At 39.3% G+C, this 72,089-nt stretch overlaps 3 protein-coding genes across 3 annotated transcripts; all 3 read left to right on the top strand.

The window, feature by feature from the left end:
* The first annotated feature begins 24,890 nt into the window (after window positions 1–24,890).
* On the top strand, window positions 24,891–25,871 carry LOC139106203 (uncharacterized). The gene has a single exon (XM_070662767.1). The coding sequence runs from the start codon at window positions 24,891–24,893 to the stop codon at window positions 25,869–25,871; it is 981 nt and encodes a 326-aa protein (XP_070518868.1).
* A 3,617-nt stretch (window positions 25,872–29,488) lies between these two features.
* LOC139106202 (uncharacterized) lies at window positions 29,489–30,988 on the top strand. Its single transcript, XM_070662766.1, has one exon. It carries the CDS (start codon window positions 29,489–29,491, stop codon window positions 30,986–30,988), a length of 1,500 nt encoding a protein of 499 aa, XP_070518867.1.
* A 230-nt stretch (window positions 30,989–31,218) lies between these two features.
* LOC139106201 (uncharacterized) lies at window positions 31,219–34,530 on the top strand. Its single transcript, XM_070662764.1, has one exon. It carries the CDS (start codon window positions 31,219–31,221, stop codon window positions 34,528–34,530), a length of 3,312 nt encoding a protein of 1,103 aa, XP_070518865.1.
* Window positions 34,531–72,089: the final 37,559 nt, after the last annotated feature.

Here is a 72,089-nt window from a genome sequence, read left to right as displayed (position 1 = left end):
CACATTCTAGTATAGCACTTAAATTCTAGTTCCGCAACCACGACGTGAACATCTTGTTACCGTTCCGTCACGTATATAACATTGTAAATATTGTAACTCTCGACACACAGTACTCATTACAAACAACACCCGATACACTCCTTGTAAAAGCATCACGTATCTCACTTAAATAAAATAAATCCTGTTAAATTAAAAACTCAATTGAGTATAATTCAGAGTATAAACAGAACTCAGTTATAAACCGAGTTTGTCTGCATTTAACTAGAAAGTACCGATACCGTAGAAATTCTCCAAAATCAATTACGACAATTTGTGGAGACACATTCTACTTACTAGCTTAACATGTCTTTCAATGATACCAAGAAAGAAAATATCACCGTAATAAAAATGGCGTTTCACGAATGGGATATTGAAGGAAAGGTCATAGACATAAAAAAAAATCCGTCTTTACCCGACCACGCTAAAGTAATGTGGGATCTTTGATGTTTTATCAGCAAGCAAGTCAAATAATCGTATATATACAGGGTGTCCTAGACATAACGAAGGATACTGGGAGGATAGTTGGAATTGATTGAGACAAGTAGAAAAGTCCTGTACCATTTTGCAAAATTTTCAACCGTTATTTAGAAAAAAATTAAAATGTACAAATTGTATAGGCGTAAGAGCGACAAGGAAGCTACGCGTGACTGAGCGTGACAAGCGACGGCGCCATTCCTAGCCATTCGTCTGTCGCGCTCACTCACGCGTAGCTTCTTTGTCGCTCTTACGTCTATACAATTTATACATTTTAATTTTTTTCTCAATAACGGTTGAGAATTTTGCAAAATGGTACAGAACTTTTCTACTTGTTTCAATCAATTCCATCTATCCTCTCAGTAACCTTCGTTATGTCTGGGACACCCTGTATGTGATTAATAAAATAAATAAATTTGTAAAAAAATATATTCTTGCATTATTTTTATTTCTCCTTTTTATATAATATTGTAATAATGAAATAAGATATATAATTGTTAAATTTTATACCAAAATGTAAAAATTAAAAAAAAAAAATACGTAACGTGAATCGAATCAGTGATTCCGCGCTTACTAGATCTGAGCCGCCCGCTCTGGACTACCACGCTGCTTCGAAAATACGTTTAACCTTTCTGTACTTCAAGACATAAGAAATGTTTAAACTAACTTTTCTATCTTATTTTTGAGTAGTGCGTCGTATGGTTTTACCACGTATTACTAGGAACATCAATCTTCAAACCCTGCAAGTTTGAAGAAAATCGGTGTTCCGTTGAGCGCGACCTCCCCTTGTCAGATGCACACAGTGTAAAACAGACACAATCAATCAGATTGCTTAGATAAATATTTAAAATAAATTTATATAATTTAATTGTTAGAGTTTGTTTAAACTTTGCACATTTGAGATGCTCTCTGTCTATTTACATTATAGTCCACAATATACATTTGCGATTTATATCCTGTAGAATATAATTTCCATTAATTACAACAGATTTTTTCCAATTTAATTTTGGTTCGTAGTCTTCTATGTTCGATAGTTCTACAATGTAGTTGTTTATTTTATCCAGTCTAAAACCGATATATCTGTAATTTAAAAGATATTTAGAAAAAGCTTTTTTTATAAAATTGATATAAATACATTACAGTAAAAATAATCAAACACCGTAACTTTCCAATTATTTGGTTTTTTCCTTAAAATTATAGTTTTATAGAAATTGCATATAACAATAAAGTGCAACTTCTAAATAAAAATTTTGTGAATATTCAGAATGTCTGACATAAGATGTCATTCCCGAAAATTATGGTAATAATAATAATTTAACATAAGACAAAAAGTCATGAACAATTTCGTAAAATTTGTATTTATTGTTGAAAAAAAAATTCTATCATCTTGGCATATAAACACAAAGAAAACTGCAAGTTAAACGCGGCAAACGACAGTGTTTAAAATTTAGATGAGATAAGTTGAAACACTTAGTAACGTTTGGCGATCGTACCGCTGCAAAAACTTTGCCACTCGTTAATCATTACTAATTGTTTTGCCTTATATTAGTTTTTTAGCACTTATTCACTAAAACGTAATAATTTTTTTAATAATGAGTACAAGTTTTACAAAATTGTACATGACTTTTTATCTTAAATTGTTATTACGTACCTTCAGTTTTCAGGAGTGGCACCTTATGTAAAATACTCTGTATACTGTGATGTGGCGCTTATTACGGTCGCGACGAAGCTTTTCGCGGCTGTCACATAACACGGTGGCACGCTCGACAACCTGTTAATTTATTTAGAGTGCGGGGCTAGGAATCTCAGGAGGGTCCGTGTTCGTGTTTCTGATATCGTTTAATTATTGCGTATCATTTTTTGAATTTTGTGTCGAGTCTTACAAGAATCCTTCCTAAGACTCTGAAATCAAAGAAGAAAAGAACAAGGCGGGCCCAGAGAATGGAAACAAAAGTAAACAATGGTGAAACGCGATCAGGTGGAGGAGCTGGTTTTCTTAGAGAAAAAGTTCGCAATTTGGGAGTCAAATATGAAACATATTACGGCGACAAGGCAAGAGGAAAAGATCCAATAATACCCGGAATAGGATTATTCGCATGGAAGACATTGAGATAGATCACTCCGCACACTGAACTTAGTTTGCGTCAAGTTTTTGGTTGGCGCAATATAATGGTATCTGCGCCAGCTTGCTTGACATCAGAAGGGTCTTACGAGGGCAGTGGTGCCCGAGAAAAATCAATCGCGGCATCGCGCAAGGAAAATAAGTGAGCCCTTTTACATAGTGGTGGAATGTCGGGCCAAAATCGATTGCGATACTTACTCTTTTTTATGCGAAACATCGAACCCGATTAGACGTGAGCAAGATCAATAGAGTAAGAACAAGAGAACACAGATATCCGAGCGAAAACGCTATAAAACGACCAAGACAAAAAACAAGAAAGTGAGGACAAACCATAGCAGGCAGCAAGGTTTCGGTGAAATCACCCACTAATCAGTATGATTATTTTGTGAATCCTTCTGCTCCGCGGAAAAGCGGCCACGTGTTCCGATGTATCTTGACCGCGTTCGCGCAAACACTCGGATCTTTTAAGGTTAACAAAAGTACATTATTTAGAAACCATAGTTTAAGGTAGTTTGTGATGTAGATTCCAAAGAGCATTCGAGTTTGAACTATCAATTTTCGTAGATACTTGGAAAAGATATTCAAGTTTAATCGATGTTTGGTCTTCTGAAGATCGCGGATGGGTCATGCACAGAATTTTCGGCAGCAGCTAAGGTCAAAAACTATTTCGCGAGATCGTACACTCGACGTACACTTTGCAAATGTTTGTAATGACAAACAACATGTTTTAAAAAGACCTTTGATTTAGCTGATTAGTCGGATGCGAGACAACCGCGTATTCGAAAATCACGCAACTGACTATAACAACATTAGAAGCGATTAGCAGGGAAAACGTGCTTCGTCCGACTCGAATTGTTTACAATTACTTTTTAATTTATTTTCTAATTGTTTTCGTGTTTTGTTATTGAACAATAAAGATTCTCCTTTATTACTTAAATTGAGGTATTTTGATGTTTGTGTTACTTTTTTCCCGGAGAATTTTTCCAGTTCTAACTCTGCCGCTCTCCGATCGGGTGAACTAGCTTCTGCCTGTGATGGACATAATACTTGGCGGTTTTGGTACGTTCGAATTTGGTGCTTTGATTAAAGATTTACACGGCAAGGCTCGTGCATGGCTCCCAACATTTTAATTTTTGTGTAAGTCGCACTATTACATTCGGGACAAGTCAAAAGACCCTCCATCTTTCCTTCCCGCTTCTCCTCGAGTTGAACGGGCACGGATTATCGGATCCGTGCTTCTTTTTTTAATTGCGGTTTTCTTTCTTTGTTTCAAAAAAAACAAAAAACAAAAATATGTAAAATTACATACTAAAAATATATACTTTGTGTGATAAAATGTTTATTTAATATTAAATGATTTAAATTATTTTGTTTTGTTTTATACAGAATGTTCTATTTTAAAGAATTTACTTTTTCAGAAGCACTGCGTTAAGTAAAAAAGTTTTAGATGAATTTGGCGGAACACGTATCTTAGCGATCTATCTAAAATTAGGTACTGCTGTTCGTTATACCAACTTTGTTAGTGTAATGCTCGACGCAAACCACTGCTGTAAACCAAAGCACCAGATCCTGCACGATTTGAAGACCAATGAGAGTGGACCTCAAACAATTCTCTAAGTGACCTTGAGCTTTTCAAACAACGAGCTTATAAACAATATATAACAAGATAACAAGAGGTAGGGTCCTATCTGTGTGACTCTTATAGAATACTACATCTTGTATACTAACACCTCTAAATGTGTGTACAAACTTTAGAGGCGTGCTATTAAAGTCGCCTGTATTTTGAAAGCACATTTATAATGCCTTAAAGATAGAGGTACATTTATGTGTACCAATTAATTTTTATCCTTTAAGGGGATCCTAAAGGCAACCAAATCGTAAATTCGAAAAATCTTTTTTTTGGCTTAACAGAATTGAAAATCCTTTTACACGATTAATGTACAGACGCTAATGCATTGGAGAATGGTCAGTTTTAGATCAAATATTGAAAAAATTTTTTCAAGTTTTTTAGTTTATATAAATAATTGTTTCATACACAAAACATGTACTATATATATACAAATAGAGACTGTTCTCCAATGCATTCAATATCACAGAAGACAATAGCATCTATGAAATCTCGATTAAAAACCTAAAAAAAAAGATTTTTCGAATTTACGATTTAGGCAATTATGCATATGTCAACATGTGCATTATTGATGTCTCTGGGTAAAAATGTCACAAAGATTAGTTGCCACGTCTTTGAGTAGATGGCACTGTTAAAAAACATTCAGCGCGTTATCGACTACAACTCTAACCAAGTGTCTATAAAATTTTCATATTGTTTCTTGTACCCACTGACAACTATGAAAGAGAATTAACTTAAAAATATATTTTTTTCAACAATGTTACATCCATCTATCCGTCAATTCGTTTCTTCTTCTTTCTGTTCCTCTTGTCGGTTGATACTGTATTGCGACACAAGTACCCGTAACGTAAGTAAGTTAACAAAAAGATCGTTGTGGCGCAGCGACAAGACGCGAGATCGGTAATCTCGCTCCTCTGAGATCGCTGGATCAAATCCCTTCGGATACATTTAAATTTTATTTTTTTTTTTAATTTTTTTTTTGCGTGTGCAAAGAGCAATTATATCTTACACATATACACTGTTATTACGTAGCAAAGAAAAACGATGTATTTGTGTAAAATATAATTGCTTTTTGCACACGCAAAAAAAAATTATAAAATGTATCCGAAAGGACTCGATCCAGCGATCTCAGCGGAGCGAAACTTTTCGGCAATAGAATATGAATCAGTCGATGAATCAACAGACCTAGAAAAGGCAATAGGCCAATGAGAACGGCAAAAGACAAAATTATCAAAAATTAGTATAAATAATAAGAGAACTACATTACTTTGCCCACTCAAAAAGCGATGGAGGTGCACGCCGTTACTATTCTGCGACCGAAAAGATACCCTACTAAAGAGAATAAAAACTTACGATATTTTAGCTTGTTTTTTATCTGATTGGATTGTAGTTGGGTCCTGTTGACAAATATAACATAATTGGGTCAGCCATGGCGGTAAATAATATATTCTAAGATAGCGCGTGTTATCGCAGGAGCTGTAGTCTTTCTAAAAGCTTTTAATTCTACCCATTTTGAAAATCGAATTTGCATTACCAACAGCTAAGCGTGATTATTGGTGGATCATAAACGTGATCAACTCCCATGGCGCGACGACAGGTGCAATATGTAACTTTCCGGTGGATTTTACTCGTGGGTGCCTTGTAAGACAGACAACTAGAGCATCGTTTTACATATGGAGTAATGTCCTGAAACATTTCTGGCTAATAATACTGACGTATACATATACGTATACCGTTTTACTTTCAATGTTTTATTTTTATTCGCTGACGTTATAAAAATAAAACATTAAAAGTAAAACGTATATGTATAATTATTGGCAGAAACCCTTTCCCATACACTTTATTTAGATGAACCTCTAACGTGGAGTTTGTACTTAAAAATATTGTAGAATTTTTCGTTGCTGACTCAAAAGAACGTTGCATATTCAAGATTTCAAATTTTGTTCGCGCCTTTTTCACATTATGTATTCATTTTGTTTATCTCGTTAAGCTCGTTTCGATTCTTTCCCTAGCAACAATTAATTATTGATTTTCTCAATTTTATTTACAAGTTTGGTTTCGTTTGTCAGTTGGTTAGCGGATGTTGGCGGTGACACATGTATGTGAAAATAGAACATTTCGTTATTAAAAGCATATTAATATAATCGAAAGAGAAATAAATCATAAAGTTTTAAGAGTGTTCCTTTTTAAAAAGTTATCAGTGTTATTACGGGCTGTTCCCGGGAAATTATAAGTGTTATTACGGGCTGCTCCCGGAAAATTATTTATCAGCTGTTAAACAGCGGAAACAGGCTGTTCCTGTATAATTGCTCGGGCTGCTCCCGATAAGGATTTGGGCTGCTCCCATTTGAGGAAGCGGGCTGCTCCTGCCGACTCATATTTTCAAAAGAAAAGAACAAATTTTACGATTTATTTGGAATTAAACAAAAGGAATCCTGGTGTCGATTCTGAGATCCAAATTTAAGTTAATTTTCTTCAGATCTGTGAGTAATTTAGTCATCATCTTTCTTTGTATTTCTCGATTTATTTGCATGCATGCGCTTTGTTAAAAAAATCTGTGTAACAATTGTATTTCTCAAATACGGCTTTTTCCCTCCTCTCATGCTGGGGGAGGGTTTTTTATGCCAATTAAATCCTTCTTTTCTAACTTTCAAATTCGAGTTTATTATTTCAGTGTCGAGTCTATTATTCTAATCTAAATTTTCTTCTGTAAGAATTTTTAGCCACCTGGTTTAAGTTTTTCTACAGATAAATTTAGTTAATTGCATACAAATTTTAATGAAACTTTTAATACATGTAGGAGTGGATATTAGGTAAATTAAAGAAAACAAAAAAAAATATATATTTAATATTAGGTTTTAAGAGGTCAAATCACTCTTCAAAGTTGAGACGACTTTATACTTTTTAAAATATATCTCAAAAAGCAATTAAGATATAAAAAAATGTTCCATACAAAAGTTTTATGGTAAAAATAGTTCTATTTAGTTTTAGTAGTAAAATTAAAAAAAAATTATTATAACAATTAAACAAAAAAATTTGTAAAAATTTGTTTATAATTTTATTACTGCAGTTAAATAAAACTATTTTTACCATAAAACATTTGTATGAAAAATTTTTTCATATTTAAAATAATTTTCGAGATATATCCAAAAACAGTATAAGACGGTATTAACTTTGAGAGGTGGTTTCACCCCTTAAAACCGAATATTATTTTTTTTTAATTTGAAACGACCCCGCGATCTAATCAACCGAATGTCGCTTCGGTGCAGGATACGCCCGGTGCGCTCGTCGGTACTCCGGGATTCGGTTATGTAGGGGTCCGGAAGTGCAGCGAGATCGAATCGATTTACAATTTCTAATTTATTTGATAAAAGAACATAAAAGATAAAAGTAGAATATATATATACATATGTACAAGGCGTGTATGCAGCGCGAACGGGTGTGACAACAACGCTCGCGATTTAAACACGCGGTCTCGGCGTGATCACGACGGATGACAGATCTTTCGCGGGCACGTGCCGCTCGGCGGCACGTGCAATCGACGTCAACGCGAAGATCGTGATATAGTGGATTGCGACGCGATCAGGTCAGTAATGGTCGCGACAGTCTATTCGTTAATTAACAATCTTATCGTTTTACGGGTAGATCGTTGATAGGAATAGAAGCACCTGAAGGACGTCGCGTAACCGAGATTCCTCGAGGTCGAGACAGAGATAATTCTACCCCGTGGTCGGCGACGGTGCGAGAGGATAATAGTTTAATTCGGAACTAATGAGGTCGGTGGCCGAGATCCAAGATGTCTCGGAGGAGGCGAAACTAACTCCACCCCTCGAGCTGACCGTGCCGGCGATTCGAAAGTCCACGAATTTGTGTATAGAATGAGTCCCAGGATTTCCTGATGAAGACAGAGATCGTTCTACCCCCGGATCGACTCTAGGATCGGTCTCCGATGATGTTGCTCGCAAGTGAGCAGATCGAGGACGGTCTTGCTGAGCTCCGGCAGAGCCTTTTTATACTTAAAAACGATGACGCCGGTGTTCCGAAGCTCAGCGGGGATACCGTTGGTCTTGCCGTGGCGCCAAGGACCTGGTTACGACGCGGTCGGGAAACGGCGGTCCTCGGCGTCGTCGGCGCGTTCGGCGACGCTCGGCGTAATTCGTCTAAGCCCGCGCGTGAACTTAGCTGCGAAACGATAGCACGCTTGGTATCGCTGTTAACGCTTGATCAAAGTATAAATGTTTGGGGCGCACCGCGCCCCGGGTTTCCGCCGGCGGTTTTATGCCCTGCGTCCGGTCGATGTTCTGACCGGAACGGTGCAATTTCGAATGCATCGTTACAAATTCATTTAATATTGGCCCTTAAATATGTGCAAAGTTTCGGATTTTTTTCAATTTTCCACTTTGCGAGGTTACTTTGATAGTAACATTGTTAACATGCCGAAAATTAAAACGGAATCGATATTTACCGTTTTTTTTTTCTTTTTTAATCAAGACGATAGGAAAGCTCCACGCTCCCTAGGATGGCTCAATTACGTCTTTGTTTATTATTTTTGTGACTACTTGATTTATAATTTCTTGCATTGCCAAATTCCGAGGTCGGTAATGTTGCTTGATTGGCTGATTGGTATTCAACCGTATTTGATGCATTATTCGGTGATGAGTTCTCGGACAGACTGCCAGTTTGGTTTGCAAAAAGAATTTAAGCTCTCGTTCTTCTTCTGGGGCCTTGATCGCTTTCACAATAGTGGCCACTTCATGGTAGTGGTGATTTACATGCTGGCATGGAGACGGATATATAATTATTTCAAGTCTTTGCCATAAATCTACACCCATAAGCATAGCGCTTTTTATGGTATGCATCACCAGAAATTGATGCCAATAAATCTGCGGTCTTAATCAGATCGGAAGCGTCATGTTACCCGTTATTCCGGTGCCCCACCGTCGGCTAACTGGATGGTATCGCCATTGGTTTGACACTTTCAGTGTCAGCGATTATACAGGAAATTTTGGACCCAGAATCAAGTAGAGCTTCCACAGCATATCCTCCAATTTGCACCGTGTTGTGTGTTCGGAAACGATAATTCATTCTTGGTTGGAACTGAGCCGAGCGGCGTTGTTCTTGCCCTTAGTCCTGGAATAATTTTTCGACGGTGAATGACAGTCTTGTTTAAATACTTCATTTTTCGACAACGAGAACAAAATTTTGTAGGCAGTCGTTTACAGTGTTGGCGAGTGTGGCCTCTTTATTTGCATTTCCAGCAACACTTTTTACAGTTATATGTAGCTACAATTACAGCAATCTTTGTGTCGGGTGAATTGTTAGAGTTTTCTTCGCGCTTGATTTCTAGTTTTCGAAGATCTTCGTATTGGGCCGCACGTTTAGATAAGTCTGTTAAGCTTTCTATGGTTCTGGTTCAAATGTAGAGTTTGTGATCTGATCTCACATTTACGTAAATCTGCTCTAGTTGTTTTTCTGGAGTCCGGTCTCCGGTTCGCCGCATTATTGTCAATAACGTCGCAGAGTACTGAAACGACCTGTTTTTGCGTAACTAAATGTCGTGCTAGCGAGCTCGACCTGGAGCGCTCGTCGGGATATCAAGATTCAGTTAAAAGGTCGCTAAATGCACTCGAGACTGGATTAGAGTAAAACTAGATTTATTATAAACGAAAGTAATAAAAATATACAGGGTGTCCGGTTCGTTTTGTTACTCTCGAAATTTTGGGGTAGACAATAATAATTCATGACGAAGAGTCCTGTACAATTATGCAAAATTCGTAACCGTTGATTTTATAAAAATTATAATGTCTCGGCGAATAAACGCTAAGAAATCTATGGGCTGGGTGCGGCGATGGCATTGTTTAGTTTTCTGCAGAAAGTAGCCGAATCGAATAATAATGATTGGCGAGCGGGTTCGGCGAATGAGCTCTAAGCAACTTAGGGGCCGGCCGCGGCGGCGACGGTGTTTATAAAGATGTAATCTGAGTCAACTCAGAAGGAGATAATCGCGAGCGCATTCGTTTCATTTTTGTCGCAAAGATTTCGATACGTACGCGGTTTGATACTATAGGTTTAAAGAGACGCTTTCGGATTTAAATCGCAGAACAATTACGTTAGATTTTAAGAGATACAAAAATAACGCGGTCGCGGGGTTTATCGCTTAGTATGGAATGGCTGCATCTGCAAGGTGTCGATTAGCCGAGATTCCTCGGCCGAGGCGGAGATTACTCCACCCCGGTAATCACGACGGTGCGAGAGGATAAACAGGAGGCTATTTTGGGACCAAGAGTACTCAGAGAAGGCAAAGCTCACTCTCTACTCCACGAGCCGGATAGCGCGTGGATACAATTCGTAGGTTGGTGTGAGCGCCAGAAGTTCCTGGCAGAGCTCCGAGGCAGAACTCACTCTACCCCGGGAATATCGTGCTTGGTTCAGACTAGATGTTCGCTCAGAAGCGAACGGAGCAGGAACGGTCCTGAGCAGCCCCGACATTGCCTTTTTATACACAAAAGGGGAAGGTGCTGGGGGTTCGCGATGCGACGGGGAAGACGGCGTTTCTCGCTCGCGACGCTGGGTTCTCGTCGCGGCGCGGTGCCGTCAGCTTGCTCGGACCCGTTCGGGGTCGCTCGTCTAAGTCCGCGCGTTAGACTTAGCCGCGGAACGACTCGGTGTTCCGTCGTTCGAATTAGTTTAAAATATGTTGGGGCGCCCCGCGCCCCATGTTCTTCGCCGGACGGCTGATCGGTCCGGCGGCATCAGCAGGTTATCTGCCGGAAATGATGCACCGTCAGGGTGCATCCTTACAGTACTGTTTACTATTTAAACGATTCGCACCGTTTTTAGTACCGGCTTTGAATTTTTATATTGAACTGTGTCTTGTAACGGCGAGGCAGGTACTGGCTTTAGAAATCTTCTTCTAAGTTTTTCCATGTTATCCATGACTCTTGATTATTTTTATACCAAAGCAGGGCGTCATTCTTCAATAATTCTGGTAATCTGAGTAATATCTTGTTGCTGTTCAATCCATAGGCGCACTGTAATATTTGTACACGCTTTAAAAAAGGAAACGGATCCCTGCTATTAAAATAACAACTTCACTTTCTCGGTTGATTTATCAGTTTAGTATAATTGAGTAAGCGGAACCTCTCTTCATCCTCAGATTTTTAAGAGTCCGTTTCAATGACAGTCTTATCTCCGTTGTTTGTATCGTTGAACGCTATGCTTGGCTGGTATTTAGGATTACTATCCACATGTCGACGTAATTGTTTTTGTAGAATATCTACGGTACCGGAACAATTAATGTGTAATCGATTTAACTCATTTTGGACTTCTGGCTTCTTCCACGAATATTTTCAGTTTTTTATGAGTAACTCAATTCGGTGCCTATCCTAGCAGGTTTCTGTTCAGACGCTATATAATAATGCGATTTTCTACGCAAAATACAAACTCGGAATATTGCTCGCCGGGAGTCAGAGTTAAATAGTTGTTTGGAGACGTCAAACTGAGAAAACCGAGTTAGCAGAAATTAATCTTATACAAACTATGAATATTTACGGAGTGGGTTGGAACAATTATAATCTTAGATATGTGATAGAACAATAACAAATTGCTCGCGTCGCGGAATTGACAACTTAAAATAAACAATAACGGAACTGGGTTTTGTGAGTGCAAAATCAAACTTAAACCTACTATTTGCAAATTGTGATTGCAGAGCAATACAAACGAAAAAGATCCCGGGATTATAAAATGGATCGGTCGTGATCCGAAACCGGGAGCACCCGAGTTGAATGAATACTGGCTCTTCGGAAACATTCAAGAATGTAACCGGGATCACCTGAGTCACATAGCGTGGCAGTATCCGGGAGCACCCGAGACGACAGGAATACTGGGCTTACGCTTGGGGCACCCGAGTCGTAAAGGAGCAAGATACCGAGAGCGCCTAAGAGTATTAGAAAAGCAGAAACGATCATGAGTTAAAGCCGGGGGTATATAAGTTTTGACAGCGCGTGTCCGGAAGCACCCGAAACTTTCGGGACAGAAACGGTTGAAATGTCCGGGAGCGCTTGAGACAGAAAGATAGCTAAAGAGCTCTGGCTGAGAGTACCCGAGCCAGAGGTTGCCGGCTTTCCAAAAGCACCTGAGAGTGCGATTGAGAGCACTTGAGTCACGTAGCAGCGGATGTGTCCGGGAGCACCCGAGTCGTAAGGGATTTGAAAACTCCGGAAGCGTCCGAAAGCCGGATCAGGAAAAGGTGTCTGCTTGTCCACGAGTCCGGCTAATATAGGTGCCGAGATGAAAGTGGAGAAATTCTTAACTTGGTTGTCCGCGTTGCCGGCGAACCAGTGATTGTCCGCCGTACTATTTCATAAGCAGCTGGTGGTCACTCAAACTTGGTGGTAAAGTTTGAACTTTAGTAGCGATCTTATGGGTTCGCTACAAAATTATTTAACATCTTAATACTTGCAGCTGTAAAGCTCTGTTGCCTGTTATTTTTTTATTTGAAATTTATGGCAAAAAATGTGCCGGTAATTTTAAATACTTTGGATCTTAAATGGATATTGATAACATAGGCATAAAAGTCCTATACAGATTTGTTTAATTCGCATTAATATCTAACATAAAAATTAGTTTTAATAGTGAATAAGAGAAACCGATAAAAGCAATCTTCATGTTAGAAGCATAACACGGCCTTAACATTTCCATTGCTTAGCATCCGATTGGTTTATCGCCAATTTTTGCGATAAGATGGCCAACCATTATTCTTTTGCAACTAACCGATTGCCCTATCAACGATTGGTTTCTAGACAACGAACAAAATAGGGCTGTACTATAACTTTTAGCGTAGAAACCGCTTCTATCGACGGAATTTTTATTGTTCTATTGCTTATGCTTTTTAAAAATTTGTATCATTGTTATTAATTTGATTTAAGCAAATCAGTATAAGACTATTGTACTAACGTTTCTAATATTTATCTAAATCTTAAAGTTTTTTTGCACATGGTGAAACACTCTGTATATTACAAAAATTAACATAGATTAATAATACTTTTTGACTCGTAACTTGTTTATCAACGTCTTCTTCCACAACAGTGATTGATATGGGATAAGAAAAGTATTTAAAAAATGTTTTGAATAAAAATTACTTACTTTTTGATGGAGAATTAGAATTTGCAATAAAAGATGGCAGTTTAATTAAAGAACAGAACAAAGTTGACTTGTACATAATTTTAACACATTAAAGTCACACCAGTGATACTCTTCCTTTTTTGTTTTCTTGTTTTTTTTTATATTATTTTTTATTATTAGTTATTATTTTTTAATATTTTATTTATGTTTTCCTTTGAACGAAAATATTTTAAACATTTTTTTTTATTTAACGCAGCGTTTCTGAGATGGTTGAGTGGATTATTTAAAATGTGACATTCTGAATGTGCATATTAACATATTTAGCATATATTATTTAAAATGTTAAAACTTTATTAAGCAGAACTGATCTACGTATAAGTTTTATAAATGTTGATATAAAATAAATTAAGAATAAAGATTTGCGTACCTTACAAGAAGCATAAATATTATATCCATAATCATATTAACATATAAACTATAATCCATAATGAAAGGAATTATTATGGCACTTATATCATTATACATCTCTATACAGAGTATAGAATCCAGAGTCCATGATGCAAATGTCACAAGAAGCAATATAAGTAAAGCACGTTTTATCGACATTCTTAATCTGTGATATTCATTGCATAATCCAAGTTTTTTAAATGTCTTATTTACCAGATCAATTTTTTTTATGCAAATGTGAAATTTCTGAAAAAAAAGTAGCAATGAAACATACAGGGAGATTCAGAGCAAGTACACAATTCCTCAAAGAATTAGTTTTTGAAATATATTCTGAGTCAATGTTTTTTGGTTAACAATTTTGTACCAAAAGTAGTATTTTTTATAAATAAACAAATTAGTCAGCATTCACCAATCGGACACAGATGGTAGAGACACAGGAACGATACAACTTACCGTCAGACGTAAAATGGTGTGAAACCGGCGGCGAATGGTAATCTCTTATACTCTATTACTTACACTTGCACAAAAAAATTTACAGGTTTATCCACATTTGATTTGTTAGAAACATATACATACTTACTAATCGGTATTAATAATTACTACAACTAATTCGTTGCTTTCCATTTACACCAGATGTCAGATAATTCTTGTAACGTTATTCGGTCGTTCTTCAATATTTATTGAATAAGAAAGATTGAATAACATGAAAAGTGAAAATTATTCAAAATTTTTTTTGTAAACAAAAAGCTGGAAATTTATTTTGTAACTGATTAGCAAAAAGTCACATGCAAACCACATAAACACAACTTTCGCGAACAGTTGGCTTTTACAGATATTATTGCGTAGTCAAAACCGGACTTGTTCAGACATGTTTAGTCTTGTTTTTACACGTTTAACAATTTTGTGGAATTTATTTAATTTGCACACACGACCCAGCACAAAAACTGCTCGATAATGATAAAGTTATATTTTTTATGTTTTTAGTGTATATGTAAACTGTATCATTTTGTTAATTCAACAAATGCAGCTTAAAAATCGGTAACAAATTTTACACTGCATTTTTTCACTATTATAATGTTTTCAGCGACACGTTAACTATATCATTCTTAAGTCGTGATCTAAATTATCAATTAATAGGTCATTAGTCGATATATCAAATCACGACTTAAAAAATTGGTACAGTTAACAAATCGTTTAAATTATTAAAAACAAATATCTTTATCATAGAGTAGTTTTCGTGCTGACAAGGAAGGTTAGGCAACCCAAAAGTTTAAAAAATTTTGAAACTTTGTGTGCATGTAAAGTGGTTTATCTGTAACACAAAACTATTTTTTGTTCGTGCTAAATTTCACTATAAGGAGGTAAAACCACCCTTTAAAAGTAAAAAGGCTTTTTACTTTTTTCGATATATCTTGAAAACAATATAAGATATAAAAAAATGTTTTATACAAAAAATTTTATGTTAAAAATTTCTATTTAACTGCAGTGACAAAAAAAATGTTTATGACAAATTTGTTCATAACATTTGTAAATAAAAAATGTTTTTTCTAACTTTATTTCTGCAGTTCAGTAAACGTTACATCAATTTTTTATTAATTTTAATATATTTTAATACCGCTCAAAGACAAAAAAACTAAGGAAATGGGCAATAAGCAGATACATATAAGGAAAAAGAAGTGTACACGAATACGTAACTTACAAGAACGTTGTTACAAACGAATCAGGTAGGAGAGTTACTAAACACAGAGACTGCACTTACGCTGAAAACTGAGATTTTTAAATTAAAATACAATTGTCACCTCGACAATATCTTCCACAAGACAAGTAATTTGTACAAATTGACCGCACGACAAAAGTTTTTTTAGTTTTTAATCCGAATCAATATAATATTTATGTAATAGTTAAGATGCTCACGCATGCTAGTTTAAATGAAATATCTCATTTTGCAATCACTCATTTTTTATACATTAGAACTCATTTTTATACAATGGCGTTTACTACAATTCCCGCGAAACTCTTTTATTTTGCACGGGTGGCGACATTCTACAGGTGAGAGTAATCAGAAATAAATATTAAAAAAAATTATTTATTATTTATAAAAGAAGTGGATATAATGTTTTGTAAGATTTTATTGATTTAACAATCCATTGATTTATAATAAATGTTTTGACTATAAATTTTAAGTAAAAATTAAAATTTTTTTTAATTTGTGCTCATTTCTACAATTTTCAATTAATCAAAAAAACCCTACGTTACATTATAGTTTTTTCTTTAATAAACAATAAAAAATAAAAAAAAATTTTTTTAATACTCCCTTCAAAAAATTACTATTAGTGCAAAATGAAGAAGTTTTGCGGGAATTGTTGTAGACGCTATATTATTTTATAAATATTTTTATTACTCTGCAAATTTTATATTTTAAATATTTATAACATGTTCTAAAAATATAAATAAATATAACGCGATAATTTATATAAAAAATTCTTGAAAAACCGTTTATTTTAGAAATTGTAAAAGTGGGCAGACCTCTTAAAAAAAGAGTTAAGAAAATAAAAAGTTAGGGAAATAAAAAAAAATGTTAAAATAGAAAAATAGCCTAAAAGGGAAAAGTAGAATAAGGTTGCCAAAAAATATAAAAAACATTAATAGCTCAGAAGGACTTGGAATGTCTTAAATTAACAACAAATGTCTGGCGGTTGACAAAGGAAATTCTGGAAAAAAAATAATTCTTTAAAATCAAAATTGCACCGTGGATTTTAGGGATTAGAAAAACAAGAGGCAAAACACCTGCGATAATAAAGATAGGATACGTGGCCGGAAACTATAAAAATTCAGGCAGCAATTACACGCTGCCGATAAAAAGAGGTTACTTAAACATTTTTGAATCTGTTATCTAGAAGCTTGGAAGGGCTGAAGCCATGTAGAGGGGAACCTATAAACATTTTCTCCTAGACCAATAGATATCGGAAACTCCTCACCAAAATTTAGAAACTAAGAGCGAAAACTTAGAAATTAGGAAAACTGGGAGAAGGGCGACCAATAATTGCGAAGACGGAAAAGTGGAGGAACAAGCCTAACAAATAAAATTCTAATTTTTAGTAAGACTGAAACTCGACAATGGTCCTCCCCTTTCCGGAGCTTATAAAACAACGTGTTTTGGCGCGACTCGCTCTCATTGTCTCTAATAAATTCAATCGAGTATAACCGCTGTGAACGTGTAAGTGTGTGAGAAAAGCCACCAAATTAGTTAGCAAGAAGGAAGCCTGAGTGAGAGGAGCTAACAAAAAGAGCTACGACTTCTGAATCAAGATCGCCAAGTAGTAAGTCTTCTCATTGTTTATCTTTTGATTCCGCTAAAAATAAAAAGGAAGAGAAAAAAAGATGTCACACATATTTTGAGTAAATGAATTACGGGAGAGTGAGGGGGTGCCGTTTGCATGTCAAAACTTCGGAATATCTCTAAAGTCTTCTGCCTTCCTGATTATGCAATTTGTATGTTTAGCTTCCTTGAGTAAACGGTTGCGATAAGCCGCCAAATCCTGGTGACTATCAGTGACTCGGAACTCAAAGGAGGTTTCAAGCGATTGTGAATCTGAGAGAGGGTTCAGATGGACAGACGGATAGATCCGAGGGAAAGAATGCGGTGAGTTGCCTTTATACATTTATCTCCTTAATATTCATAACTTAAATATTAAATTAAAAATCCTATTTTAGTAGAATCAAGGAACAATCGTACAATTAAGAAAAGCCGGGCGCGCCGCTATAAGAAGATCAGAAATTTGCGCGAACTTGTGCGAAGTTTTTTTGTACAATTCTTGTTCGCGGCGGCGCCAGAGGAGGTTACAGTTGATCCTCCCCCCAGAAGAACCGACCGGCCGTGATCCCCGCTACCACCTGTCCCGCCAAATTCTCCCGCCAGAGAAGAAGTTAATTATGAAGAGACAGAACATGTTTTCCACCGCGTCTCACCCTCAATTAATAGATCGCCAAACTCAACACCAGCTAATTCGGAGCAATTCCGTTCTGTCTCCCCATCCCTTTCTCCGGTCCCGTTCGATAACCCCGACGATTTTTTTCCTGGAGCTGCTTCCAGAGCATGCTCCCCCTCGTTTCATTTCCTATCGCCATTTCCTGGGAAAACCGAGAAGGACGGATTTCAGGCTGAGGACGAATCCGTCTCTTGGCCGAAACCGGACCACCCGGAACCTTCCCCTTCTCCCGTTCCAAGCGTTGAGTTCCTCGAGGAGCCACAGGAACCTAGAGGGATCGTCGATTCTCTCCTGGAGCTCCTCCGCAGGAATTGCCTTGAATGGACGGATCCTGTCCCGGAACAAACCTACACCGTAGGTCCGGACCATTTCCATTCTGAGGAAATCAGGAGACGAGCAAGCACCGCGTCTCCTGACGACCACTTTTTTATTTATTATCCCGGGGTGGAATTTCCCTTTCTAGCTCCAATTAGATTGGTCGACCAAGTATTCCTCCGTTCTTCTGTAAAAGTCGCAGAAATTATAAAAATTGACCTTGATTAAAATCAGACTCTCTCACGCACACACTTTTGTCTATATATTAACTCAGATATGCAACCTTTGGTCTATTTACGTACATATATATATATATATATATATATATATATATATATATATATATATATATATATTGTCACGATAACTCTTTTATTCTCTCCTCCCGGAGGAGAGAGTCGTGAGCAAAAAGGGACGACCGTGCATGGACGAAAAATCCGTGCACCGACGTGCCACGAGGGGTAGGGAGGGAGGAGGGGTCGCGGTACCTCGGCCGTATTCCGGCGCGGAACGGCGGAATCTTGCACGAACACGAATTTTGGGCGCCAGGCACGGGCCTCGCCGTGCCGATTTTTATCTCGGACTAGTTATCCGGTCCTCGACAATTCCTACCGAATTCGAATCGCCGTCACGCGCGGGGGCTAGCCCATTCGAACGGAGAGGGGCGGGGTATAGCACGCGGAATTCTCGGACAAACGGGAACGACGACACAAAATAAGACGTACGCAAACACGACCATAAACAGAGGATCCGTTTATTAGGTTCAACGGAACAAACAATTATATAAAAAAAATAACAAAAATTAGAATAAGCGCACGAGAGTGAAATCTTCTCGCGTCGGCCCTGGATGTTGTGATGCCGGCCACGCGTCTCCCCTGCACGCGACGTGCCTCCACGGGACTCCGCGGCACGAAAGAATTTACGCGAAAACTCGCCGGTCGTCAACGAAATCGCGGGGTTTCAGTTCCCGACCTCGGCCGCTGCCGAGGGCTCTCCGTGTGGACGCGGTGTACGACCACCTCTCAAATTATTACAATTGTTAGCGCAAATAAATCGGGTCTGTGTCTCCCGCGGGGTCCCGCCACCGGCCTTCAGACGCCCGTTGACGGCCACTCTCTAACGTTAACTCTAGCCTCACGACAACAGTCTACCAAAGAAAATTAACAGGCCCGCGTGCCCGTTCCCTGTGGCCGGGTATCGTCTGAAGCCGCGTCGGTCTCCCCGGGAGGCGGAGGGCTGTACAATATAACAATTCCGCAGTGCGGGTGGAGGATCTCACCGAAATGTGCGTCCCGGCTCCTGCGTCGTCCTCGCTCTCTCGCTCCTCTCGTCTCCCCGATCTCGATCTCGCTTCCGTTCGCTCGCTTCTATCACTAGTGCCCTAACGCCTATTCTACCGCCCGCCTTGGTCGCCAGTCCGCACGGAAGAGAGCGAGGACCGCGCGAATTTTCGGCACGAGGCCCGGCGCATCCCCACTCTCGCGCTTCGCGGATTTTTCCGCGCTACGTTGCCGATTTCCCGCGCAAGCCGCTGCCCCCACAGAGCCCTATCGGCACTAGCCGGTTGGCGCGGGTTTCGGATCGTCCGTTGTCGCAACAACTCTTCCGCAGGCGGTTTTCGGCGTGGAAAGGTGCAGGCGACAAGCCTCCTCCACGGTTCTCGGGATGGGTGGCCTCCCATCCTGGGCCCGTATCCGGTCACCCCTTTCTTCCGGAAGTCGGCGCCCCTGCCTATGGCCCGCTCCTCTCGGCGAGGATAGTCGACATCTCGGCAACATACGGTAATAACATGATCCAAAAATCGCGATCATTACTCTCGGTTTCAACACCAATCAAAAAGAAAACCCCTGGGGGGGCTTCCGCGACCCCTCCCCGCTCTCGTCTCTCCCGCGACTTCCTTAGCGCCACTGCGCTTTTGTGACGGCCGCGGGGAGCTGCACCGAAGCAGCTAAAGCCGCCACGTCACAATATATATATATATATATATACATTTATAGAATAACCAGTTTTGTTCAATTGCGATGTAATTAAAGAGATCTTCTTGTTATTTTTGTGTTGTAAGAATTCTCTCTCTCTCCCTCTCCTTCTCCCTCTCCCTCTCCTCTCCCTCTCCCTCTCCCTCTCCTCTCCCTCCCTCTCTCTCTCTCTCTCTCTCTCTCTCTCTCTCTCTCTCTCTCTCTCTCTCTCTCTCTTTCTCTCTCACTCTCTCTCTCTCCACTCCGCTCCACTAGCAATTATCTCACTATTACTTTCAGTCATCTTCCTTTTTCTCCCCTTGCTCGTATAGCATTCCTTTCTTATTAGTACTACCTATTACTCTCTCCTTTATCCATCTTCAGAACTCGCATATACAACAAATATATACAACGTCATGCTCAATCGCAATTTATCCGCCCTTTCTCCTATTGCCGGCCTTCTGTCTCCCTCTCTTCTCGGACCTCCGCTTCCGAAGCACTCTCGTCTTTCCGTATTTTTTTTCGTTCCATAGTTATAAATTCCTTCCCTTCATGATTATTTATTCCTCCACATACACTCTCTCACACATTATATTTACTTTTTATTTTCTTTTCCACGTTTACCTCCATTCCATTCATCTCCATTCATTTTTTCACCACCACCTCCATCTCTTTCCTAATTTCTTGTAGTTTTCTTTTCCTCACTCTCTTTTTTCAATATTTTTCTTCTCAGTCTCACCATCTACTATCCGCACCCCAGTTTCCACACTCCTCCCACACGTGCTTTCACGTGTTCACACCTCTTCCACAATCCTACACAATTTTCCTTTTCTTCTTCTCCCAATACTTGTTACTCCTCATCTTCTCCTCTAACTTAAATTGAGCCTGTCTTATTCTTTTTCTCTCACTCCATTCTTCCTGTAAATATTTTAGTACACCATGTCCCTTTATATCCTTATACCACACGTTGTACCTAAAATTCTTGATTCTTTCCTATCTTTCTCTTTTTGTACCTTTTTATCTTTTTTCTATAAATTTTGATACCAATTTCCTCCTTCTTCTGCCCAACTTCTTATTTCTCTTTTCTCCAGTAATTTTCTCCTCTCTTTACAAAATTCCATTCATTTGCTTTCCCATTTTGATATTGTCCGTCCTCGTCCTTCCTTTTATCTGATCTTTTCCATGCATCTTCTTACCACATTATTCTTTTTTTTTTCTCAACTTATTTTTCGAATCATCAAGCTCTTCTCCTCATTATCGTCCTTAATTTATCTTTTTGTTATTCTTTCCTGACCATGTATCTTGGCGTTCTTTTTCCCACCCCCAACATCCATTTCAAAAACCTTTCCTGTATCTCTTCCATTTTTGATCTCTCTTTTCAACAGAAAATTTCCACTCCATATCTCATCACGGTTTATACGAATCTATCGAAAAGCCACATCCTTTTCCCTCAATCACTTCCAAATTTTCTCTTTTCCAAGCTCTACACTCTTTTTATCTCCGCCGCTGCTTTCCTCGTCTTTTTTTTTACATGTCTCTCATATCTACCATTTTTCATCAACATATAGCCGAAATATCTTCTATACTTTCTTACCTTGGTGAAGAAGGCTGCACCCCTTTTTCTTTTCAACTCCACCATATCCTTTTCTCTTTTCTCCTTTTTTTTCTGCATCTTATCACCTTTGATTTACTTACATTCAATTCTAGTGACTTATTTTTCAAATATCCCTCCAATTTTACCATCATACTCCTCATATCATTCTCTTTCACCGCTATAATCACAATGTCATCCGCATATTTCAATAAATATATTTGTTACCCTTTAATCTTCACCCCCTAACTTTCTCTTTTTAATTCCTTTTTTAAATCAGATAACAAAATATTATAAAGCAAGGGACTCAGTGAATCTCTCTGTCTTACTCTTCTCTCCGTCTAAAACTCTTTTCTAACCTCTTCTTTTATCCTCACCCTGTATCTTGTTTCTCTCCATAGTTCCTCACACTTTCTTACCTCCCCCCTACTTATTCCTTTTTTTTTTTACATTCTCATAAAATCTCCGTATTAACTTCCTTCAAAAGCCGCCTTCAGATCTACAAAAAACAGTAATAGTTTCCTCCTTTTTTTATTAATTTGTCTGTTTATTAAGTAGTTCAATATATACATATTATCCATAGCCCCCATCGCTATCTTAAATCCCGTATGTTCTTCTGCTAATATTCTTTTTTTTCACCTCCTCCTCTATTCTTTCCGCTAATACCATTGCGTATACTAAGGTGTTATATTTATTTATTATTATTATACAATATAAGTATAATGTGGGGATAATTGTTATTCCTCTAAACTTTTTTACCTTGTTTTCCTTTTTTTTCTATTTAATCAGCGTCACAATTTCTTCCTCTCACTTCCTTATTCAGTTCTTTTTATGCCATAATCTATTACATGTTTTCCAAACACATTTTTCTGCTCTTCTCCCTCTATACTTCCACACCTTCTCTGATACTCCCCTTGAAGCCGCTTTTTCCTTCCATAACCTTTTCAGCACCCTTTGAATCTCTTTCCTATTTAATTCTTCCTCTCCTCCTTTCATAATCCTCCCTCTTGTCTCCTTGACTATTCTGTACTCCACCCTTCTCATTAAGTTTTTGAATTACTCTTTCCATACTCTCATTTCTATTTTCTCCTTTTCTCCTCCTCTTCTTTTTCTCTCTTTACCTAATAATTTCCATATTTCCCTTCCGTTTTTACCCTCTTTACTTCTTCCACCCATCTTTCCGCCTCCTCCCTTTTCTTTCTCTTGCATAGTTTGTGATACTTTTTTCATTTTCTTACTCTACCCTCCCCTTCCTATCCCTTCGCTCTTCCAAGCTTTTAGTGCCGTTTTCACTTTTTCTTTTCTGTATTCCCCATCCTATCATTCTCTATTTATTTTTTTTTTCTCCCGCTACTTCTTCTCCAATACCTTATTTATCTCTTTCCTTTTCCCATTCAATAATTTTTTCTTCCTTTCCTTACATTTTTTCCGATTTCTCTGAATTCCCTTTTGCCCTCCTCAGTCCATTCCCATTTTCATCTTCTTTTTCTTTTTCAATTTTCCCCCGTTACTCCAGTTATACTTACCACCGCCGGAAAATGATCCAAGTCAATCCAATTCTCAATCTCCATCTTTTTTATCTCTTTTCACATCTTATAATTATCTGTAATATAATCAATCACAGACGTTCTTCTCGGTCTTTCATCAGTTCATTCCCTTTTTTTTGTCCCTTGTAATCTCTCTATTTATAATGACACAGCCAGTTTTTTCGAAAATCTTAAACATTTTCATTCCCGTCTTATTTATTTTACCATCCTTGGATTTTATTTTTCCATCCTTCTCTTCCTATCCTTCGCATTCCAGGAGCCACGTGACCTTGCCGTTGGTGAGTGGGCTTAGCCGGAAGGACGGAGAGGATTGCGCCCGTCACCAACTAGCTTGATGACGGACGAGATTCCGTCGCCTGCTTTACGGCGAGTAAAAAAGCGAACGGGGCGTACTCTGCTGTATCGGCTTAGTCCGCCCAGAGTATGAATGATAAGGATCCACATAAACGGGCTCTCCTGTGAGTATGGGATTCTCCGCGAAGAGAGTAGGAATGAATGTGAAGACGTGGGGCGGGTTGTTTTCCTGGGGACCAAAGAGTGGCTCACCCAAGCCAAGGTGTTTGGACCATGCTGAGGGCAGATTGGCGCAGAGGGAACTGCTTCTTAAACGGTCACTCTTGGATACCGGGTGAAATCTAAGAGTTTGTGGCCATCTCTGGGCAACGCGGCTCTGCCCGGGTGATACCGCACTTCCGCGATATTCGTAGGACCAATATGGAATCTAACATAAAAAATTTAAATATCGACACCAACACTCTCCAGGGCGAGACTCCTAAAGAGAGAGAGCGACCAGAGGCAAACCTTGGAGCTAGGTTGAAACCCACAGGAGATCAACCCTGAATCAAAGTCAGGTTGAGCGGGGCCGCAAGGCGCGGAACCAGCAGCAGGGGCAAAGGGAGGGAGCAGCAAATGCCTTCTCTGGTCTAGCTGCAGCTGTCCAAGGGAAGAAGGGTGGTGGAGCCCGGCCTGGAACGGGAAAACAAACCAGGTTGGACCACATCACTTCTAGTCCCCTTGACTGCCGGAGCAAAAGACCCAATGTTAGCGACTCAGGGGTCGTATGCCCAGGCGGCCAAGAGTATTGTCAGGGCCTTCGTATTAAAGAGCTATCCTTACAAAAAATTGTGAGCCGAGGAGATCACATGGATCAGAAAAATGATCCACGAGAATATCTTCTAACTCCCAATGGAAACAAAGGCTCCGACCTTCTCCGGGTTGTGAGAGAGAAATGGAGCTTTTGTCTTTGCCTGCACTGACAGGGAGACCGAAGACTGGCTGAAAAGCCAGACCTCGGTCTTCAAGTTGAAAGTGGACCCTCTATGTGTACTGCCGGTGAAGGAAATTCCGAAGCGCTACCGACTGGTAGTGCACGTAGAGGAAACGGGGTTGTCTGCCCAGAAAGCCTTGAGGTTCCTGGACAGACAAAATAAAAATCTCGGGGACGAGAGGTGGCTTGTCGCCCGGGGGAGCGAGAAAAGGGATGAAACAAGCTCTTATTTCGCTTGCCTGGTGGGCGGGACATCACTGGAGACACTGAAAGCCTGCGGTTTGAGGCCCTTCTGCGGGACGGGTCGGGCGGCTGTAAAGCTGCTTGACAAGGACCGCAAGTAGGGTCCTGACAAAGAGGAAAAAACGGTTGGGGAGACTGGGCCAATTTAAAAATGGCCATGCTCAGCTTTTCAATAACCCAAATTAACTGGCATCACAGCAAAAGCGTCTCGGCGATCTTAACCAGGAGCATGGCTATAATGCAAACAAGAATAGCATTGATACAAGAGCCTTGGTTCATAAATAATGCTATAAAAGGTTTGGGAGGATGTGGTAAATTATATTATGCCCGCTCAAACACCAAGCCTATAACATGTATTTTGGTCAAAGGACTTAATGCAGTCTTAGTTTCACAGGCCAGCGACAGGGACCAAACGGTGATTTTAATCGGACCGTGCAACATCGACGATAGAACCAGGGAAATGTACATCAAGTCAGTCTATATGCCCTACAACTCCCAGAAGCCACCGCCGCAGGAAAGCGTAAGTAAACTGGTCGAATTGGCTAGGATCGAAAGATGCGCAGTACTCTTGGGGTGTGACGCAAACTTTTATTATCTAAGTTCGGGGAGCACGGACATCAATTTGTGGAGAGAAAACCTACATTTATTTATTGTCAACTCGGAGCTAATTATTCTCAACCGAGGTAATGATTTCACCTTCATGGACTTAAAAAGACATAAAGTTATTGACATAACGCTTTGCACAAAGGGTGTGCTAGGCTTGGTGAGGAACTCGAGGATCTTGAGTAAATCTTTAGGATCGGACTACCGAAGCATATGCAACACTCTGCAAGCAGAAACGGAAGCAACGTTGAGAAGAAACTCAAGACAGACTAGGTGGGAGGATTACAGGACGGAATTAATTGCCCAAGTAACCAGAATCCCAAACAGATTTAACATCAAAAATAATTTGGATGAAGCAGCACAGATCCTTGTGGAAGTAATAACCAAGGCTTATGAAAACAACTGCCCGGAGAGACTAAAGAGCGGTAAGACCAGAGTTCCATGGTGGAACCAGAAGCTAGGAAAGCTCAGGTCGACTGCGAGACGTCTCTTCAACAAGGCAAAAAGTACTGGACAAGCTGCCCACTGAGAGAACTTTAGACAAGCTGAAAGGGAATACAGCAAAGCTGTCACCAAAGCCAAGCGCAAAAGCTGGAGAGACTATGGCGAAAGTATCAAAGAAACAACAGAAGCCTCAAGACTGAGCAAAATCTTCACCATGAATAACAAGTCGCATTTGAGCTGTATAAAGCTACCGAATGGCAAATATACGGACAATGTGCAAAGCACACTAAAATACTTAATAGAAGTCTATTTTCCGAATTTTCAGCTGAGATAAACAAAAGCAGGTTGCGAAGAAAAAAATCCCACGAAAATCTAAAAGTTCAAGGAATAGTCACTAGCAGCCAAGATCGTGTATCCCAAAGGAGTAGAATGAGCGGTAAACTCATTCGGCACTTACAAAGCAGCAGGACCAGACGGTATATTCCCAGCCCTATTACAAAAAGAACTGGGGGTGCTGATGAGACCACTTACAAAAATACTCAGAGCTAGCATAGTTCTGAGACATGTTCCGAAAACATGGAAGGGAACCAAAGTAGTTTTCATACCCAAGCCAAGAAGAAACGGGCACATTATTGCCAAAGACTACAGACTCTTCAGCCTGACCTCCTTTGTGTTGAAAATACTAGACAGGCTGGTTGATGGGTATCTGAAAAGAGGGCCACTGATCCAACATCTGCTGACCCCCTGTTAATACGCCTACAGGGAGGGCAGGTCGACGGAAACGGCACTGCATTGACTAATGAGACGGATAGAAGGTCAGCTGGATTCCAAAGGTTACGCATCGGGGGTCATTTTGGACATCGAGGTAGCTTTTGATAGCATCTCATACAAGGTGATACAAGAAACACTGACCAAACACCGAATATAAGAGACACTGATTGACTGGACCCAAAGTATTCTTGCGAACAGAAAACTGAACGTCGAGCATAGGGGAGTCTCAGTCCAAGGAACATCCACAAAAGGATACTTGCAAGGAGGAGTGCTCTCTTCACTGCTGTAAAGCCTTGTGGTAGACGAACTGCTAAACAAATTGTAACACGGTAATTTCGGGGACGGAAAGCTCCTCGGGATCCGGGGTACGAGTTATAGTAACCGAGTCGCGATTAACGTAAAATAAAGTAATTTATTACACAAAACGAATCAAGGTATACAAAATAGCTGAATAAAATAAAAAAAATGGCATAAGAGCTTAAAGATAATACGAGACGCAACGAACAGTAGTGTGTGGAGAACGAGACCGCCCAACGGGTCCGTTTCTCCGCTAATCCTAAATTATGTACAGGCGAGTGGCCGACCAAACCGACCCGGCGAGCCGTATCCCTAAGTGCAGAGTACGAAGTCGGTGGGCCGAGTTGATCGGACAGAGTGTCGCGAACGCGGAGGTTCGGCGCGGTGTACAAGCGCGGCCGTCCTAGCCGTGTCGATCGGACAGAGTATTGCGAACGCGGATATTCGGCACGGTGTACAAGCGCGGCCGTCCAGGCCGTGTCGATCGGACAGAGTATCGCGAACGTGGATATTCGGCGCGGTGTTCAAGCGCGACTGTCTAGGCCGGGTCGATCGGACAGAGTGTCGCGAACGCGGATATTCGGCGCAGCGTGCAATTCTCCCACGAAGCCGGATGTCGGAGTAGAAAACGGTCGGAAGGGAATCCGGGAGCGCCCGAGTCTGGGAGGCAACGGTGGCGAGGAAAGCCGGGAGCGCCCGGTCGAAGGAAGGCTCGGGAGCGCCCGAGTCTCGGAGGTATCGTTGTCGAGGACGGCCGGGAGCGCCCGGTCGAAGGAAGGCTCGGGAGCACCCGAGTCTCGGAGGCAACGGTGTCGGAGGCCGGGAGAGCCCGGTGAAGGAAAACTTGGGAGCGCCCAAGTCCTGGAGGATCGGTTGCTGGAGTGCTCTCCAGCGCGGAAAAGATGCCTCGTTTGCGTCTGAGGCGGTTTATATACCCGAGGGCCTGAGAGTGGGGAATACCCCACTCCCGAGCGGTCTGTGGCGGTGCGCGGTGTGGGCGGTTGGGCGGCCCATGTTACCCGTTACGGTGGTCCGCGCTACGCGCCGCGGGCGGTTGGTCGGCCCGCGTAAATTAAAACTAATGGACGGGACCGCGTGAAGTCCGGGGCGAACGGTAGTGGTCGCGGCGCGGGGTCTGAATGTCAAGGTTCGTGGCCTTTGGCCACAAAATTAGAAGCAGCGGGAGTCCTTATGTATGGTTATGTAGATGACAGCCATCATAACAAGAGATATTTTTACCGATCCTTGGAGAGCTCATAGGCAGAGCACTCAAGATCACACAGAACTGGTGTCAGGCTAAGAGACTAACAGTTAATCCCAAGATGACCTTAGTCATAATATTCACCAGAAAATACAAACCGAAACTTATCAGGCTTCTAAAACTATGGAAGAAGGAATTGAACTATGTAACCTTAGTAAGATATCTAGGGCTTCTATTGGATATAAAGCTGAACTGGAAACTCCTTCTGGAGGATAAGAGAAAGAAATTCTACACGGTTTTCTGGGCCTGTAAAAGAGCACTAGGAAAAACCTCGGGCTTAAAGCCGAGAGTGGCACTGTAGCTGTACAGGGTTGTGCTCTTACCCAAGCTTACATTTGCAGCAGTGCTCTGGTGGCCCAGAGTGGGAAGGATGAAGACGAAGAACCTACTGAAGAGTTTACAGAGAAGTTACCTGAGAACTGCAATAGGGACTCAAAAAACGACACCCACGGCGGTACTACAAGTGGCGCTGTGTACTTACACTCTGAACCAGCTAAGTATTCACAACGCTAGAAAGACGGCATACAGATTACACTGTCAGGGGGAGTGGAGGGATACTGGGATCGGCCACACGGCGCTCGGTTTCCTGAACAGCCCTCCTTTCACGTACAAACAAAACAGAATCCCCAGGAAATACCAGGAAGGGAGAACACTAGAGGTACTCATACTTTCCAGAGACCAATAGTGGAAAGCAAACTTCCTGAACGGAATGGGACCTGACGTATGGTTTACAGATGGCTCGGGAAAGGATAACCGTTACGAGGCAGGTATTTATAAATTCACGAAGAAGCATAAATCTAGTGTTAAGAAAAAGGAGAATATCAAGAAATGTAATGCGATGCTTGTGCGTTGAAAGGTTTCATGCGCTTAGAAACTTTGCTTCTTCCTTTGTTACTGATTAGTATAAGAAATTTATAACTGAATATCCGGTCACGTAGACCGACTGATAAGTCTCATCTTCAGAGAACTTGGGCCATCCCGTAATATTATGCGCTTGTCCTTACGAACAAAGGTAGGGCAAGCAGAGATTGCAAGCCTTCACGCCGACGAGTTAGTTGCCTTCCAATTCTCAATGCGAATAGCTCGTGCTGCTTAGCAAATAATATAACTGTGCGTTTTATACGTAAACTGCCATTGAAAAGGTTTGCTTGCGCGTCGCAGAACCGGCAAACCATTTATATCGAACTAACTTTCTATATCTCCATTATTCTTATTTTATTTTTTTTTTTTGTATATTTTTATTCAATTAATAAATCGCATTTTTCTTTACCATAAAAAAATTGTTAAGTGTTTTGGAAACTCAAACATTTTTTGGTCCTTCGAGCCGGATAGTGTAAATCAGTGCGAAATTTATACTGTTCAAATTTGTTACAATGAGTCAGAATCACGATACGTTAATTAACAACCAGCAGGAATTGCACGGCCGTATTGCAAGAGCTGTAGACAATTTGCGTAAGCTGGGATCAGCAAAGATAACCAGCAGTGCGATAGAAATTCGAATCAATCAACTGGATACCAATTGGGCGAAATTCGAAAAGGCTCATGATCAATTAAGAGAAGAATATTGGGAACAAGTGAAAACCCATGCCTATATTACTAAAGATTATTATGCAATCGTGGAAGAGGTTTATTACAATCAGCGGGCTACTTTGAAAGAAATGATGCTAACATTGTCGCCCTCAGCAGGATCATCAAAGACACCGGAATCTCCGCGCAGTTCGGAGCCGCTTCGAAGCCAACTACCAAGATTGCAATTGCCTACTTTCTCGGGACGCTTTGAGGATTGGCCAAATTTTAAAGATCTTTTCCAGTCAATGGTGGGAGCTGACAGTTCATTGCAAGAAATACAGAAGTTCCATTACTTAAGGAGCAGTCTTAAGGGGGAAGCGGAACAATTAACACGAAACATTCCGACGACCGCAAAAAATTACGAACGAGTGTGGACCATGCTTCAGGAACATTACGAAAATAAGCGTTTGCTTGTGCGTTCCGTGCTTACCTCCTTTTCAAATTTGCCGAAAATGAAAGGAGAGAGTGCATTTGAATTGCGAAAGATTTTTAATGGAATGCTGCAGACCGTTGCTGCATTAGAAGGAATCCAGAGACCTGTAGCAGAAAATGATTTATTTGTGCATCGAATAATTGAGCTTTTCGATTCTTATACACGAAAGGAATGGGAATCGGTTATTGGAAATACCACAGATCCTCCATGCTATGAGGAATTGAGACTGTTTATGGAAAACCGTCTCCGAACTTTGGAAGCGATCCAGCCGACGGGACGTGATTTATCGTCTAAAACTACATCTGGATTTCGGGCTACGCGAGCACTTGTTTCTAACCCAGCTCCGTTACAAAGCGGAGGTAAGCCGAACACGTGTTTTTTGTGCCACGGACAACATTATATTCTGGGTTGCCCGGAATTTAAAAGAAAGGAGCCTAATGCGCGTAAAGAATTCGCGATAGAGCATCGCTTGTGCTTCAACTGCTTCGGAAATCATCGAAACGATCTGTGTCCTTCTACCAGAACCTGCTACCATTGCAAAGACAGACATCATACAACCATCCATGAGGCCTGTTCAACCGGGAGTATGCGAACCAGAGTCAATGCCTCCGCCGCAGAGCATCGTACCACCGGACCCAGAGCCATCGAGCATCGAGCCTCAGAGGAGTTCAACGCATCCAGCAGCAGGAACATCAACACCGGGACGGCGCCGCCGAAATACTCGGAAGCAGCCGAAAAATCAGCCGGAACCAGCACGGAAGGAGCAGTGGCTCTCCACTTGCGTAATATCATAGAGCGGAAACGAGTTTTGCTTGCGACTGCCAGGGTCTTCGTTACAAATTTGGTAAAAAACACACCGTGCGTGCGCTAATTGATCCGGGTTCGGAAGTCTCGCTTGCTTCTGAATCTTTAATGCAAAAATTAAAACTTCCGCGGTTTTCGGATTCAACGCCTATTTTTGGAATTGGTGGAATAATAAATATGCATGCTTGTGGTAAAGTAATATTTAAAATAGAATCCGGAACAAAGACTCCGTTTTCATTACAAATTACAGCATTAATTTTGTCTCGACTCACCGCCTCAGGGGTTAGTTTAGAAAATATGTACAATGAATGGCAGCATTTAAGCGGATTGGAACTAGCAGATCCAGATTTTCGAGCTTCTTTTAATATTGAATTGATCTTAGGTGCGGAAGTATATGCTATTATTTTAGAAGAAGGAATTCGTAAAGGAAATAGAAACGCTCCGATTGCCATAAAAACCGCGTTGGGATGGGTACTTTCCGGAACGGCGGGCGGAGAATCAACAGGCAAGGGTGTATCCGTGCATAAATGCACCACGGGAATAGATTTGTCCGATTTAGTTAAGCAATTTTGGCAGCAGGAGGAAATAAAATTGTCACTTCCGGCCTTAACTGCAGAAGAGATTGAGTGCGAAAAACATTTTGTAGAAACTCATCGCCGTGATGAGACAGGACGTTATATAATTCGATTGCCGTTTTTGAACAAGGACGCGATTCCAAATTTTAAAAACTCTCGATCAATAGCTGTTAAAATGCTTCAAGCTCTGGAAAAACGATTAAGCAAACAACCACAGATTCGTAAATTATATAATGAATTTATGACAGAATATCAACAACTTGAGCATATGACTAAAGTAACTTCACCCGCGCCGACGGATGAAATGTGCTGCTATTTGCCACATCATTGCGTAATCAAGTCAGCCGAGGAAAAAACTAAGATACGCGTAGTTTTTAACGGATCAGCCCGGATGGCACAAAATATAAGTTTAAATCAAGTTTTGCTGACGGGTAAAAATTTGCTGCCAGAATTGCCTGCTATAATAACCAATTGGCGCCGACATCGATTTGCGATAGTAGCGGATATAGAAAAAATGTACAGACAAATTTTGGTTGACGACGCGGACAAAAGAATGCAGCGTATTGTCTGGCGTTATGACCCTGCTGAGAATGTAAACGACTATCAGTTAAATACTTTAACTTATGGCCTTGCTTGTGCACCATTTGTAGCTCTGCGAGTATTGCAACAACTCGCAGAGGATGAAAAAGAAAAATATCCTATAGGCGCTTCCGTGTTGCAATCGGAAACTTATATGGACGATATTCTTACCGGAGCGAGTTCCGTAAAAGAAATACGCGCTTTAATAAAAGATCTAGTTGCGATTTGCATGGCGGGCGGCTTCCCGTTGAAAAAATGGGCTGCTAGCTCGAAATTAATAGAGGATATAATTCCCAAAACGGAACATCAAAACCAGCCTGTCGTTTGGCAATCCGTTGAGGGACACCCGATTTTAGGAATGCAATGGAACCCTAGAACAGATACGTTTGCTTTTCATATCCATATAATTGCAGAAAAAGTATACTCGAAAAGAAAGATTCTATCAGAAGTTGCGCAACTGTTTGATCCGCTTGGGTGGCTAGCGCCGGTTATCATTCGCGCGAAAATTTTTATTCAAACATTATGGCTAAAAAGTTTAGATTGGGATGAGCCTCTGCCAAAAGAGGAGCAAGAATTTTGGTTAAAATTTCAAGCAGAACTTCCTGAACTGCAGAAAATTGCCTTGCCCCGCTGGATAAATAGTCTTGCTTCAAATTACAGTATAGAAATCCACGGGTTTTCAGATGCTTCCGAGAGAGCCATTGCTGCAGTTGTTTACTTACGAGTAACGTGGACTAGTCCGGACGAATGCGACGACTTTCACTTTTCTAAAATTTCGCTTTTGCAATCAAAAACTAAAGTTGCTCCTTTAAAAACTATTTCTTTACCGCGATTAGAATTAAATGCCGCCGCTCTATTAGTGCGTTTAGTAAATAAAATAAAACTTGCTGCAAAATTTAAAATTAATAGAGTCTATTTATGGTCCGATTCTACGGTTACTTTGGCCTGGATTCGGGGTCATTCTTCGCGTTGGTCAACATATGTAGCCAATAGAGTAACTGAGATACAAGAAACATTACCTGATGCTCAGTGGAAACACGTGTCCGGTAACGAAAACCCGGCCGATTGTGCGTCGCGAGGAATTTCTCCATCGGAATTAGCAGGCCACCCGCTGTGGTGGACCGGGCCAGCTTGGTTATCACAATACGATGAATTAAATGCGAGATTATTTCATCAAGAAATTCCTCGAACGCGTGAGGAGGAACGACCTGCTAGGGTACATATAGTTGAAAGCAAAAAACAGGAAAATGAAATGCTATTGCAATTTTCTTCGCTAACACGATTATTGCATATTACTGCTTGGTGCCGTCGCTGGCCCGCAAAATCACGAAAACGTAGAAATCAAGATCAAGATCTCGAACTAAGCGAACTTGAGGATGCAAAAAATCTTTGGATTAAGCATTCGCAAGATATATCTTTTTTCAAAGAAATTAAGGCTATTAAAAATAAACAGACATTATTGCGACAAAGTGCGTTATATAAATTAAATCCGTTTCTTGACAAAAATGAGATACTTCGAGTAGGTGGCCGATTGCAACACTCGTCTATTAATTACAATCAAAAGCATCCGATCATTCTCAGTAAGGATTCATATTTTGCGAAATTAGTAATTGATAAGTGCCATCGTATGACACTGCACGGCGGGGTGCAGTTAACCTTAGCTACAATAAGACAAAGATATTGGATCCTAGGCGGACGCCAAATTGTTAAATCATTCATACACAAATGCGCCAAATGTATACGTTGGAAAGGAACAGCATGTTTCCCGCTTATGGGAAATTTGCCTCATGCAAGAACTTCTCCGTTACCACCGTTCTTTAATACAGGTCTAGATTATGCTGGACCAATTATGATGCGAACCTCAAAGGGCAGAGGCCAAAGAGCCTATAAAGGTTTTATTGCCATTTTCGTTTGTTTTTCTACCAGAGCCGTTCACATAGAAGCCGTTTCAGATTATACAACTGAAGCGTTTCTAGCGGCTTTCAGGCGATTCACTTCTAGACGCGGGTTATGTGCCCATCCTTATAGTGATCGCGGCACAAATTTTATAGGGGCAGATGCGCAACTTAGAAATTTTATAAAACAAATAACACATGACTCATTGATTAAAAATAATCTAACCAATAAAGGGGTGCTTTGGCATTTCAATCCCCCCAGTGCTCCCCACTTTGGGGGCCTCTGGGAAGCCGCGGTAAAATCTGCAAAATTTCATATTCACCGGGAAATCGGTAAAGCAACACTGACGTATGAAGAATTAGCAACTTTCTTGACGCAGGTAGAAGCATGCTTAAATTCGAGACCCTTGCTCCCTATCACCGATGACCCCGAAGATTTTGAGGCACTTACGCCGAGTCATTTCTTAATAGGGCAACCTTTAAATGCTATACCCGAACCTTCATTACAAGAAATACCTGAGAATCGGCTAAAACAATGGCAACTCATTCAGAAAATGTGAGACCACTTTTGGCAACGATGGTCCAATGAATATATTCCGACGCTTAATGTAAGAAATAAATGGTCTGTTGCGATAAAAAATTTAAAAATTAATACTCTATGTTTAATTCGTGGAGAAGGCACTGCACCTTCGAAGTGGCCCCTTAGACGTATTATTGCTATTCATCCTGGAACCGACGGTCAAGTTCGCGTGGTAACCGTTAAAACTGCAACATCTACTTATACGCGACCCGTGGTTAAAATCGTCTCATTGTTTGCTGAGGATGAAATAAATCATGTTTCTGATGCGATCGAAACATGAATATGCTAGCGTAAGCGAATGTTCGTTTACAGCGAGAACGAGGCGGGCGGAATGTTAAGAAAAAGGAGAATATCAAGAAATGTAATGCGATGCTTGTGCGTTGAAAGGTTTCATGCGCTTAGAAACTTTGCTTCTTCCTTTGTTACTGATTAGTATAAGAAATTTATAACTGAATATCCGGTCACGTAGACCGACTGATAAGTCTCATCTTCAGAGAACTTGGGCCATCCCGTAATATTATGCGCTTGTCCTTACGAACAAAGGTAGGGCAAGCAGAGATTGCAAGCCTTCACGCCGACGAGTTAGTTGCCTTCCAATTCTCAATGCGAATAGCTCGTGCTGCTTAGCAAATAATATAACTGTGCGTTTTATACGTAAACTGCCATTGAAAAGGTTTGCTTGCGCGTCGCAGAACCGGCAAACCATTTATATCGAACTAACTTTCTATATCTCCATTATTCTTATTTTATTTTTTTTTTTTTGTATATTTTTATTCAATTAATAAATCGCATTTTTCTTTACCATAAAAAAATTGTGAAGTGTTTTTGGAAACTCAAACATCTAGCCTGCCTCTTGAAGAGTACGCCACGGTTTTTCTAGCCGAGGTTACAACAATCGTCGAGTGTGCGAGAATACAGATTGCTGACCAAACAAACAGCAAAAAAATATATATCTGCTCTGATAGCAGAGCAGCAACCAACGCTCTAGCAAAGCAAAACACGGAATCAATGACGGTCTGGAGCTGTATGAGGGCAATAAATAAGCTGGGGGGGAGACCAACAAAATAACACTAGTATGGTTTCCTGGACACTAGGGTATACATGGCAATGAGGTGGCTGACGGTCTTGCCATTCAAGAGACTTTAATAGATTGTGCAGGGCGAGAATTGTACAGTGACCGGCAATAATGGTCTGTCGCACTGCGGCGACGGCGGCTCCCGCGCGTGAGGTGGGGTAGTGTGCGTGAGGCCTCACCGCGGATCGCGTACGTGAGGCGCGGGACGCCGAAAAGAGCAAGAGGACGGGGAAAAATTTAGTGGGAGGCGTTCTCATGCTCTATCCCGCTCGCGACCCGTGCGTGTAAGGGAGAAAGCATGAGTGAACGCTAAGAAATTATTATAGGCACACCTTCGCTCTCTCGCTTGCACACGTTCGTGTTTATACGGGTGGACAAGGAAAGAAGTATATCGCAAAAGTACGCTATTAATTCTAGCGTATACTTTAAGATATTTCGCGACTTTTGATAATCGAAATTAAATACTCATGTTACTTATATTAAAAATATATATTTTTACATTACGTATAATTTAATTTTGGGATAATTTTCGTTATCTGTCTTGTATCTTCGATACGTATTGAAATCTTTGCGGCAAAAATGAAACAAATGCGCTCGCGATTGTCTCTTTCTGAGTTGATTTAGATTACATCTTTATAAACACCGTCGCCGCCGCGGCCGGCCCCTAAGTTGCTTAGAGCTCATTCGCCGAACTCGCTCGCCAATCATTATTATTCGATTCGGCTACTTTCTGCAGAAAACTAAACAATGCCATCGCCGCGCCTAGCCCATAGATTTCTTAACGTTTATTCGCCGAGACATTATAATATTTATAAAATCAACGGTGACGAATTTTGCATAATTGTACAGGACTTTTCGTCTTGAATTATTATTGTCTATCCCAAAATTTCGGGAGTGACAAAACGAACCGGACACCCTGTATATGTCATTATAACTATCACCAGAGTCGATAATAATAAAGTTGATAAATCTATCTACACCATCTAGCGACGCGAAAACGAAAAGGACAAAATTTGGGAAACAATGATGACAACGATTCTTAATTATATTTTACTCTTGTAAGCAAATTTTTAATCGCGATATCTTCGTTTGTAGATAACGTAGTAAAAAAATAAAAGCAGTTTTATAACATAATTTGACCCTAATCTACACGACGAACCTATGTAGAAAGCGATCGGTTTAGCCGTTATTGAGATCCGAACATTACGAATTTTCTCAATACGGCGTCTCACGTAATAAGAAGCTTGGTAGTGCGCTGCGCCTATACTTGGCGCGAGGCACTACCGTGCCTCTTGATAGTAAAGCTAAGAATAGGTTTGTTTACGTTATTTGTATTTATATATGGTATATAGTATATAGTAGGAAAACTACATATTAAACCATTATTTGAAATTTTAGATTCTAACAGTGACAATAACGATATTAACGATAGTCAAGAGCTTTTAGCATTGTCTTCTACATCTACACCATAAAGAACAAAACTTTCAATATATTGTAATGTGGATGTAGATGATAGAAAAGAAAAATTTGGGGTATGCAAATTGTGCAAAGAGTATAAAATAAAGAAAATAATTAAAATAAAAAATTCAAATACTACATGATTGAAAAGACATTTAAAAATTGGTCACAAAAAAAAATTCGATAAATTGTATGACCTTATTCTACAATTAAAAAATCAATAACAACTTTTACATTTTCTGCAGCCGAAGGTAATTTTAGTAAATTTTAAATAAACTAGAATATAATAATAATAAATAATAATAATAATAATAATAAACAATAATAAAAATAATAAAAAAACAATAACAATAAAAAAACCATATAAGTAAATGTAATAAATAAATAAAAATTTTAGTTTTCAAAATTTATATACTAGTTGGCAATAAAATTTCGTATTTATCTTATATATTGTTACGCCGGGAACGGAATTAGCGATCATCTTCGAAAAGAACACTCCACTTACACTCGCTTTACTCGCTCGCACTCGCGGCACTCGCGCACCGCAAATAAACTACTCGAGTTTACGAAACGAATGATAGAATTTAATAAACAAGGTTACAGAAAAAGGTGACGTTCTCGTCGCTTAAAGTCACGGGCAGAACTGTCAAATCGATACTTAACAATCTTCGTTCCCCTGGTAACGAGGAATCGAAATCTCCGAGCGAGCCGGCAGCTTCACGTCGCTCCGCATACCGGGCGTAACAATATTATTTTTATTTTACTTTAATAATTATTTTATAATTAAATCAATCTTTTTTAAAACTTTAATTAATATTTTATTGAGATTTATAGATTTGATTTATTACTTTTTTTTTAATATCTATAATGTTAATAAATAATAGTCATTTTTATTTCAGACTTTGTGTAATAATGTTAACTTCGCAGAAAAAATTGTACAATGGTTGGCAATAAAATATTTGTCATTTAATTTTTTTTTGACGTACTGTAATACAGGATTTTTTTACTGCATTAAATTCTAATTTAAATTATCCCAAACGTGATACTATGAAAAAGAGAACATTAGAAATATTTAAAAAGAAGAAAGATGCAGTAATTAATATATTAAAAGCTAATGATTCTAAAATTTCTTTTACGGTTGATGGTTGGACATCCATCACTGGAAAGTCTTATTATGGAATTACTGCATATTTTATAGATGCTAACTAGAAACTACATTGTTTTAGACTTTGTACCGTCTAACGGAGCCCACATTAGCAAGGATATAGCAATAATGTTCTATAATTCCTTAAAAAACTTCTGCATTGAATTGAAGATTCAAGGTATCGTCTTGGATGATGTTGCTAGCAATACCGTATTTATTCGAGAGCTACACTTAATTTTGCAAAGTGAAGGTATCGACTTTGATTATGAAGACAGTCACTTTCAATGCTTTGCACATGTCTTAAACTTGGGAGTTCAAGAAATGCTGCGTGAATTACATTTAGAAGATGATCCGAAAAAGTACGAAGAAAGTGATTTTTACCATTCCGATACAGATGAAGATAATGCGGTTACAACAAATAATGACGCTCTTTAATACTCCCATTAAAAAAATCAGGGCTCTCTTTTCTAAACTAAGAAGATCTGAACAAAGTACAAATATGTTGAAAAGTGCATGTACTATGACTGATACCAAGTTTTTATCGCCAAAAATCAATGTGTGCACACGCTGGAATTCAACTCATGACATGCTCAAAGTTGCATTTTTATTAAAGTCTGCATTGATCAGTTTATTTCAAAGTAATACTGCATTTCACAAGTATTCACTTTCCGAAGAAGAATGGTCTTTGTGCTCAGAAGTTCAAAAATGTTTTTAATATTTTAAAACTGTATCTACGATTCTTGGCGGTGACAAATACGTATCCTTACCGTACGTTATAGTAGCATTCAATATGCTTTTGGATAAAATTAAAAATAAGTTGTAAACTTTGAACCACACTAATGAATTCCAATTATTCAATGCATATCAAACTGGTTGAGATAAATTACTGAAACATTATCACAAATTTAACTGGATTTATTGTATTTGCCTAGTGCTAGATCCAAGACACAAAATTGAAAGTTTTAATGTCACAACATGGGGACAAGAAATGAAAAAACAAAGTAAAAAGAAATTTGAAAACTTATACATATAAGAACAAATATTTTATTTCTTTAAAAAGCTCTCTAAACGACGATGTACGTAATTCCTCGAGTAGTAATGACGATGATATTGACATAAGCGTAATATATGAAAAATCTGTTAGCGATTCAGATTAGAGAAACGAGTTGAGAAAATATTACAATACAAGAAGAGCGGACAAGGAGGTTGATATATTGGCATGGTGGTCATTGTCAACTCATTTACATGAGTATCCATGATTATCGAAAATGGCTCAAAACTTTCTAGGAAAGCCAGCTACGTCTGTTCCAGCGGAACGATTATTTTCGAAAGCTGCATTAATAATACGAAAACACCGTAACCAACTAACTGCTGAATCTGTCAGATTACTGATATGTCTAAATTCGTGTACACGTCTAATTTGCTATAATAATTTTATAGCAAATTTATTTTGAGAAACTTTGTTTTAAAACATACATTTATTTACTTTTGTATTTTTAATGATTATATTATCCTTTTCACTTCTATAAAATATTAATATAAAATTACTTATTGAAAACTTCTTGTTTATATTAATCAAAAAATTATATTTACAAATTTAAGTATTAAAATCATAAAATGTAAATAGTAAATATGAAATAATGTACAGCGTGTTCCAAATAACATAAGAAAGTTTCGTGTAGTTTTTTTATATTATATAAAATACACTGCCAATTATATATTGCCAAATCTCATCAAGATCGAGATCGAGATCATATATTCGAAATTCTCGAATTTCCAAGATCAAGAAAATATTTTCGAGATTTTTCAAGATTGAGATCAAGATTGCATAAATTTCGTCTTGTTTTATCTCGTGCGCATCACTATCCCACGCCGATTATCGTATCATACATTTACTTTGTTACCGCGCACGTGTCCACGATCTTTTCATTACATTTACATTTTGTCATATTTTTATATCACTCGCGTCGACGGCTTCTTTTGTAAACGTACGTCATTTATTGCATTAATTGAATAAACTATTATTTATTCTATTAACTAAAATCCAGTCTCGGCATATCATTTAGACCTTACTCGGCTGAAAAATGGATCACCCGACGAGCGCTCCGGGTAACGCTCGCTAAGCTGAAATTCGGCTGCGCGAAAAACAGGTCGTTTCAAGTTTCAACATTTTTTATAATTTTTGGGTTGCTTAATCTTCTTTATAAGTTGTGTACGCAAAAAAAATTTTATAAAATTTGTAAACAATCAAAAACAAATCCGAACACGTCTAACAACGAACTACGTTATAACAATTTGAATTGTTATTCGCTTGCGGACGTTATACGTATGCTGTGTGTGCTTAATTTACCCCTTTAGCTAATTGTCAAAATTATTGAATAACTTTGCTGATTTTATTTTACATCATATCTTAGATAAGTTTAACTTGTAATGTCATGTTATTTTGCTTATACAGAGTGTTTGGTTGAGTGGTGAGCATCTCTTAGGTATAGATAGAAATCGAAAATACAAATAAGAAAGCCCCGTATCATTTTGCAAAATTCTCAACTGTTATTGAGAAAAAATTAAAAATGTATAAAATGTATTGGTGTAAGAGCGACAAGGAGCTGCGCGTGAGTGAGCGCAACAGGCGACGGCGCCATTTCTAGCCATTCGCTTGTCGTACTCACTCATGCGCAGCTTCCTTGTCGCTCTTACACCAATACATTTTATACATTTTAATTTTTTTTTCAATAACAGTTGAGAATTTTGAAAAATGATATGAGGCTTTCTTATTTGTATTTTCGAGTTCTATCTATACCTAAGAGATGCTCACTACTCAACCAGACACCCTGTATAATAAATATTTAAAAACGACCAAATAATGTTACAAGAATTTTTAGACTTTTGATGTAAATAAAAAGTAATTATTATCGATAGTAATTAATAATACTAATTGCTTTGTTTGTGTGTGCTTTCATTAAATCAAATGTGTGTAAACTTGTGAATTTTCTTGTAAAAGTTTATTGCGTGTAAAATGTCAACTGATCACTGACGCGGGATTTTTACTGCTCCACGTCTGATGACAAGTTGCTTCGTTCCTGCCTAACATCTGTATTTGATGAATAAATATCAAACTATTTTGTTCATTTTTTAAAAAAGCTATGCTTTGCACAAAATTTTTAAAGAAAAATAATCAACTCAGGAATAATTTCAGAACATGTCTTTTCAGAAAGGGTATACTGGTTCTAACTTATTTTATATAATATGTTAGTTATGGAAGGCGACAAATAAGTATGAGACACGACTAATTATCATTGAACACAAAATAAACTTATTTATTAAATCATGTTGCTTTTGCCGTACGCGAGATGCGATAGAAAAAAACTGCCAAAAACGTGGCGAACAAAAAATACATAAATATCGCGTGTTGCGTATAGATGGCAAAACTAGTTTAATTGCAAATTGCCTGCGCATTATAAAAGTTTGTCGCTAACATAATAGAGTTTTTAAAAATTTAACATTTGTATATGATATCCATATACTTATGAAGTCATACTACTTTATGTTTGTCACATACAAATTTCAAAGATAGAAAATTTTGAGAGATTCTCAAAATACATATGTTACGTCTGTCGCCGTTAAGCCGAGTTTTTGTTCGTACGGTCAAGTGATCGTTGGTGAAATTCTCGTCACGACACGCACCATATTATTACTTTTCTCAAGAATATTCAATGACTTGTTACACCGACACATTACAGCCTTTATTTTTAAAAAATTGCTCCAAGCGAGGGCAATCAATTAGAAATTATTTCGAAAAATTAAGAAACGTTTATTTTCTACACAAATGCGTTAAACCTTACAAAATCTGAAAATGGAAAACAGTTTGTACTATTACATGATGATATGTGCGCATCTCTTGCTGCACTTGACACTCTGCTTGTGTGGTAAAACGCTTTATGGGAAACAGATTTTCTGCAGTCAGCAAGTAATCTGACACACTTGTGCTGACCAGCTGTGTCATAAAATAGATATACACTAGTCCAAGCCTCATCTGGCGATAACCAGATCTTTGCTACAAATTTTCGTTACGCCGAGAACATACTCCTGCTATGAAAGATCTATAACAATTGTAGTGCAAACGTCAACGAATCAAACTTATCAATAAGCTCCTTATGATTTGCAACCACTTCAGAATGGTTATCTAATTTTAATGCGAAAAATTTGTCGCTCCCACACCCAGTATATCATCCAATTTCCTTCTCTTCTTTAGAAAATAGACCGGTTTCTTCGAATTTTGAATCCAATCTTTTAGTCATTCAATCTGTCGTCCATTCCTCGGCATATCTTCCCTTTGATACTGTTAAGCCCGTTCCGGAGTTTGACGCGCTTTGGTAAAATGTTCGGTGCGAAGTTTGTTGTTGCGCCTGAAGAAAGCTGCTCGCGAGCAAAGATTCTGCGACCTCTTTCGCTTGATGACCATCGTTAAAGGGACGGATAATTGTTTATGTGAAAATTCAAGGCAGTCCTTCCGTGGCTTTGACGGGTACCGTCACATTTAGTTACGGAACTGTAAATTCTATTGTTCTGTAAATTCTGTAAATTCTTAAGTTCGAGTTAGTTCTTTTGATGCTCGAGAGTGCCGCGAGTTAGTGTGTAAGAACAGTTTTAAACGAGTGCGCGAAGGCATCCGCGCTTTTTTTGGAATGGTGTAACAATACTAACTCTTTAATTTATTAAACTAACGCTTATTTTAGTTGTAAATCTGATTCTTACTTTTCTATTCCCAAAGTTGATTTTTTTATATCTTTTTCTAAGCAGCAATCTACAGTTCCTCACTCAGAAGATAAATTTTCTGTTCCTTTTCAGAACATAATCTTCCTACTCCTTGCTTTGAAAACCAAATAGTTAATCACTACAATAATCACAATTTTCATTCTTCATCTTTTTTTAATAACTTTTTACTGTCAATCAGAAAAGTTGAATAGTGCTGCAATAATGAACCGCAGCACTCTCAGTTCACTCGATTTTTGACTCTATTGTGGCTACTTTCAAAGAATAAGAACTAACGCCATATGATTACCTTATTCTCAATTAACATGCTTATCACCAAATGATAAGCCTAAACGACAATTTCTGTGTGCAGGCTTTCATCATTCTGGTAACACTCAAAGAAACAATAAAAGGTATTCTTCCTACTGTTTTAACCATAATCTTTTTCTTTTCTTATTTATTTTACTTTTTACTCCAGCCACCGCCCTACAAACACGCACACAATCACGCACACTTGCATCAAAAGCACTACATGTAAAGTTACTCATGCCAAATAATTGTAACACCCACGACACATATAGTGACGGGCAAAATGATAGGACGTTTGATATATTTGTATATTTCTTATAAACTAATAAGATATATGTATATTTTACATACCCTATAAATTAGATATGTTCTTCAAAGTATTTGAATAAAATTGCAAGCTTGTATCTTGTATACAAAAGAAATTAAAAAGAAAAGTATAAAGATGGGCTAACATTGCTCAATCAAAATGATAGGACATTATTTTAAAAAAGCACAAGTAATAGAACAAAAATATTTTTTATTAGTTTATTAATATTTAGTGACATTTTTTTTCCGCTGTATAGCATCTAATAAACAATTATGTTCGCGCATACCCGTCGCTATGCTCAGGCAATCGAGGAAGTAACACGAATTCCTCGGTCGCCTGACACGTGCATTTCACGCGGGATCATCGCGGTTGTATTCAGACGGGCCTTGCGGCCCGCGCGTGTTTGCATTCCTGGGCTCGTTTGGTGAGCCCGGTTGATTTTGCCGACTCGAGTCAGTCGCACGATAGACATCGCGAACAACACCGCATTCTTATTCTCCGGGAAAGATCTTCGTTTAGCGCGTTTTTTCGTCGAATATCGGAACGACTCCGATGATTCCGCTTCACTCATTCGTTTTGCAGTCTGCAATTAACCATTCAGCACTTCGTGCTCACTCTTATATGTGGAACGGTCCGGGGTCGCGTTTGCCGAGCCGCCTCGCGTCTTTTACCTCATTAAGATTTTCGTATCGCGGGGGTCTTTTCTTCCGCTCCCTGATTTCTGTTATCGCTCATTCGCTCGCTCGCTCGCTAGGTCCGCTTCTGACGCTTGCTAACACGGAAGAGAGCAAGGGCCGCGCGAAATTTCGACAAGAGGCCCGACTTATCTCCACCCACGGTTTTCGCGGATTTTCCTCACGCGATATCGTCGCTAGTTTTCCGCGGGTGCAGCTGCCCTCGCAGGGCCCTATTGATAATTAACTGATCGGCGCGGATTTTGGACGATTTTTTGCAGATTTTCTCTCGCGTAGATTCCCCCGTAGACGACTCTTTGCAACGAGGTGTGTTGGTGTGGTTTTTCTCTAGTCGCGGGTCTCTTGTGGTGCTCTCGGGATAGGTGGCCTCCCATCCCAGGCACTTATCCTTCCGTCTCTTCGTCAGAAAATTCGTTCTCTCGTCCGAGTTCCCTGCTTTCGCATTCTCCGTATGGTGAGGACGTCCCGTAGGTTCAACAACATACGGTAGCAACAAAAAATAAAAATTCCGCGACAATTAGACCACGTCTCCTAGACACGAAGAGGACTCACGGATATCACTTTACCTCTTTCCCCGCTCTCTTAGACACGGCGGTCCATCTGGCGTTGCTGCGTTCGGTGACGGCCGCGGGGGGGGGGGGCGCTCAGGCAACGCAAGCCGCCCTGCCACAATACATATATATATGTGGCGGATCCCTCCGACGCTACACGTTGGATGACGCCACCTCACACGTTACCGACCATACGAAGAAGAAAGCAAATTCTAGTACCGCGGCCTTTCTTCTAATAATTATTTACTCCATGAACGAACTTTGTCTCCTCCATGAACGGACTTTGTCTCGGGACTTTACCCGGCTAACTTCCGGGACTCTCCCGATTTACTTTCTTTATACAATAGCTCTGTAGGCTCGTTGCGTCAGCCGAACCTTCAGAGTCCCTCCGAGTTTCATAGCAAGCACATCGCTGAACTGTCGTCTTCCACGACACTTTGTATTTTATACTTCATTCGTTTAACCGCGTTCCAGTTTGTGCATCGAGTGCATACGTGCGAAATATTCTGCGTACTCAAGCCTGGCCAGGCTCCTTTGCGAATCATAAATTGTGAACGGCGAATCACGAATTGCGAACCGCAAGCTGCGAACTGCGAGTTTCTTGCGTTTGCTGCCGACAGCATTCTTCCGCCACTGCGGAATACAGATAAGTGAAACGCGGTCTATACCGATCCGCTTTTATTTCCTCAAATGAGAGGATTGCTTCTTTTTATAATTTGTATTCTACTTTTTATTGTGTTTATTATCGCTTGTTATTTTCTTTATTTGTTTGTTAAATATATCTGATTTTGTTTGTGAATTTGTCAAGTGTCTGCCTTTATGTCTTAAATTGTGACCCCCTTATTCTGCGCGACTTGTAGCGCCGGCTGGACACCGTCAACGTCCACATATATACTATATATTTTCCATTTTAAGAGTGTTAATATTATTTTTCATTATAATCTACTTTATTATATTAACGTTAAATTTATAACGTTTAAAATTTTATAATCGCTATATCCAAAGATTAATATAATAAATCAGTGTAATCATTAACTGAAGATTAGCTCTAGAGATTATTCGTTTGATTTCCACGGCCCTTATCCCAATAAATATTTCCATTATTCAAATGTCGGACGTAACACGTTTCAGGATAAAAAAGAGAAGTTGAAAAAGAAAGCAACAGCTATTTCCAAAGAACAACTTTTTAGATGTGACTCCCAAGTCGAATGTGATTAAAATATGGATTTAAGTTAGGGTAAATGATTTCTTAAAAGCGTTATAATCTCTGTCAAAGTAACTTTTTCAATAGTTCTATTTTGGGTCAAAAAATTAAAAGTACAAAGTTATATATCGTGAAAAAAATTAATGCTGTTATATCTCGAGCCTCTAGCAACAAGAGGTTTAGATATAACTGGCGAGGTTTTGCACACGCGATACAAAACCACCGAATTTGCAAAAGCTCGACGATCAGAACACCGAGAAATTTCCAGCCAACCGCGACGATTCTAGAATAATGCGGTTGCCACCTGCAATTCAGCTAATTGTTACAGTTTTTAACTTAGCTACAACTGGATATAATAACAGCGACCCGTTCGCGGGCAGGGTACACAAATTAATACCAAGGCACGTACCTCGGCCTATTGAATCACTATAACAATTGTTAAGTTGCGAGTTTAAAAAAGTGCAAGAATTAAAAGAAGGTTATTAATTAAACAAAGACCTACTTTATTTTAAACTACACATTCCGCTTTACGTCTGTCCCGGGAAACGAATCTCTTAGCACCAGTTACGGTGCTACAATACGATGTTTAAGCATTTTTTGGAAAAAACTATTAATAATATTAATTTTAATTTTTATTGTTATATTACGATATTTCTTAACTTTACAAAAATAAATTTTTTATTTTCTACAATTCATGTACCGCAGAATTGTATGTGTGTTTCCATCAAGAACACATTTTAATTAGCGTGCAGTCTAGTGCTTACTGTACTTATCCAAAAAAAATTTCAAGGAATATTTGTAGATAATAGAACTATGTTTTGATGAACCTAAATAAGTATTAATTTGCACTTTGTTAAAAGATTACATAATAGTTGTAAATAGAACCGCCGCGGGGCAGCACCTCATGGCCGATCGTTCCGGATCGATATCGATCCGACGTTCGATTATCGCCTCCGATTCTCGAAGACGTTTCCGGCTCGCGTATCCCTTTCTGCCACTCATAGTACAGAGTTCATCAAGTGTGTCTCGTGTATATCAAGTGTGCAGTGTGCTATCTTTTTTCAATAACTTTTACTCATCGTGACGACTCATTGGCTTTGTTTCATCGTGCTCACTCATCAAGATTGAAATCACCGTGTGCAACTCAAGAAAACTCACCGTTCAGCACGAGGCTTGTGGAACCTCGTACTCAGTGAATTGGCAGCTTTCTCAAGTGCTCGGTCCGTATTAATTAATGCAATCGTACGTGGTAGTAAAGAATCATTGTTGAACCGAACAGATAATCAAGTGTAATTACTCATATCAAACTGTGTGAACACTTATTCTAGTATTCGGTTTCCGTGTGACTCTCTCATCGAAAAACTTGCCAACCACCTTCTCGATCGGAACAATCCAGCCATGCTTGAACTTATCATCTCGCGGCGTAAAATAATTAATTGTTATTTATACACACTTAGTAACAGAAATTTTTTGTCTTTAAAAAAAAAATAACAAAATTTTTTCAGCTTTAGCATGCAAAATAAATTAATTGCAAAATTCTACATGTAGATTTATTCCGAGCACAGTACTATTACATATAAAAGTCTACTTTGAATTTTTTTTAAAGGAGTACAGTAGGCGCTAGACTGCACACCAATTAAAATGTGCTTTCAATAGAAACACACACACAACTCCACAATATATGAATTGTAAACAACAGAAAAAATATTTTAATGAAGTTAAAAATAACGTAATACAACAACAAAAATCAAATTGATACCATTAATAGTTTCTTTCAAAATAATTACCAAAAGTCGTACTTTTTTCTGGCTATATGTGGAAGTTTACGTTGTTTTAAACGAAAAGCGGTTTGTGAGCAATAATTTCGCATCAGATTCATAAAAGGTAAAAGGGTAAAAAAATTGATCAAGGGAACACAGACTCGCAGCAACAGAAGAACAAGTATTATGTACTAAACAATTAAATAAATTTTATTTATTTAACAAAACAAAATTAATTGATAAATTGAACGAACTTACCTGTGAAGTTCGATTATAATTATGCCTGGTGTCTCGTCCGGATGGAACTAGGTAGTAGCGTGCCTGTACGCTCGTTGACCAACAGATTTTAAAGCACGAAATGAAAAAATCAGGTGGCTCCATCTCGCGAAGCTCGCCCGTACGAGCTTGCCGATTTCCCGCGCGATCTTCATCAGTTCAAAGCATGGCACAAATCGCTTTAAAAAAGGGGATGGGATTCAAGGAAAACAGGAGATAGATGGGCGTCCATCCGGACGAGACACCAGGCATAATTATAATCGAACTTCACAGGTAAGTTTGTTCAATTTATCAATTATGCCCTGTGTGTTTCGTCCGGATGGAACTAGGTAGTTGTTCAAAGAATGCGATTTGCTGCAAGAAATCGGAATAGTTGTGTAATTGAGTATGTAATACAAATTAAGAGAGTTTATAATAGTAAATACTGGAACAAAAACATAGTACTGGTATAACAGCCGAGTACAACAAAAGCGAAAAAGAACTTTGAAATTAAGTAAGCAAAACCGCTCTGCTAAAATCTTCCGGGTTAAGAAGCGGCCTATTATAAAACTGGGCAAATACTCTGGATTCGCAGTCCAGCCCGTAGCTTTCTTAATGATATCTGTAGAGACTTTTCTTGAAGCAGCTACGGATGTTGCGGCGTGACGAGTGCTGTGGGCAGAAAAAATCTCGGTATCTATACCACATTCTTTTAAAGACAAACGGATCCAGCGACTGATTATCTGAGAAGAGACTGATTTATGTGGCTTAGAAAAAAAAATAAAAAGAGAGTCACAAGACGAAGGTCGTAGATCTCTTGTGTATTTCAAGTAATGCTTCATAAAACGGACAATGCAAATATTTTCGTGGTTAGAGAAACGAGAAAAGGTAAAAAGAAGCTGAGAACAACCTGGAGCAGAAGTTTTTAAACGATCTGGGACTCAAATAATCAGTTTTTTTTAATGAGATTTGAAAAATTCTCAGAAGGCTGAGCGTTTGAGCTCTGTGACCTGTGGCAAGAGCCAGAAAAATAACGAGTTTTTTAGTGATAACCCTCAAAGAAAGGTTATCGTAAGAATAGATGGTTGATAATTTTGAAATAATTGGAGCGGGGTCCCATATATAATCATATCTAGGTCGAACCGGTTTGAGTATCAAAACACCCTTACAAAAACGTCTCACTAAAGGGTGGTTACCTATTTTATCCTTGGAGATGAGTGAAACCGCAGACCTCAAAGTATTTAGACTGGAATAAGAAGAAATGTTATGAAGTTCCTAAGATAGAAAAGAAAGAAATTGGGAAACAAAAAGAAAAAAAAGTGAAACCTTCTGTCTTTAACAAAAAATCCACCATGTCTTCAGCGACCCAGAATATTGTTTAATAGTGGAGTCCGATAGGGAGGCCAATAATGTTGAAATCGCCGTGTCGGGTACTAGGCGTGTCTTAAAAGCCTCCCTGATAATCGTGCTGCCGCTAAGGAAAGCGTTCTCCACAACGGGTGGCAGCTCCTAAAAGGTGAGAATAACAGAGAGGAATTAGGAGAAAAGATCAAAGGTTCTGATATCAGGAGATGATTAAACAAGGGGAACCACGATTGAGAGGGCCACCAAGGGATTACCAGTGTTCCCGTTGCTTTGTCATCAATTATTTTGCGTAAAACTCGCAGTAATAAGATAAAAAATGGAAAAGCATAAAATTTTAGATCTTTCCAAGAAAAGGTAAACGCGTCCACACTAAATGAATCTGGATCTGGAAACCATGAGGCGTATATATCGCATTTATTATTAATTGCGGATGCAAAAAGATCTATAGTGAAAAGGCCGAAAGAAGATTCGATATTGGCAAAAGCGGAGTTTGATAAAGACCATTCTGTATCTGAGTTTACCGTTCTGGATTCAGCATCGGCAACAAAATTTTCTATCGATGCTTTAAGATGCGAAAACGAATATGTTACGGTTTTTTCACCACTGCCAAATTTCTTTAAACAGATCTGAGGGATAAAGAAACTGGATGGAACCTAATTTGTTAATATAAGCTATGGCAGTAGTATTATCAATATGAAGGAGAATATTGCAGTCATGGAGATCCCGAGCGAAACACCTTAGACCGTTGAGCTACTTTCAACTCTAAGGAATTTATATAAAGAATTTTTTCCTCTACAGACCACCAACCATGGGTACTGCGATTATGACAAGAAGCGCCCCAGCCAGTTAAAGATGCGTCCGTAAAAATCGCACGTACAAAATTATTTGAACGGATCTTGTTGGCCTGATTGGGATCGGAGAGTAACCTTACCTACCAGTTAAAATCCTCCCGGAGGTAGTGAGGAATAGTCATTCTCGCTGAAAAGTTTTTATGCTTCCGTCTAAAGACAAGAAATTTTTCTCTTTCAAACCTTTTGGTGTAAAGGAGACCGTATTGAGTTGCCGAGTGGACTGAAATCAAAGAACCGATGAAGCTGGCAAATTTTCTGATAGAGCATTCTTTTTTCTGGGCAAAAGATTTCGTTAGAGAAAGCAATTTTTCACGATGAGTTTCTGGGATGGTGATGGATTGCTTGACGGAGTCAAAAATAAATCCCAAATATTTGCAAGATGTACGGGGATCCAACTGAGATTTACTGTAATTAATCACAAAACCAAGATTTGAGAGAAAATTAATGGTTGCGGTAACGTTGGAACGGCATTCGTCTTTAGATGAGCCTAGAATAAGAAAATCATCTAGGTATACTATCGATTGATAATCTCTTTTCCGAAGATAAGCAAAGACTGGACGCAGAATCTTTGTAAAGATGTAAGGAGCGGTGGATAAACCGAAAGGAAAACAAGTAAACTCAAAAGTTTCCCTACACCATTGGAAACGCAGATATTTCTTGTGACCTTCAAAAATAGGGACAAGAAGGTATGCGTCCTCCAAATCAACGGTCATCATGAATGAGCCCGGGAGCATGAGACGAATAACCGTACGCCAGTCTTCTAACTTAAAATGAGGAGGCTGAATATAGGAATTTAATTCACGCAGATTTAAAATGAGTCGTTTTCTGCCTAACGTCTTGTTTATCAGAAAAATGGGTGATAGAAATTGATCCTTGGAAGACTTGACCGGCACTATGGCTCCTTTGAGACGCAGGCGTTGTATCTTCATATCGCAAGCTAAAGCTGCATGAGGAAAGACGAGGTTCGCTGAGATGAGGTCGTGACGAAGGTGAGGCAACAAAGGGAATGTTGTAACCGCTTACTGCTTCCAAAACGACTCGGTCGGAGGTAAAGTCTAACCAAGATTCTAAAAAATTTTTTAGGCGTCCCGCTAAACTTACATTTAATGTAGACAACGGGTCCTGGAGCGTGACCTGGAGTGGCAATGTCGGCTCTGGTGATTGTAGCGCTGAGCATCTGAGTGACGAGCCGATGATGGACGTGCAGGGGTCCTCAAGTTTCCCGGGAACTTTGAAGTTTGAGGCCGTTGACAGCCTGCCTGTCGGACCGGGATTTGTGACTTTTTCATTAGCGAAGTGGCCGTTTTGGAGAGCTCACGCCCGACTCTTTCGCAAGCTTGCGCCGCCTTTAGGTTTTTGGTAAAATTTTGGCCGAACAAAAATTCGTCCACCGGAGCAAAATCAGCAGTGAAGCGTCCCAAGATATTAAGGGAGGGTTTTGTGGCCCTCCTGGCCAGAGATAGGCGGTAAAAGTGGTCCGCTAGCAAATGCATACCGTCTGACATCATAGAGAGGGCTGGTCTGACAACCGCGTCTAAATCTTGTATTACCTTCGGTTTTAATAGCAAAGAAATACCGGAGCCCAGGGAATTTATGCATGCGGCCACTTGAGCTTGTGAAGAGGATTGATATTCGTCCCTTTTCACGACCGAAGGAGCCAACGCAGGAAGGAGCTCTTTATTGAGCTTTGACGGGGCTAAAGCTGACAGCTCTCCTTTGAGATCATATTTGGAGAGCAGCTCCTTTCGCACGTTCTCGCCCAAGCCGTTTTGAACAAGCGACTGTATAGTGCTTAGGATGGTAGAAATCCAGGAGGAGAGCACAGGAGTCGACTGGGATCCTCCAAAAAGCTCGTCGACAAAAGAAGGTCCAGGGATGTCATCTACATTATGTAACTCACCTCCAGAGAAATTATGTACAATATTATCGTCAAGGGCATCTAAAATGAAAAGGGAGTCAGAAGAGGGAACATATCGGTTACGTCCTCTCTTTGCCAGAAAATTGGGTTGGTGAGAGGACATACCTGGTACAAGGCCGTGGTCGCTTGAGGCGACCGTGTGTTCCCTCCTGATCTGCTCGCGGGGACTGGCCCCGGGTGTCTCCAAGGGCGTCGTCGAAGCTAGAGGCGAAGCGTCATCCGACGGCAATCGAACTTGACTTTCGAGGTTATGTCCGTCGCTTGAGGCCAGAAAATAACGGAATTCCTTTAGAAGGTCTTCGAATCGGCTACCTGAACGGGAACGACGAAGCGAAGAATCTTTAGAGCGACGGCTATCCTCCGAACGAGCATCCCTGGATCTAAGATCTCTGCGATCGTAATCTGGAGAACGATCGCGAGACCTCGTCCTCGAAGATCGTTTCCGCGAGGGACGATTTTTTGAGTGCCTCGAAGAGGAAAGACTGAACGTACGACTGGTCAACACGAACGAACAGAACACAATGAAGATCGCGCGGGAAATCGGCAAGCTCGTACGGGCGAGCTGCGCGAGATGGAGCCACCCAATTTTTTCATTTCGTGCTTTAAAATCTGTTGGTCAACGAGCGTGCAGGCACGCTACTACCTAGTTCCATCCGGACGAGACACACAGGGCATAATTTATTATAAAAATAAGGTAACTTAGTTTAAGGAGCAAAATAGGCAATGGCCTAATCATTCGGCGAGTACTTATCTCTACGGTAAAAGCCAAGGCGGAGATTCAGATACAGCCGTCACGTAAAACAATGATATAATAATAATTCGGTTGTCAGGGGTCGTAGATTTACACGCAATAATTTCAATAAACGCACTATGATTATATAACTACAAGCGCAAAAAGTAAACAACTAAAAACAAACGAGAATTCAACAAAAATTAAAATAAAAGAATAAAGAAACGAAAAGGGCTGTCGATGGCAGTCGTAAATAGATATAGAAGGCTATATATGTTCGCGACATATATAGCCTTCCCTTCTTAAATCAAGAGATATAGTAATATCTTATTCGTTAAGTGTACACATTCGTTTTGTAATACAAATTAAACAATTTTATATTTAAACTGTTAGTTCAATGTGCAGTAAATCACAATCAAATAACTCAAAAATTTAACACAAAAGAAAAAAAATTTAACTCTTTATGAAATTAAAGTTATATCGGGGATGAAACCTACGATTACGCGGTAACTGCTCGGAGGCTACAAGGAATTAATTAAAATTGCATTACATTGGTTCGGAGGCTATAAAATAATAACTCAAAAGAATGTACAAAAAAAATATCGTTAGCTTCGACTAAACTTCATAGAAGACTCGCGAAATATATACAATCGGAGAAAAGAACCCGAAAAGATATTTATGTTTATACGGAAAATTCCGTTCTATGTTCGCACGCCGTAACGCAGATGGCGCAAGCCGACGCTATTTACATCCCCGCGTAACACACACACACACACTCTCAATAATGGTAACAGGCCAACGCTATGTACAAATGCCTGATTCGCACGCATATATTCTAACATCCACGGCAACGGCCGACGCTTCTTTCAATCACGTGATTCGCACGTTCACACACACATTCCAGTCGACAACGGGCCGACGCAAAGTTTCTGATCACATGATGCTTACGTGATATCCTCGAGTCCAACGACGGCGAAGTTTCCCTACGTTGAAAAGGATACTTGGTGGTAAACTCCGCCGTCGTACTGGAATCTGGGATCTCGAAACTTGTACGATAGTGTTACGTCTCCGACTTCGCGTCTCTTTTTTTCGACGTATATTAAAATTTTAGTTAAGGGGAAGGTAAACCGTAGTCTATTGTAACATAAAAAAAAAGGAACTTCAGAGGCTTTCAGAAGATAATTCAACAGACGTCAACATATTCCGGGACAATTTGTTGCGTGAAAGCATAAAAAACATGCAACAAATTGTAAACGGGCGCCAACGAAAATCAGACAAAGAATTTGTCTAGACATAACACAAAAAATCAAAACCTTAGGGGCTCATAAATATTTCAACTTTGATAACCTGTCTGTCACAGGAAAAGAAAAAATAACTTTTTCTTAAAATTGTAATTGCGTACAGATCCTGAGCTTTAGAAAAACCAAGGGCGCGAAAGGCCCGTAATTACCGGAGTATGTGGCGCAGACAAAGGCAATAAAGCCAGGTAACCATATGTCATATGGAAGGTAAAAGTTACCCTACCATCTCTCGATGGAAATGTTAGAAAAATTCTGGAAGGCTCGGAAGGGGTAACTCGTTGAAGCGGGGGTGCTTCTTAGGCATATTATTTTCTTAAAACCAATGGATTTCGGGAACTCCTCACCAAATTTAGAAACTAAGGGCGAAAACTTAGAAGTTTAAGAAATAGAGAAGGGATGAGGTGCGAATGCTCAATAATTTTGAGATAAGAAAAGTGGAGGAATAAGCTCTGCAAATGAGAGATTAGAATTTCAGAAAAATGAAAATTCGGGAAGAGTCCTCCCCTTTTCCGAGCTTATAAAATCTTGTGCTCAGGGTGAGCACTCTCTCTTGCATCTCAGCTACAAACCGAATCAGTTTGCTTAAAACTAACGTGAGTGTTTTGAGTGTGCAAGTCGATCCACAAGCTATCGAAGAAGCCGTTAGAAGATCTCCTACAAAGTAAGTTCCAACGTTTCAATATGTATCCCCGCGAAAATACGATTCCACTAAATATATTTTCAATTAATTGTTTCCAAAGTGTTATCTAAGAGAGAAAGAAATGTCCAAGTCGAGGTTCTGCGGTTTTGATTCTGTTCTGATTGTTTCTGTGATCCGTTAAATGTGCGAGAATACCTGCTTCCGAACATCGGTCGGGACATGCTGTCGAATAACTAGCGATTTTCTGTGGTTAACGCCGCGAAATATAGCTGGAACTTTGGCGACTGTCCACGGCTTAAGAATCGGCAAGCGAGTCTCGCTAAAGATAGATTACGTGGAATCACTCATGGGCGGGTCGAGAGCTTCGGAAATCGTCGGTGACGAATCTCCTTCACTCCATTGTTGTTAAACTTTCTAAAATTCTGTTCAACTTAAATTAAAATCAATTAATAATTTTAGTGGAATCTTTAAATAAGAAAACCCAGAAGAAAAGTCGGGCGCGACGGAACAAGCAAATTAAAAACTTGAGGGAGCTGGTCCGCCGCTTCTTCATTCAATACCTCCTCGCGGCGGCACCAAGCGAAGAGGTGTTCGTCTCTCTCGCGCGCCACAAAGAGAGACCTTGGTCTCCTCGTCCGGGCCCTCCGCCACCGTCACCTATCCACGGCGATCCGGAGCCGTTACACGGATATTTCCCGGAAGAAGAAGAGAGCCTGAACGATCCAACCGAAAATCCTACCACCGAGAACAATTTTTCGAGTCAGTCCACGGAGCCGGGATCGGAACAATTCCGCCACACGACTTCTTCGTATACCCCGAATTCTTCCCTCGTCTCCGAGCCACGGTTTCCCGGAGGTGAGCCAAGAGCCTGCTTCTCTCCTCTCTCACCACCTCCTTTTCCTTTCGAACCTGAGGAAACCGACTCTCTGGGCAAAGATGAATCTATCTCTCTCCCGGGAGTAGACTTCCCCGATCAACCTCCATCTCCCGTCCCGAGTATAGAGATCCTCGAGGAGCGTCCAGAACCAAGAGAGGTTATAGATTCTCTCCTGGAGCTCCTCCGCAGGGCCTGTACTCCGTGGACAGATCCTGTCCCGGAAAGGGCCTTCTCCATCGGCCCTGACCACTTTGAACCAGAAGAGATCAGGAGTCAGGCAGCTCGGTCTGATCCTGATTCTCACTTCTTCGTTTATTATCCTGGGGTGAAATTTCCTTTTCTGGCCCCAATGCGACTAATAGATCTGGTCTTCCCGAGATCCACAGCGAGGGTGGTGGAGATCGAAGAAGTCACATTGGATTAGTTATTAAAACAGTTACACATACACACACTCATGTATATAATGTAAATACTCACTCAACCACCGTCATGTTAAATTTATATTTGTTCATTCGCCTTCAACCTTTTTCGTATTATTTAATTTTTACTGTAAAAACTTTCACATTATTTTTATATCTTAAACGAACCGATTAAAATTTTCTAAATTGTTTTTTTTTTTTGTCATTGTATGGATTATTTTTATTTGTAATTAGAGTCATTTATTTAGAATTAAATTGTTAATTTTGTGTTATTCAAATCATGACTTAATTATATTATTATTACCCTAAATTATCCTGTCTAAGCGATCAATCACGCCTGGTTCTATCCCAGAGAATAAGGATTCATTTCCTTTCTCTAAAAAGAACCACTTACGCGCTCAATTCAAATCCGAGATACAGAAATAAATAAACTGCGCGTAAAATTGTGCAGATTCGAATCTCGAATCTCACATAAATTCGGTGGTACGTCATTTTCCTACATTACCGTCAAAGTCCATCCCCGAGAATTCCTTCCAACTAATTAATTAAACAAAATTAACCTTCCTGACGTAACAATAGCAAAAAGTTTATTTCACCAGCTTTTTCTGAAACACGGCACGCCGGTAGATTCCGATAAGAGGCCGGGAACATGGCACGCCGGCAGAATCCGACAAGAGGCCGGGAACACGGCACGCCGGTGGTTCTTTGGTGTGAATGCCGGGAACACGGCACGCCAGAAAATCCCTGACCCGTACTTAAAAACGGTACGTCAACGATATTTCGTCGTGGCTCGTCCCGTCGTTCGTCGTGGCTCGTCCCGTCATTCGTCGTGGCTCGTCCCGCCGTCCATCGTGGCTCGTCACAATTCTTGTCGCACCCAAAGTTTTTTTCGAAACGTCTTACTCGACGGTACACTCTCTCGAGAGCACATCGGCATGCTTTCTCCTGAGCATCATCCTCGATTCACTCTGTGCCGACGCGAGAAATCGTCGGTAATACGATAACCCTACTGCGCCCTAATCGGTAATTAGTTACCCGATAGTCGGTAACTCGCATCGCAATTTTCCCTCGTTACATCAAATAATGTAAAACGGTATAAAACTTATTTGTTTATCTCATAAAACTTCATCATTTTACAAGCAATTACACATAAACTATTATACTTTATATAATATTAAATGCATAACTTTGCTTCCGCTGTTTTCTAAGAAATGTCTGTAGCGGTAAGTGGTGTGTAGGCCTGCGCCACTTTTTCCATTTGCTAGTCTGATCGCCAATGTTATCGCTAAAACACAAACAGCAAATAGCATACGTCTTTTCCTCTTTAGCTTAGTGTATGTATAAAGGCCCGTCGTGTGGAGAGAGAATACGATGTCTATCAGATTACATAAACAACTCTCGACTAGAACAGGAACGATATACAATAGATATTTTGGCAATGCAATTTACAGCAAATATTAATTTGTAATAAATTCAGTTAAATTGACAGCCTGTGAGAAGTTAGTTAATACTATACATATCTCGACGCGACCAGCGTTAATTAATAGCACTAGAAAGATAAGTATGCTATAACGGTAACCTCGACGTGATTTCTTGGCCGTTAAAGAGAGGTTTCCGCCGTTGCTGAACGAACCGTTTTTGCCTTGCAGCTATTGCCGAACAGTTGTTCCTGCCTGATTTTTGGCCGCTATCAATCAAACTGTTTCTGCCTGACTTTTGGTCACTACCAAACGAGCTGTTTCTGCCTCTGAGTCGTTGCCGAACGAGCTGTTCTTACCTCTGAGTTGTTACCAAACGAGCTGTTTCAGCCTTGCAGCCTGCCTACTCTGTAGTCGTCGTCTAAACGTGGCATACCGGTTACCGTCATACACTGCAACCACGGCTTAGTTTTACCGCTCATACTACACAAGCGTGTAAAAACGACTGGTATTTCCAGTATTGAACTTTCCCGCCAAGTGCTCACTGCCGAGCTGGACGCTCGGATCTCAATCATTGCCTACTTTGGACAAAGAGAATTGCGCGAGGCAAACGTTACTGGCGTCTTTGTCGAGACGCTTTTTTTTGCTGCAGCTTTCAAGCATCCTCATCGTCGCAGTATCGTCGCACCGACTTGCGCCTTATTATCATTGTGTGCGTGTGCTCGGCTAAAATAAAATTATTTTCGCTTTCGTCTGTGTTTTACTACGGAGACTGATATTTTTTGCGTGTTTGCGCTATTTTGTTTGCTTTACCGTTTTTATTATTTTTGTGCTCACAATTACGTTGTATTTTCAGTGCTTAAGAGCGTAGATAATAAGGATTTGCGGGCGTTTTCTTTCAAATTTAATTGTCACAGCCTCAACTATGTGTTACCCAGATTCAACCCGAAGTTGAATATCGGTAGACAATAGTATTGTATTAATTTTTGTTTAAAATAAAGTTAAACAGTGTTTAGAATATAATAAATATATATATTTAGAATGATCTTAACTTGCATACGGCTCGAGGCAGACTGACTGCATAAGGCGAAGCATCGCATAAAGCATACAGTCTGATAATACAATTTGATACCCCTCTTATCTTCCCTTACTAATTCTTATCTAAGGATATGCGGAAACATTCTTTTCTACAGATAGCTCGGTTGCAAGCCGAGCTTGCAGCTCTACAATCTCGACAAAATGAGAATCCGGTTGCCAGTACTTCCACGCCTGTCACTTTTCCGCAAAAACAACATATTGATTCATTTTATTACATTTTCAAAACCGATCCAGCGTTATGGTTTATTCAAGTTAAAGCCTCAATGCGTAATGCTGTCATCACAAAGCAAAGTACTATGGCACGCACCGTGGTTTCTCATCTCGATATGAAAGCCTTTTTGTCTATTAGTGACTTAATCATATTCTCCTGATCCAAATAATCAATTCAATAATATCAAAAATTGAATTGTTTCTACGTTTGCGATCTCCTCTGAATCAAAGCTTCGACAAGTGTTGGAAAACTAAATCACATTAGATAATAAACCCTTGCAAATTAATGTACGCATGCATCATTTGAGCGGTAATTCGTATAACGACTCGGTTCTTTGGTCAACCTTTCTTGAATTCCTCCCACTGCATTATCGCATAATCATTGCTGCTTCTAAAGCTGAAACCTTTCAGGACTAAACTTAACTCGCAAACACAGTTATTGATGCGTGTTGAAAAATCAGCGTAATTTAAGGGCTTGTCACGGGGCAGCATCTTACTGTCAATAATTATATCGATTATCTCGCGCTAGATTCTCGTCTTCCATTCTTGAAATGCGATACTAGCATTTTTCAGCTTTTTTTGCAAGTTAGTCTGTACTTACTATTCGGTAGTACCGCATGTAAGTCTTCAAAGTATCATAGTAAATTAACATTGTCTCTCGAGTGATCTTATCCGCGTGAATTAGTTATTGTGCTACTCATTGATTAATTTCCAAAATTTGACTGAATCATTTTTATCAACTCTTTTTGTACAACTCAGTGTGCTATTCTAGTCGCAAAGCGTGTTGAATTTTGTGCTGAGTTGTTCGGGTTCCTATTTTTAGCACCTTTGAATAAATTAATATAATCTTTTTTGTTACTCTTTTTCTATTTAAAAACAATCAATCAGTCTTTCTCACCCTATCTCACCTTTACGAAAAACTCACAAGTAACACTAGGGAAATGTCATACGGCGATTTTTCTAAAACTTGACATACAAATAGTTCATGGAAAACTATTAGACACGTATTTTTTTATATTGGCCCAAAAGCCGTTTGGAAGGTAGAAATCACCCTTATTGATTGTGAGGGTTGGTTTGACTATTTTATAAATTATTTTGTAGTTTTTGACTCTAATTAATCTTGAAGGACAAAGATTATCATCGTTTTTTTTTTTTCTTAAAACCTTAAGGATAGTGGCCCAAGTGTGCAGCGAAAATTTTTGTTCAGTACTTTTGAAGTAATGGCGAAAAAAAATGTAATTTTCCATTTATTATGTGATTTAACATTTATTCTCTGACAAATAAGTAAATATCTGAGCAGGCCGTTCGGTAGCAATTAGGTTATTAAATTTCGCGCTAATAACTTCAGAACACTGGAAGGTTAAACGCAAGGCTAAAGATTAATTTGTCTCTCCGTTATTTCGAAGTATGTTTTGGATCAATTCAAAATTGCTTCTAAAAGATTGCTGCCTATTCATGACGTTGATATAAAAAGATGGGCTTTACGGGCTAGAGATAAAATCAATTTGTCACCGACAGTAAATCATGAAATGTATTGAGTAAGATAAATAAATTTGTGACTAAAAAACAAATATTATCAAAGAAAAAATCATTACAAGTATCAAGCAAATTTGTTTTTAAAGTAAAATCAGAGATTATGTTGGTAGGTAAAAACAATGTTTATAATTCCGATCAATCGGGGTTCAATTTAGAAACGCATACAAGTCGCACGCTTGCTTTAAAAAGGTTCATTAAAAGTCGAGTGCTTAGCGCAATGTTTGAATTCTTTAACGCACAGCTACACTATTCAAACAATTATTTCTGCCAACGAAGATTTAAAATCCCCTTTATTAATAGTCCTACAAGAGACTAGTGGTAAATTTGGACCAATCGTTGAGAAAATTTTGTACTAAGCAGACAATATTATTATATTTCCATCAAAATCAGGCAAACTAACATCCGACCTTGCCATTAATTGGTTTACAAACGTTTTTTTACCAAACACTGAGGAAAACTCTGTTCTTTTGTTAGATTTCTGAACTGGTCAGACTGAAAAAAATTCGATAATATTGTTAAAAATAATAAAAACGTCCAAATTTTTACAATTTCCGCTGGAACCACTGGTTTAATTCAAACGCTAAATGTTTACACTTTTAGACTTTAAAAAAATTTTTTTTTTAAATTTTCGGATATTGTCATGCTGTATAACTATGATGTAAATTTACATTTAAGAAATAACATCCTCAAAATACAGTCTTTAATTTATAACCAGTTTTCCTCCCTCAGATTTAAGAATATATTTTGATACGCTTGGTGGAAGTGTGGGTATATTGCAGAAAAACCCGATAAATGCGAAGCCCCTGCAGATTTCTGTTTGAAAAATTGCAATGGCACATGTAAACTCTGCAATGATATAATTAAATGTAGTTGATGTATGACATCAATGTGCATGCAGCACTTTTTTGCTATAACAAACGTTATCTCTGCACATTGCACTAAATTTAAAGTGTAAGTCGAAACGTATCCCAATTCGTGAGAGGCAAGGGGACTCACGTTTAAAAAGCATCCCGATTTGTGAGAAGCAAAGGAACTCACATTTAAAAAGCACCCCAATTTGTGAGAGGTAAGGGAATTCACATTCAAAAAGCATCCCGATTTGTTATATCTACACGGACTTCTCACCATATTAAATCCGCCATTTTAAATTCATAAAAACGGACTTCAAATTCGTTGTCAATGATCGCAAAAACCCTTAGTTAGCTGATTTCGCAATAATCTTAAAAATAATTCGTAAAATAGTCGAACCAATTCTCAAAATTAATAAGGGTCATTTCTACTCTCTAAACAGCTTTTGAGCCGATATAAAAAAATACGTGTCTAATAGTTTTCCATGTACTACTTGTATACCAAGTTTCAGGAAAATCACCGTATGACACTTTCCTAGTGTTACTTGTTAGCTGCGGAACGACAGTCGGCGTTCCGCCGTTATACTTCGCGCTTTGTAGTTGATTAAAAACGTTTGAGGCGCACCGTGCCCCGAGTCCCCGCCGAACTATGTGGTGTCCGATGTCCAGCCGAAGTTCTGGCCGAAACGGTGCATTACCGGGTGCACCGCTACATCTTTTCCTCCTTCCCCACTTCCATTTTTTTCTCCATTTTTGCTCCTCTTTCTCGCTTTAAATTAGATCTGTAAATATATGCTCTTGCAACAATAAAAATTTTTAGTAAAAAAAAAACAATTTTTTGAGGCTGAAATGTGCATCAAAAGTGCAGATCAGAATGTAGACTTGGCGGGATTAATAATATATAATTGAAGTAATAAATGTAGAGTAAAATAATAGAAAATATTTTATGGCAATAGTGGAAAGAGAGAAGTGACTCGCATGAGTCAATGAAACAATTAAATCGTGATTTAGCAATAACATTTTTTATTTTGTTTTTAAAGCACTATTTAAATCTGTCATAGAAACTACTGAAACTCTTAAAGTACTCGTCCCGTAACATTTACATGATAACGCGCAACGGTGTAATTTCAAAATTGGATATCTTTGCTCTATTTTAGATAATTGAAATGTGCAGAGTAAATAACAACACAAACATGAAACAATGTTATTAGCATAAAAAATGACATTTGTTATTCCCGATTTTTTCACTTTTAGATAAGTTTATCTTCCAAATAAATTATGTGTTGTCACGCCGTTTCTCCTCGCGGAAATCGACGTGATCAAAAAGAACGAGAATAAATCCTCGATCAGCGCTTGGTCGTGTGAACGATAGGTAGCGGGAAAAAAAAAGTAAAGAATCTTCCGGTTTGTCCTGACGAGCGGCGAAATAACTCCCGCAAAAATCCGACTTAGGCGCCTGCAGGCACAGGCCTTGCCGTGCCGATTGAGTCACGAATCAATCCCTTAATCGCGAACGGAGAAGGGCGAGATTAGGCGGAGAGAACTCGTCCTCGGAAAAAGAGTCGGTAATATGCGAAATAAATTTCATAAATCATAAAAAAAAATTTCATAAATTAACAAGATAACAAAAGAACACCGTTTATTAAAGTAAGATAATTAATTAGTAAAACGTCTCGTGAACAAATAAAAATCAAATCAATAAGTAATACACTCCTGTTACCGTAATTTCGGAAGTGAAATACCAAACATGCGAACAAATTAAAGATTTTTACTCGGGTAAGGCTTCACTTTGCGCGCGAGCCATTCTTAATTGTTTTGGCGCCTGCCACGCACCGAAAGAACACATGGCGCGTCCGTGCGCAAACAATAACAATACAAAAAGCACCCGAATTGTCGTTTGCCATTCTGATACCGCTATCACTAATCGTCGCCGACCTCGGTCGCTATCGAAAGCTCTCCGTCACGCTCGCGAACGCGATCTTCAGCAGTCTGATAATACAACGCCAATATCTTACTACGATATGAAACGGATATGTCTCCCGCGTTCGAACGCACTTCAAGAACCACACCAACGAATAGAATCGCGAAACTCGATGGCGGTAACAGCGCTAACATTGAAGGTCCCAGATGATTTCGCGACCAAAAGGCCCAGCGCGGTCGAACATGTGGTCGCTTCCCCAGAAAGCGGAAGAGATCTCGGCTAAGCGACGCCTTACCGGTGCATTCGCTTCTGGTCCACACGAAAGACGCGACTAAAGCCACGCGAGTAATCAAAATATTGTCGTGCCGGTATACCCGTGTGTACATTTCTTACCGCGTTCGTCGGCAATATTAAATTGTAAATCAGTGATTGTTGGCATTTAAACGGTAAATCCGCGTCCATTGACATTTGATTGTCAATTTTATTGTCGTCTTTATCTGTCTCCGTGTATTATCGGCTACCGCGCCCGTTGCCGCCCAGTCGCGTATCCGCGCGTTTCGAATTATTCTCGCATCCGTCTGTTCTTGTACATATACAGGGTGTATTATTTTATATTGACAAACTGTCAAAGTTAGATAGGTCTCGTGGATACAAGTTAATAAGTCCTGTGCCGTTTTTGCAAGATTCTCAATAATTATTGAGAAAAAAATTAATTTGTCTAGCGCAAGAACGACAAGGAAGCTACGCGTAAGTGAGCGCGACAGATGACGGCACCATTTTTAGCTACTCGCCTGTCGCGCTCACTCACGCGTAGCTTCCTTGTCGCTCTTGCGCTAGACAAATTAATTTTTTTCTCAATAACTATTGAGAATTTTGCAAAACTGCACAGGACTTATTAACTTGTATCCACGAGACCTATCTAACTCTGACAGTTTGTCAATATGGAATGATACAACCTGTATATTTCTCGCGTCAGCGGCGTTTTTGTATTCTTTCCGTTGTGCGTATATTTACTTTTGGCACCTATAACGTACTTGTATCTTTATCTCATTTCTTATTTTTGTTTTATAATAAACTATTGTTTTGTTAATTGAAAACCGTCTTGGTGCATTTGCGGACTTTAATTAATTGAATCCTGACAATCCAGACGAGCGTCCCGGGTGAAGCTTGCTAAGGCCGACATTCGGTTGCGCGCAATTTAAGGTCATTTTACAATTAAAATTGCATTCTGGTTGTACTTTAACAAACAAAGGTATAAAAAAAGTAGAAATTATAGTACAGTCTGTATCAGCAATCACGTATAGTTACACTATACAACCGACTATTTCCGCGACTGAGTGCTCTTCCGCCATCCTCCATCTACGGAGACCCCGAACCATTATACTGTTATTATCCGCCGACTGACCAACTCGATACGATTAACTTCTCTGAACAGTCTACGGAGCCAGGATCGGAGCAATTCCGCCCTACGACTGATTCTATCTCTCTCCCGGAGGTAGATTTCCAAGATCATTCTCCATCACCCGACCTGAGTATCGAGGTTCTCGAAAAGCAACAGGAATTGAGGGAGGTCGTAGATCCTCTCCTGGAGCTCCTTCGAAGAACCAGTCCTTCGTGGACGGATCCTGTCCCGGTAGAGGCCTTCACCATAGGCCCCGACCATTTCGATCCCGAGGAGATCAGAGGCAGGCAAATCGCTCTCCTCTTGACTCAAATTTCTTTATATACTATCCGGGGGGTGGAAACTTCCTTCCTGGCCCCGATGGATCTTATAGACTTAGTGTTCCCGCGCACAACAGTCAGGGTGTGCGAGATTGAAAAGATTACCCTCGACTAAGTTAATTTTATACACACACATATATTGTATACACACGCTTTAATATATAAGATGTTAAAAATTTACTTAATGTTAAGATTTATTCCATTCTCAAATTATATAATTTTTTCTTTTCAATCATTAAATTTGTTTTTCTTTACTAAATGTATTTAGTTCAATTAAAAAACCTTGTTAATTATATTTGAAGATTTGAGCTATTTCTTTTAAGAAAACCTATTAAGAAATTCAAGAATTCAAAACAAGCGCGCTGATAGCGCTCCTACTGCTACTTTGTGATTAAAGGTTTTTTCTGTTTATTGCGCTTATAAGACGCTTGAGAAACTAACACTATTGTACGTACATGAGCTGTAAGCTCGTGCCGGTTAAGTTCAGTTGAGCTCGTATGCCTCTAGTACTAAAAGGTAATTTTATTTTACTGTAATTACGATTAAGGTGTGAATGCCCATTAGCGGCTTGATTTCCTTTTATTTTCTTTAGTTGAATTTCCTATTGGGAAGTACGAACAAGTACCTAAACTATTTCTTTGTGGGTTGTCATATCGGACGACGATGCGAGGCCTAACATGCCGATCATTCTGGATCGTCGTATGGACAATAATTCCTTTGGACTAGATTTTCTTTTGGGGTTGTTATCAAGGACGACAATTAATAGTTGCAACAGACTACATATTCCTGGTCGTCATGAAGAACGAAAATCTTTAAAGGTAACGAATTTCTCTGCCTGCGATACATGCGACAAGGATATCTACTTAATATTTTTTTTTTGGAATGGCATCAGCTAACTCTGGAAGTATATTTCTACCATCATTGGACTTATGTCATTTATTGAAATTACTTATGAAAACCAATTGCCAGCTTATCTATCTTTAAGGAGGTTAAATTCACAAGTTTAATTTAGACAATTCTGATTAAGTTATAAGTTTATCTAATTAATTACTCTTTCAGAAGTTTACGACAATTTAAAAACTAACTTTATTTAATTTTACAGGTGTAAATATTTTCTACTAATTTTATTATTAATTTATAAAACCGCTGCTTGAGGTATTGGCATTAAAACTTAGAGTAGAATTAACCGCGCAAGAAATGGAAGATAAGAATCACATATGATTTAATATAAAACTGCAAGGTTTCATTTAAAAGTACATTTAATTTATTTTTACTTTTATTAAAGGTTATATACAGGGTGTCTCAGACATAACGAAAGATACTGAAAGAATAGATAGAACTGATTGAGACAAGTAGAAAAGTCCTGTATCATTTTACAAAATTCTCAACCGTAATTGAGAAAAAAATTAAAATGTATAAATTGTATCGGCGTAAGAGCGACAAGGAAGCTGCGCGTGAGTGAGCGCGACAGGGGAATGGCTAGGAATGGCGCCGTCGCCTGTCGCGCTCACTTACGCGCAGCTTCCTTGTCGCTCTTACGCTTATACAATTTATACATTTTAATTTTTTTCTCAATAACGGTTGAGAATTTTGTAAAATGGTACGGGAATTTTCTACTTGTCTCAATTAATTCTATCTATCCTCCCAGTATCCTTTGTTATGTCTGGAACACCCTGTATATGTAACATTAACCTTTTGTCATTTAATAATTTTGAACCAGCGTATTAGTTAGTTTGTATACTTAATTATAATTACAAAACTTGATTATCCACTAATTGCGAAAAATCACTGCTGGTTCTGTCCCAGAAAAAAAAGATTAAATCCCTTTCTCTATAAAAGAACCATCTACGCGCTTATTTCCGTATTAAAAAATACCTTCTAGTTTTTTTTGCGCGTAAATTGTGTGGTTTTCGAATCCTAAATCCCACGCAAAATTCGGTGGTACGTCAACTCTCTTCCTTACCTACAAACCTCTTTCTTAAAAACTTCCTTCAATTTCTAACCAATTAAATCATTTATTAACTTGACTTAATAATTTTTTTCGAAAAGCTGTTTCAACCCTTAATCATCAAGATAAGCAGAAAAAGAAATGCAAGTCTAATATTTTTCGATGTTTTACAACATATCCAAAATTCATCAAAATCGGTGAAGGACAGTTGTGTCCGTTCCGTTGTTAGTGTTGGCGATATAACAAAAAATGAAAACAAAAAATCTATTTTCTTTTTCCAAGCGACGATAATGACGACAATAAAAGTGTTTCTCAAATAAAAATTTCACATTTTAGACTTTACATTATATCTCAGCTAATAAATTATGTATAACAAATGTAAAAACACTTTTTGTTCACAATTTACATTTAATGTCGCGCGTAATTACGGTGGTGGCCGCCAATTGTCATGATGGCACCACATCTTAGACCTGCAATTTGTCAATTATGCGTGCCACGTGTGGCATTCGTCGGCTCTAGTCGGTCTTTTTGTCCCGGTCATCTTAGCGATCACACGGTGTTATAGTCAGCTCTCCAGTTATAGTTAAAACGCGCAAGGTGTAAATTTCATTGCTATCAGATCCGCTCAGTAACAATATTTCGTGAACGTGCTCAGTCGTATAGAAATTCGGTCCGCTCGCATACGAAATACGCCTCACGGTGGGCCCACGCGGTTACCGCGCGCTTGCCACGTACTCACGGGTTTTGGAACGTGCTCTCACATCGACGGAATATGCCTCATTATCGTCTCGCTCATTACTTTACTTGGTTTTTCGCTCACCGCGCGTATCATATCAATTATCTGATCATTAAATGTCGCACCATTGTAAAACCAATCTCATTCGCCGTGTCAGTACGCGTCATATTCCTGCCGTCACGTGCGAATCTCGTGTCTCATGCGGGGAAACGGCGCTGTCCCGACCACCGGAGACAAAACTCACGCGAAATCCGTTAAACTTTTGTTATTAAAGTTGCCCCTAACTTTTTTGTTGAGCTTATTTAGAACTCGCTTGTTTCAGCCGATATTAATATCTGATATTCTTAGCAGTCATCAACTCGAAAACTTTACTAAATATACACGGTAGGTCTCGCTGCGTTTACACTTAATACAAGATACTACCGCGTTTCTTGAAATAATATCTTTTTAAACATATACGTTTACCTCATATGTTGTTATTGTAAGTCTAAGGTAAAAAGTGTCATTGGCAATAATTTTATTATATCATTGCCTCTGTTTGTTTTATTTTTGTTCAGCCTGTCACATAACGTTCTTTAGTTTAACATATCTGTTCCTTTGTCATGTTTTATTTGATGTGTATTTTTTGAAATTTATAAAGGAGTGATCGCGACGCTTACTAACAATGAGACACATCAGCAATGTCTCACAAATATTATAGTATATATGTAGAAGTTTAAGTATTTTAATTTTTATGGAATGACTGGCAGGCGCATGAACCTGAAGACTGACCGTTTTCTGGTATATTATAATTTATTCGTATTAGATTAAGTTACACTTTTGAATTCAACGTGATCTCGTTATAAACTCGCTGGCTACTATTCGCGATGCCGTCTCTCTACCGACTGTGTGCGCTTATCGATTCGCGCCTAATATTTTCGCTCGTCAAATTTCGGTATCACGCGAAGGTCGCATGACAATAATAATCGCCTAGTCGATCACGCGGAAACTTAACATTCTACATATACAAATCATAAATCAATGCTATTATTACAAAGCGTTTCTCTTTTGTCAATTTTGTTGAGATTTTGCATTCGAAGCAAGAGTTTTTGGAGATGTATAGAATCACACCACTTCAGCAAGTTCCAATAAAGTATAAAGTATATTTCAAAGAATATGTGTTGTAATACTGTATAAAAATCAAACTTATAATATGAGTTTTACAAATGAGAATTACAATTAACGCCGCGGAGATGTTACGCGGTCGTGGCCGGTTTATTTAACGCGAAAAGGCGGGTGTTAGTCTTTTGAATATGCGAGTTACGCGAAGACACGCGTTGAGCACGTGGCCGGTAGATGAGATCCGCACAGAATCTATAAATGAGTTTCACGCTTGAGTTAGTCTTTAAATTGATATCTGTCTGTTTAACTGTTCTTGAGAACTCGCACTGAGTTTAAACAATGAGTCACAATTATATTAATCGTGAGTTCACACGCTGCGAGATGTGATGAGCTACTGAGCACGAGGTTCAACACGCCTCGTGCTGCAGGGTGATGTCTTCCAGAAGATTCTTGGCGTGTTGCACACTGCGAAGATGATCTGGATGAGTTGTACTGGAGACAAGGCGATGAGTTGAACGATGAGTTGAACGATGAGTAAGAATTCTGAGAAAGGCACACTGCACGTTGTTGCACACGAAGTGATGCTTGGCACGGCTGAGTGAACACTGATAAGCCTCGAGCCGGCGACGCCTTCGAGAATCGGAGGCAATTATCGAACGACGGATCGATATCGATCCATCGCCGGCGATCGGCCACGAGGTGTTGCCCCCGCGGCGGTGACATGATTAATTACTAAATTGAAATCTTTTAACAAATACAATTATGATCTTTCTGTGGCAAACGCTTATTAGCTACTGAAACGCGTTTTGTTCGAACGGATGACGCCTTAAAAAACGCTTGGGTCTGCAATATTTATCTTCCCTTTCTTTACGTATTATCCTGTCTCTCTATGTTTGTCTCATCCGTATATACTATCCTTACTAAAATAATTGGCTGTTGCCATCCAACAAATTTACATTTATCACATGATTGTAAATTTGTTCGCCTTTACCGCGTGTAATTATTTGCTGATTGACGTTCGCCTATCGTCGCGCGTTGATTTCGTTAATGTTCTTAAAAGAATATTTATCGTCACTTGCTCTACCCATTTCACAGCTATCTTAACGCTCATTCTGTTGTAACTCGACCCCAGCAACAGGAGGTCACTGGACTTCGGGCGTGGGCCGAGTTAACAACCGATGCCCAGCAGATTATCCGATTTTCGGAAATCTGCTGAGGAGTCGGTGCTTTGCATTTTTAATAAGGTAATGACCAAAAACGGTCAATTACCGAAGGTACCGAAAAAGCTGACTGTTGCATTTTCACCGTAGCAACAGTCGCGTATATAACCCGCGACCGATCGACGTCCGCGGTTTAGTCTTAAGATCTAAAGTAACGTGTCACGCTGCCCGTCACACGCCCGACTTGAACTAACAAAGAAGGTTAGGCAACCCGAAAATTCAAAAAAATATGATACTTTGTGTGCATGTAGAGTAGTTAATCTGTAACACAAAACTATTTTTTGTTTGTGCTAAATTTTACTTAAAAGGGGTGAAATCACCCCTTATAAATAAAAAGGTTTTTTGCTTTTTTTGATATAACTCGAAAACTATTTAAGATATCAAAATAGTTTCATACAAAAATTTTATAGTAAAAACACTTATATTTAATTGCAGTAACAGAATTAGATAAAAAAATTTTTTTAATAAAATTGCTTATAAAATTACAAAAAAAAAAAAATGTTTTCTAATTTGATTATTGCAGTTAAACGGAAATTTCTACCATAAAACTTTTGTATAAAACCTTTTTTGTTATCTTCAATAATTTCCGAGTTGTATGGAGGAAAGTGAAAAACCTCTACATATGAAAATACTTCATTTCTGTAAGAATTATATTTGAGCCGCAACTAAAAATTTTTTATTTGTTACTCTATATGCGTAATTCTCATTATAAGAACGATTTAATCAGGTTAATACGCTCAATAATAATAATAAGATTTTCACCAAAAAAAATTAGAGAATCTTTAAATATTCAACATTGTGAAATTTTATGTGCAATAATTCATCTTTAATATAAAACTTTTTTGTTCGTGCATCAATTCGAGTGACTGATTATAAAATTGAAAGTAAATGTAAACTTTGCATGATCTGTCGAACGACGAGAAATAACAACAAAAATGAAACGGAGTCAGGTTGTGTCGATAACTTTGTCAAACTTTTTAATTAACTTGATGCGAATGTTTTTACTCTCTTATTTATCACAAGAATAACACTATATTACATTATTGCAAACAAAAATGATATCAAGTTATTGTAACGTAATCTGCATTATCTCGCGGTCTCGGTGTCGGATTACCGACCTCACCATTTACCGACTGTTATATCCCGAGCTCTTAGCAACAGAGGCTCGGGAATAACGCCGGAATGTCGCACGCACGCGACCGTTTAGCTTGATCGGCAGAATATCGCCGATCAAGGTAACCCGGCATTTCCGGCCGGGACGCATAGTCCGAGGACAGTCGCGGTTGCCACCCACGAATCCGCTGATTGCTATGAATTTTTGCATAGCAACAGTAGGAGATATATAGGGGCAGCCGCGGCCCGGACAGGCAGTCGCAATTAAGAATCGTGCTGAGAAATTGTAATCCAGTGAATAGCGTGAAGTGGCCATCTATAATCCGCAAGACAAAGGAAATAAAAGAAATAAACCAACATAATAAAAAGACGACTTTATCCTTGGCACCCTTTCCGGCCGAGATTACACCAGTCTCTCCGGAGAACGGACCCCACGGCACCGTCACGGTGCAACAACTGGTGGCAACGGTGGGATCCGCCCTCCGGAGTCAAGTCGCCCTTTTTTCGCCGCTTACTGGGCGTCTGATTGGTAGTGCGAGACTTCTGCAACAAACAAATAAAAAATTCATGAGAACTCATTCATGAATGAGAAGATAGAAGAACACCAGAAGCAAAGGAGAGCCGGACGTGAAACCTAAGCATCCCCTGACCAGCGTAACTACGAAGCAGCAGCCACGCAGATAAGCAGCCAAGCAGACCGACTACGAGACAGAGAAGCGTACGAGCAGCCAAGTTGAAAACATCGCGACTCATCAGCTACCAAGCAGCATGCTGTTACCGGCGCTATTGTGAGTTAGTTACATATATATGCATGCAAGGCGAAAAGCGAATAAAATTATGTGTACCGCGGCGAATTCCTTTTACATTGTCACACGTCGCGCCTATCTTGGTTGAACGGCATTACCGAGCCCGAAAACCTACAACCGATCTTTAAAAGAATTCCGTGTAGATCGACGAATCAAACGCGAAGTTTTATCCGCCAAATAACGGTAGACGACGAAATCTTGGACCGCGATAGCGCAATATACGAATTTACAAACGGAATTTCCCTCCCTGT

This window comes from Cardiocondyla obscurior, linkage group LG10 (genome assembly GCF_019399895.1).
Source record: "Cardiocondyla obscurior isolate alpha-2009 linkage group LG10, Cobs3.1, whole genome shotgun sequence".
NCBI lineage: Eukaryota > Metazoa > Arthropoda > Insecta > Hymenoptera > Formicidae > Cardiocondyla > Cardiocondyla obscurior.
The sequence above is the reverse complement of the archived record's forward strand: the minus strand, read 5'-3'. Positions and strand labels throughout refer to the sequence as shown.

Excerpts from the sequence above, each read along its gene's own strand:
- LOC139106202 (XM_070662766.1), top strand. The coding sequence starts at position 29,489 with ATGAGTCAGAATCACGATACGTTAATTAACAACCAGCAGGAATTGCAC.
- LOC139106201 (XM_070662764.1), top strand. The coding sequence starts at position 31,219 with ATGTACAATGAATGGCAGCATTTAAGCGGATTGGAACTAGCAGATCCA.
- LOC139106203 (XM_070662767.1), top strand. The coding sequence starts at position 24,891 with ATGGCCATGCTCAGCTTTTCAATAACCCAAATTAACTGGCATCACAGC.